General features: G+C 38.3%; 3 protein-coding genes across 3 annotated transcripts; all 3 read right to left on the minus strand.

Moving 5' to 3' along the window:
- Window positions 1-4,029: 4,029 nt before the first annotated feature.
- LOC127581041 (peptidase inhibitor 16-like) lies at window positions 4,030-14,556 on the minus strand. Its single transcript, XM_052035099.1, has 5 exons — window positions 14,199-14,556; window positions 9,681-9,899; window positions 8,557-8,666; window positions 7,734-7,822; window positions 4,030-4,916 (listed from the first exon to the last, which is right to left on the minus strand). Exons 1-5 carry the CDS (start codon window positions 14,349-14,351, stop codon window positions 4,030-4,032), a joined length of 1,458 nt encoding a protein of 485 aa, XP_051891059.1. The 5' UTR covers window positions 14,352-14,556.
- A 5,039-nt stretch (window positions 14,557-19,595) lies between these two features.
- On the minus strand, window positions 19,596-46,142 carry c20h6orf89 (chromosome 20 C6orf89 homolog). The gene is made up of 7 exons (XM_052035035.1): window positions 45,896-46,142; window positions 38,594-38,762; window positions 30,621-30,766; window positions 27,983-28,143; window positions 25,487-25,622; window positions 22,192-22,324; window positions 19,596-20,543 (listed from the first exon to the last, which is right to left on the minus strand). Exons 1-7 carry the CDS (start codon window positions 46,082-46,084, stop codon window positions 20,461-20,463), a joined length of 1,017 nt encoding a protein of 338 aa, XP_051890995.1. The 5' UTR covers window positions 46,085-46,142; the 3' UTR covers window positions 19,596-20,460.
- Window positions 46,143-53,835: 7,693 nt separating this feature from the next.
- LOC127580726 (green-sensitive opsin-like) lies at window positions 53,836-60,936 on the minus strand. Its single transcript, XM_052034508.1, has 5 exons — window positions 60,573-60,936; window positions 60,155-60,323; window positions 57,197-57,362; window positions 56,838-57,077; window positions 53,836-53,964 (listed from the first exon to the last, which is right to left on the minus strand). Exons 1-5 carry the CDS (start codon window positions 60,931-60,933, stop codon window positions 53,836-53,838), a joined length of 1,065 nt encoding a protein of 354 aa, XP_051890468.1. The 5' UTR covers window positions 60,934-60,936.
- Window positions 60,937-72,089: the final 11,153 nt, after the last annotated feature.

Genomic DNA, 72,089 nt, shown 5'->3' on the forward strand with positions numbered 1-72,089 from the left:
AGAAATATTCATTGACCTTGCCCATCTCCTGCAGCTCCATACATAGACGTACACTTTGGTCTTTGAGGGACCCTATTCTCTCTCTAGCTACTCTTTTTCCCTTAATATATAATCTCTTTGGATTCTCGTTAATCTTCTCTGCCAAAACTATCTCATGACCCCTTTTTGGCCTCCTTATTTCCTCCTTGAGTACACTCCTGCATGCCCTATACTCCTTCAGGGATTCACCTGATCCCAGCTGCCTGTACCTGACCCATGCCTCCTTTTTTCCTGGCCAGCGCCTCAATATCTCATTACTTTGGTCTTCTATATCTGGGAAGAACCACCCTAGCCAATGCAACAATGTAAGATGTCAGTGATCTCATACTAGATTGTTCATTCTCTCCTTATACCCCACCCATTGAAGAGGACATCTAGTTCACCAGGTATCAGGCTAGGTCAGGGTGCTGTAATGTTTCATACTTCAACTGCGGTTTGCTCTTACCTTGCTCCACACTACAAATGCCATTTATCTCCCTTTCCCACTAAGCTTTTTGAAAAGAGGCAAATACTTAACATGAAATATTAATTCTTGTCTCTTTCTCCACAGATGCTGATTACTTTCAGAATTTTTGTTGTATTTCAAGTATTTTAAAAATTTTGCAGAAGCTGCAGATAGTTTGTCCTTGTGATAAAGTGTTTACCTTTAATTGAACACTCATTTAAATGTTCACAGCAACCTTCGAGCACTATTGGTACAATTAGTTACATCTCCTGCCCTCCACCACCACCCTCCTCAGCAGTACGTCTGGGTCATTGTCGATTCAAGTCATTTAATCTATATGACCGCTAATCTTATAGAGGTCTGGTCAGTGTGCTAGTAGTGCATGAGGGTCAGTGGTCCTATTGCTGTACTGAATGAACTGTAGAATTATCCCCCTGAATAAAATATCTTTCCAGCTTTTATTCCTTAACCTTCAAAATTAGAAACAAAATGTCGACACCAGTTCAGTATTGAAATTTGCACACATTGTCTGGTTTCATGATTTGAATTGACAATATTAAACCTTAGGTTAGAAATCTGACCTTTGTACTTATAATGATTTATCTAAACAATCAGAATCTGAAATATACAGCAAAACAACCCGAGGAAAGATTTAACCATGTGCTGCTCATCTATTTAAAAGTGTCCTTGAAGTGAAACTAATAACTTCCTTGAACTTCCAGCCTCACTAGAATAATAAAGTACACTCCAATGGCATTGGGATTGACACTTATATTTTAGGGGGTTCCCATTGACGGCAGCATTGAACCCATGTAAAAAATTATAGTAAATTTCATACTGAGCAGTTAGAAGACTAAGAAAGAAAAAATATGCTGCAGATTCTATGTACGTCGACAGAGAAATGCATTCGTTGTTTGACTTCAGTCATCCTGTTGTTGAATTAGCTCCTCTCAGTGATCAGTGAATGCAAATTATATCACCAATATGAACATTAATAAAAGCTTACTGAACAACAGATAATTTCTTTGAAAGTTTCCATACTTTTAAGGCTGAAAAACAGGGAATCATACAAAAATGGTGGTTTCAAATTACCTCTTGGTTTTCATCAGATTTAATCCTTAGCCACTAAAATGCAGAAAACATCTTGCTTGGACTCATATACCCCTCACATGTTTGCTATTTGGACAACCACCAATAAAGTAAGATTCAAGTTAAAGCAATTTCTAAAGCTCCAAACAATTTTTTGCTAATCTATCAATAAAACTGAACAAGTTTGGGGAACTGATGTTCTATTCTTTCAATTCACTTTAGTTTTTATAACCAGGTACATTTCCAGCCAATGAATTTACCCATTCAAACATCTCCAAGGAAAATGTTTGATTAGGCAGTCATATTTAGAGTATAATCTCTAAATTTATACAGAATACAACAAAACCAATATTGTGGTGAATATCACAAAAATACTTGAGCAGAGAGCTGAGATCCTGTTTGAGGCAACGGAATCATGCTGCAGACAATCTGTTAAAGAATAAAGTAGAAGTAGTAAATTCCTTATATTTTAACTTTTGAAATAATGACAAAACTTCCTGCAGTTAAAAATACTGAGAATTGGTATAGTTTTACATTCAATGTTGTGTTGGTCACCGCTATCACACCCAGTTCATTGTCAATACAAGGAAACTCCCTGCCTGATAGTCACAAACAAAGTGCTCCACCTGTCTGTACTTCAGCTGAGTTGGTTTATTTTAGTCATCCTTAATTACATTACTAATTTAGTTCAGATCTAAAGTCATATTTCACATGCTGCTTATCTGCTTAAAATAAACACTGTATTAAAGTTTTTGTATCTGGGCAAGAGATTGCATTTGTTATTTGAGTTCAGTTTCCCCATCATTGAATTAACTCTGCAGAGAACTAAACATGAGTTGCAGGAGTTTGGGTTAATGAATTTTAAGGGACAGCCTAAGATGGTTTCAGACTCTGCTCTCAGTTTTGATCTTCACTGCTGCCCCGACAGAGTTTTTCAAAGTGTGAGTGCATACCAGGAATATAAGGCTAAGCATTAATTGACAGTGTGCATTCACCACATGCAAAGTTCTGCACTGGTTGTTATGAAGTTGATATTTTATCTTCTCAAGGGTATTTTGGTGGATCTTTCAATGTTGGCAGAATGTATGATGTTTGTTATACTCCAGCCCAATATTCCTCTCTACTAAAATCCATGGAGAGAGAAATTGGGTTGGGCATGCTAATCGGTAGCCAATTTGCCTTTGGCGATGATTCCTCATCCCTGAATAATTGTTGGAAATGTAATGAGAATGATATAATGAAAACATTACGTTCATTATTTTATGAAGACCAAAATAAAACAATTAAAGTCAATTGTTTACTTTTCCAGATTTAATACTTAATGGGAGTAACTGTAAAGCCTCAAAGTCAGAAGGGGGAGAAATGGGAGAGAAATTATGCATGTACGTGCAAGAGGATAAAAGAAGAGAAAGAGAAATAAGCACTTTGATAGCAGGGCAATCATAAAGGAAAATAAAACTATATGATTTTCTTTTTAAAAACACGGTCTGGGTATTGAACCATACAAAGCAAGGAAGTAAATATGTGCGGGGAACAGGTTTCTTGTCATATTAAGTTTTCAACACATTACTGCCAATTGGAGAACATGAGTCTTTGTTTGGATTAAAAAATAATTCATGTTGTTTTATTTGTAAATTAAATATGCCTTTGCTTTTTACTCTGAAATCAAAATTTCTTAAGATTGCTGGGGAAAAGAAGTTTGAAAAAAGGATTCATATTTGCTTTTTAGTCTATTTGGTATGGGGGCCAGGTAAGAGGCAAATTCAACATGGATGCATATGAATAAAAGCAGGCAGTTTACCTGTGGCAGATGCAATGCCGAACAAATCCTTTTTGATTTATTTATTTCTGAATGGTTGTGCAATTGTAATTATAAGGCAGGATGGAAAGGTGATAAGTCAAGGGTTAAAGAATTGTGCAGCTAATATTCAAGCAGTATTCAAACCACACACATAATGGTGTTTTTGTTAACTGTTTTAAGGTCCTTTGGTCTTGTAATTACCTGAGCAGATGCTGCAGAACAGGGACAATGTGTACATATGTCTCTGTTAAAGTGTCCTTTCTGAACAGTAACCATTAATGCAACTACTGTCTATAAAGATTGCAGTCAGTGAATAGCCAGACCATAGGTTCAAGTTCTAAATTGGGCCAAGGTGAATTTTGTCGGTTTTGGACATGAGTTTGCAAACGTTGATGGGAGAAGTTTATTTGTGGAAAAGGGACTGCCAGCAAATTGGAAGTTTTTAAACATGAGATATCAATAGCTCAAGGTCTACATGTTCCTGTTAGAGTGAAGGACAAGCTATCCATCGGTCTAAACCAACAGAACCCCCATTCTTACATAGAGAAGAGTCTTCAGATTAGAGAGATGAGAGGGTAGAGAATGGAACTCCCCTGAATTTGGGAAAATGAAAATGGGTGAGGAGCAGCTTGAAATGAAAGGAGGAGTTACAATGTTAGCCGAGAACAGATAATTTCTTACCGCTTTTCTCTGAATCTGACATGAGCCCTGGTTCTGGCATCAGTTTTCTCCTTCTCTCAACCTCTAACTTAATCCCAGGCTCCAGTATGGGTTCCAATGTAGATACTGTTTCTTGGCTCAGGTCCAGGTCTGCCTCTGGCTCCGGGGCTAGGTCCAGGTCTGCCTCTGGCTCCGGGGCTAGGTCCAGGTCTGCCTCTGGCTCCGGGGCTAGGTCCAGGTCTGCCTCTGGCTCCGGGGCTAGGTCCAGGTCTGCCTCTGGCTCCGGGGCTAGGTCCAGGTCTGCCTCTGGCTCCGGGGCTAGGCCCAGGTCTGCCTCTGGCTCCGGGGATAAATCCAGGTCAGCCTCTGGCTCCTGAGCTAGGTCCAGGTCTGCCTCTGGCTCTGGGGCTAGGCACAGGTCTGCCTCTGGCTCCAGGGCTAGGCCCAGGTCTGCCTCTGGCTCTGGGAATAAGTCCAGGTCTGCCTCTGGCTCCGGGGATAGGTCCAGGTCAGCCTCTGGCTCCGGGGATAGGTCCAGGTCAGCCTCTGGCTCCGGGGCTAGGTCCAGGTCAGCCTCTGGCTCTGGGGCTAGGTCCAGGTCAGCCTCTGGCTCCGGGGCTAGGTCCAGGTCTGCCTCTGGCTCCGGGGCTAGGTCCAGGTCTGCCTCTGGCTCCGGGGCTAGGCCCAGGTCTGCCTCTGGCTCCGGGGCTAGGCCTAGGTCAGCCTCTGGCTCCGGGGCTACGCCCAGGTCTGCCTCTGGCTCCAGGTCTGCCTCTGGGCTTGACTCAGGTTTGGCTTCTAGCTCCAGTTCTGCTTCTGGCTCTGGCTTCAGTGGTGACTGTGGATCTGTCTCCGACCCTGGACCTAGATCAAGCTCAGATGCTGTAAAACAAATTACAAAGCAAATTCTGAGTTGATTTTAAAAACATTTCCTCTCATTATGGGAGATTCTTCACTTGCCAGGTAGCTAGATTTGAATGATGTTTGTATGAAGTAACCCTAGTTATACTGAAGTCAATCAAGGTTAACAAGACCATTTTCCAGTGAGGTAAAGCAATATTTTGCAAAACAGAAAATAATTGTTTCCAGAGGCAAAATATTAATTGCCTTAAGATGTCAACAAAGTCTCCTCAGATGCAAGTACAATCCAGAGTGGGACTGCACCCTTATAGTTTCACTATGTTCAGCTCCACTTGTAATTCTTTCATTCAAACCAATCCAGTTCAGCCCACTGAAGGACTTGGGTAATATTTAGGGGTTGAAAATCAAGTGGTAGGTAACATTTTCACAACAGGTAATAGGAATTTAAACTAAAGAAAGCTCAGTCATTGTTCCCTGATCCTGCACAATATCAATAACATCTTGGAGCCACTATTAAACTGGTAAATTAATTAAAAGCTGCACCTGCCCTATTAAACATTGTGGCAACAACAATACCAGGGTGGACTTCGAGTCCTCAGTAATGAATAGGTCACCTTCCAGCCTATCAAAGCTATCTAAAAGTTTCCTGGCATTTAGCTACCATTCATGTGGACATGCACAGCTGCAAAGCTCAAGAATCTCAGCACAATCAAGGTATTTAGCAGCTCATAAAATTGAGATCCATCCCACTCCACTCAATCCCCATGCCCACTCTCTATGGTACCAAAGCAAGGTAGCTGCCACAATATGCAGGTTATGTTACAAAAGTATCAAAGTTACTTCAAAGCACCTCCTTGCCCAGCAGTCTCCACCAACAAGAAATTTAAGGGCAGCAACATCATGGGGTCAGTATCACCTCTAAGTTCACCTTTAAAATACACGCCATCAACACAAACATTGCAGCAGTTCACGGAAAAGACGCAACATCACCTTCCTCCGGTAACCAGAGAGGGACAAGAATACAACCTTGCCAACGTTATTAAACCCATGAACAAGTAAAGTTACATTCTGCAGCTAGCAGAAAGTCTCTGGTTTACGTTGTGTGTTTTGTTGACTGTTTTGAAAAAAATGTATAATGTAATGTAAGAAATACATTTTTCTGTCAACTTCCTTGTATCTTTAAATCTGTGTCCCTGTCATTGAACCATCAACTAATTGGAACAGCTTCCCTGTTTATACTAAATCAGCCATGATCTTGTATCAAATCACCTCTCACCTTTGGCACCAAAAAGAACACGACAGCCTTTTTTGCCTTTATTTGTTTTTCAGGATCAGGGCATTGCTGGCAAGGCCAGCATTTATTACTCATCCTTAATTGGCCTTGGGAAAGTGGTGAATCACTAAAGTAGCCTTGTTGTTTTGAAGGGCTTGCTAGGCCATTTCAAAGGCATCTTATCACACCAATCCCAGTTGATTCTCTCCACACTCCCATCAACTCACTTCCCAGGTTCTACTACTCACCTACTCACTACTGGCAATTTACAGTGGCCGATTAATTTATCAACCCGCCATCTATGGTATGTGGGAGGAAGCTTGAGCACCCAAAGGAAACCCACCCGGTCACAGGGATAACATGCAAACTCCACACAGATAGCGCCTGAGGTTGGAATTGAAGCTGGATTACTGGAGGTGTGAGGCAGCAGCTCTACTGGATGCACCACTGTGCTCCTGTTCCTTCCCATTGTTTGGCACACTTTCAAACAGTGTCACTCATAAGTTTAGAAGTTTTACCCAACACACCCATGCAATTAATATCTATCAGAAAATCAGTGATCTCAACACCGACCCCTGGAGAACATGACTGTCTTTATCCTTCATTCTGAAATACATCTGCCCTGCTGTCTGCCTTTTTAAGCCAATTTCCTATCCATGCTGCCATTGGCATTTTAGTTAAATGGGCTGCAGCTTTGGTAAACAGCCCTTTGAATGAGTCATTATCAAACCCTTCCTTATAATCCATATAAACAATATCGAAAATTTACAACACAGGAGGCCACTTGGCCCATTGTGACTGTACCTTGATCAACTGCATTCCCTTTCCCCAACCACGTCAGTTCATTAAAAAAATCAAGCAGATTAGTCCTTTATTAATTCAGTTTATTAAATTAACTTCTTAATTTATTAATTCAGAATCCGGTCCGACAAATAAAAGCAAGGCCAAAGCTGAAGAGGATCAAGTACTCCTTGTGCGAGCCCAAGGAAGCACTCCAACCACATGTGGAAGTAAACATTGAGACTTGGCTCCCGATAATTCCACAGAGTTGTGCCTTGATACAGCTGTTATAAGCTGGCTTCTTGCAGCTCTCATGGATACCAAAATTAAAATGCTGTTGATTTTCAGATGTTTAGTTAGGTCTCCGCCTATATGTAATGGAAGCTTTTTAAAATTAGTAAGGATAAAATGTGCAGGAATCCTCACTGACCAAAAATTGCATGACTGATACTAGGATGTAGATTACAATGTTCTTTGGTAATCAATACATAATCACATTCAGTTAAATATGAATGGCTTGCAACCAAAATGGTTGGATTTGCTTTCCCAGAAACATGGTAAGGCTACAGGAAACAACTTCTGGCTTTTGCTCAAGCTCAGAATATAGAGAGGTAGTTTTTGATTCTGGTGCTTCCTCAATGCCATACTAAGTCAGGTCCAATAATGTTCAAATGAATAGAAATTCCTGGGGTGTGGATGCCTGAATTCCTGAAAGATAATCTTTCTGGACAAGGTTCCCTGTTGGGAGAATGCTCTTCATGTACAAAATGTAAAAAAATACTCACTACAAAGATTATCAATGCACTTAAATCCATCGGGACATTCACTGCAGGGAGTCCCTTTTTTATATGGATGGTCTCCAGCTACATTGCCCCTGAAAAGGAAATATCATGAATGTGTTGGCAAATCCTCTGACATCACATTAAATACATCAGAAAGAAACAGTGCTTTCACACCTTCAGAGCTATAGCATCTTTAAATGTGGCATTGTAAATCACCAGTTTGCAGTATGTATGTTTTTCATTTTATGGAAGTACCCAAAAGGAGAAAAATATTTCAAGCTATTGTGTGAATAAAGCAGGTAAAAATGTTTTATGGTGTCATTGTGCTAATATACTTTGCAAAATTAAGCAGTATTTCATCAGTATTTCTTATTGTTTACAACATGTTCAAGCCACCAGGTCCAGGGTGTCTCACAACTGAATAATTCCATCAGTCCTGTTCCCCCTCTTATTTCCCTGTTCACTCGCAAGTTATTCTCTCTCTCACCTGCCCTTTGATACCTTTTCCTCTCACCTACACAAGATGGTAATTAACAGTAGCCAATTAACCTGCCAGCAGCTCTTTGGGATGTGGAAGGAAACCAGAGCACCTGGTGGAAATCCATGTGGTCACAGAAAGCAAAGTACAAATTCCACACATGCAATATCCGAGATCAGTATCAAACCTGAGTCTCTGGAGCTGTGAGGCAGCAGCACTAAACACTGTGTCACCATCCCATTTTTAATGTGAAAGTACCATATTTTCTACCATTTCTACTAAATACCATCTACCACATTTTAACATAGACTGGATTTTTTAAAAGAATTTATTAATATTTATACTTACGGAGGTAAATAGTTGCACACCAGAATAGACAGGTTTTTCTCATCCAAACCTTTCAATTCATCACAAAAGTGGCTGGCACAACCCATTTTATCACTATCTGCCCAGACAACCTGCAAACATGATATAATAACTAAGAACAACATTTTTATTCAATTAAAGTATTTCCCCACACCAATTCAAATATGCTTAACCTTCTGACACTGCTAAAATCAGAGTGAGAACATCATCATGAATCAATTCTCACCCATGCCAAGAAAGCAACTTGTTAAAGCCCAAACAAGCAAGTTTCTGCACAACTGGGTCATGCACCAGGTAGGTGTTGAATCTAGAGCAACGCACAAGACACTGGAGGAACTCAGCAGGTCAGGCAGCACCTATGGAGGAGAATGGAGAGTCAGCATTTCAGGTCGAGACCCTTCATCTGGACTGAAAGTTAGAGGAGAGTTAGCTAGATGGACGGAAGAGGTGGAGCGAGAGCTGGCAGGCAATAAATAGTTTCAGGGGAGGGTGTGGGAATGGTGTCAGAAACTGGGAGGTGATGTGGAAGTGACAAAGGATTGAAGATGATGGAATCTGATAGGAGGGGAAGGTGGAGTGTGAAATAAAGGGAGGGAGGTGAGGAGGAAAACCAGTGGGAGGAGTGTGTGGGTGATGGGCAGAAGAAGAGGGTGGGGGAGGGGAAAGAGATGTGGTGATAGGGGCCAGGTGGATCAGGAGGAAAGAGAAAAGGGGCAGAGAGGGAGCAGTTGGGGGTGTTGATTCTAATCCATTACACTGAAGATGGATCCAAGGAAAACCTAATCACTTGTATTGACCACTCAGCAGCATATGACAGTGTCAGTCATTAACTATTGTTTTGGAAGATCTGTTATGACAAGAAACCATTAACTGATGGTTTCTGATAAATCACTCCTTTTGGAAACATTTCAGACTGAACAACCTTGGTCTGACGAAACACCTTGGACTTGAAATGTTGGATCTGGTTCTCTTTCTGCAGCTGCTGCCTGACCTGCTGAGTGTTCCTGCCATTCTCTGTTTTTATTTAAGATTTGCAGCAGCTGCCATTTTCTAATTTTCAATAATGGAAATATTTTGATCCTGAGACCAAAATTAAAATGTCATACCTGGGTGTAGTGTCCACACATCTTCATTGGCGTGCACTCCATTGTATCATATGTATAATCCGCAACTTCTAAATACCATTTCTCGACAGCCAATTTCAGGTTGACTGTGCCAGTAATTGCATATAAATTTTCACCAGTTCTTCCTCGCTTTTCATTGTGTCCCCAAGTACATTCCTTTGCATACTTAAAAGCAAATTCCTCCAAATCATTGTCCCATTTCTAAAAATAAATGAATGCATAGATAAGATTTAAGATTTAAGATATCTTTATTAGTCACATGCACATCGAAACACAGTGAAATACATCTTTTGTTCTGGAGGCAGCCCACTAGTGTCGCCACGCTTCCAGCAATAAGCAAACATATGTGAACTAGTTAGCTCAAAATAAAAATCATGTCTAACCTGTGAAAAGAGAAACAGAATTAACATTTCAGGTCAGAGATTGTTCATCAGAACTGAAGACGAGAGATAACAAAAAGGTAATCTTAAGTTGCAGAGAAGATGGCAGAAGGGATGGAATGGGTAAGGCAAGGAGAATATCTGTGATTGGGTAAGATCAGGCCAAATGGGTAAATTTGACAATTAGATGATGATTATGCTTCTTTGCCTTTGTTAAGTATTTCAAATAGCAGGGCTGTGGGACATGCCCAGCAGGTCAGGATTACTAATGGAGAGGGAAAAGCTGATCCAAAATAGCGGGTGGATGACTAACAGCAGAAGTGGCCAGTTTTGATACAAAAAGACAGAAAGATTGGGTTATCTAAAGATGGAGAATATGTTGTTGAGTCTTGAAAGCCACAATGTGCCCAGATGGAAGATGAGGTGTAGTTGCTCAGGCTTGCGTGCCGCCTCGTTGTAACAATGCACGAGGCTACAGAGAGACAGGTCAAAGTAAGAGTGGGATGGAGAATTACAGTACCAGGCAACTAGAGGCTCAGGATCCCTCCCTTGAACTGAATGCACTTGCTCCACAAAGCAATAATTCAGTCTGTGTTTGGTTTCTCCAACATAGGAGAGATTGCATTGTGAACACCGATTGCAGTGCACTAAATTAGAAGAAGTGCAGGTGAATCGCTGCTTCACCAAGAAAGTTGGTGGTTGGTGGGAAGGGGAAGAGGTGAAAGGATCTCCTGTGGTTGAGTGGGAGTGTGCCGCAAGGCAGGGAGTGATAGGTGGGGATGAAAGAGCAGACAAAGAGTCAGGAAGAAGCAATCTCTTGAATTTGTAAATGCTCCATTTAACTATGGGAGTTAAAGCGACGTCAGATTTGTCACATCCAAAACAAATAATATCATGATAGCTCAGGCATAAAAAAAGATAGTTGTCTTGACTTGACAAGTTCAGACAACAAATGCCCTAAATCAGAGCAAGGAATGGTTATCCAAGACTGGCACAGAAAAATGTTTGACTTGATTGTAGGTGACTAAAAAATAAAAAATGCTGGAACTGCACAACAGGCAAAACAACATGACTTGCCGAATATATCCACATATTCTGATTTTTATTTCTGATTTCCATTATCTGACTTGCTTCCAGAACTAGCTGCACCACTGGTCAAACTGTTCTAGTACAGATACAATGCTGCATCTATCTAACAACTTGGAAAATTGCCTAAATCCTGCTCAAAGAAGGCAGGGCAAATTTCATCTGGCCAGTTGCTGCCCTATCTGTCTTATTATAATCATCAGCAAAGTGATGGAAGGTGTCATTGTTTTATCAAATGGAACTCACACACCAACAGTTTGCTCACTGACGCTCAGTTTGAGTTTTACCAGAGACAATCAGCTTTAGGTCTCATTACAGACTTGGTTCAAGCACAGTCCATTACTGCATGCAAGACTTGGACAACATTCAAGCATTGAATGATAATTGGCAAGTAACATTTGGGTCACACAGGTGTAGGCAAAAAAAAAAACATCTCCAACAAAACAGAGTCTTGTTATCTACTTTTTGACATTTGAGGAATTATCCTAACAATGTCCCCTTCCATCGACTTCCTGAAGGTTACCATTGACCAGAAACTCAACTGCACCAGCTCCATAAACATTGTGATTATGTATAACCACAGGCTGGATATCTTGCAAAATGATACACCACTTAACTGCCCAAAGACTTTCAACCAATTACAAGCCATGTCAGAAGTTCAGTAACTGGAAAAGGGAAACTCCAATAACGAAACAACACAAATCATTCTGATTGATTAGCAACCCATTCACCACCCCAAACATACACTCCCTGCATCACTGGCTTACTGTAGCTGCAGTGTTTACCACCTGCAGTTACTGCAGTTACTTGCCAAGGCTATTCCTACAACACCACTCTCCAATAACCTCTACCATGAAGAAAGACATGAACAACAAGTACGTGGGGATGCCACAGTCCTCTGTGTCGAACATCATTCTGATTTTAAAACATATTGCTGATGCTTCATCACCATTTGCCTTAAGTCTTGGAACTTCCACTCAACAACACTACGGGTGTACCTTCATCAGAAGGATTGTATTGAATCACCACCATCTAATCAAAGGCAATTAGGATGGGCAATAAGTGTAAAATATTTACTTTTCATTAATTGTTGCACATATTGGGCCAGAGGACAAAACAAGAAATCTTGAATCTTCAGGAATTAGATTATCAATAAACACTATAAGAATATAATTATCCATAATGACAGGTTTTGGTGGAACAGAAGACCATCTTATTTTGGAGAATTTGGATGTAGTAGCATTTTGAGCTCTTGGAACCACAAAGGTGCAGATTCAAAGAGTTCTAGGGTAAGTATCTGGAGTGAGTGAGAGAGAGAGGAAATGTAACTGGGGTAGCTGGAGTCATGGTCTAGAGCATTTGGAAGTTTCTGTCATCAGGAGAGAGAGAGAATATTCACTAAGTGTAGAGAGGGGGTTATAGGCTTCTAGGGAGGGGTTTCTGCGGTCCAACAGATTGCTGGAAGCTGAGTCTTGCAGGAGTCATTGCTGGCATCTGTCAGTGTCCTAGAAACAATGTTAAGCTACCTTTCAGGAAAGGGAAGTAATGTAGAATGATGGACAAATTACAGTGACTGCCTTTTGACCTTTCAGGCCACCAGCCCCCTGCACTTGCTCAAAGTGCTCAGATCAAGAAAACCAGTCAAACTGCAAAGCTGACATCTGATTGAATTCTCTCCAAAATAAAATGATGCACTTGTGTTGTAAATTTGTGAAAGAAGTTGTTGAAACACATTTTAAATCAGGATGTCAAAGCACAAAATAGTAATTTAATGGATATAATCAATGCTGTGAGAGATGTAATACTATTTTCCTTTAAACATGATTTTGGAAAGGAATTTTAATGACTGAAAAAATTCTACATTTTTTTGAAAAACCATTGGATGGTTCAGCAATAATTCATGATGTCAACACAGGAAAACTGGCTATGAATTCCTGCAACACATTTCACAATCTGAGATATCAGAAGATAAATGTAATAAAAATAATTGAGGACTGCTATTATTAAGGAGATTTTTCAAACCGGTGAATAAATGACTATGTTTATAACTGTTGCTCAGCATTTTATAATCTGATTCGATCTGTCCTTTACCCCATCATTTAACTGGGAACAGTTTTAAACAAATCTGCAGGACGAACTTAGCATATTGAGCAGCATCTGTGGGGGTAAAGGAATTGTCTCCAGCAGATTGTTTGTTGCTCCAAATTCCAGCATCTGCAGTCTCTTGTGTCTCCTGGGAACAGTTCTACTTTGATATGATTTTAACGAACCAAGCTGTATAGGTGTAAAATGGCTTAATAGAATCATTAATTCATTTCCATCATTGATTTTAGGATGGGTGCTGTTGTGACAGAAATTTGTAGCAGTCACACGATATGGGTGATGGACCCCACCCCTTTTGAGGAACACATGCTACATCGAAAATTCCCTGAACTGAAGCAGGAACATTGGCTCTCCCTCCACTGACATTGTATTGCCTAACCTGCTGAATATCACCAGCATTTTTTGTTTATAGCCCTCTCCCCAACCATTTCCTGCATCCACCCAAAACAAAACGGACTTCCCCATCCCCCAAAATATGGCATGTGATTTACATCTACGCCTTATGAGTCAGTTGGTTCAACTCAAATGAAAGAGAGATAGATGGGCAGCCTGGCACATTCACGGTTCCGAAAGCAACATGTTGCCTTTCCCAGAACCCCTACAGAAAGAACTTAAACGTTGAAGAATTTGTAAGATGCCGCTATTAAATAAACAGTTGGAAAGTTATATGTTTGTTTCAAGACGTGATGTGCTACATTAGTTGATTACAGCCGTTGGTTTAGAGAATCCAGCTATATTAGAATGACCGCTGTGTAATTGAATGAGCTTAGGTGACCTGTAGGTTTTATTGCAAAACAGAATTCAATTTCATTCTTCCAACAAACGTTTACAAAAGTATCCGTATATTCAATTTAATGTCAATATTGCTAACCGAGGGATAATAAAAAATTCAGACAGACTGGTTTCCACAAGTCTAAATCAATTCCATTACCATTCTCAGCATGTTGGAAGCATCCATCACCAGAGCGCGATACTTATTGTGAGCATCAACCAGGTCCTTCTTCTCTTCTTCGGAAAGAGCGAGGGTCCGCTCGGGAAATATTAAGGAGAGAAGCAGCAACGCTTTCAGTGACCCAGCTGCCATCCCTTCTCCCAGGTTGGAGGCAACTCAGAGCAGATAAGCTCGGCTTTACGGGTGAAGGTTCTCAGTCAAAGTACAGAGAAAACGAAGCTCAATACTCATACTTGTAACTGTGGAAACAATGACGCGACCACTTTGAATTGCTCTCCCGTTTGGCGCTAAAGCCGCAGCGATTCTTTGTTCCAAAAACAACTGACGTCTGGTAGGACATGTGTTATGAAATGGAGAGCACCCGAGGGAGGTCTTCTTGGACTGGGTGGACAAGGCAAGCTCAGCAATGCTCCAAGACATTCATTAAACCACAGATAATATATAATTCCCTGTGGTGTGCCCAATGGAACCACGTCCCAAAGGTTCACTATCTAATTGGTGCACCTTACCCACTTGTGGATGGGGTAGCAGGCTAACCCTTGGGCTTCATGCAATTAGTATAATTATGGGATGAGTACAACCCATTCACTCTTCTTCTCAGGTAGTTCTTCGCGGCAGAGGATGATTTGCTTCCACTCCAGTGTTATGGGTTATGAGGCCAACAATCAGGTGGAGGTGCTCGATGGGAAGGCCAGTGAGCAGTTTTGTTGATTCCGAGCTTCTTTCATATTTATTTTGTGTAGTCCCAAAGCACCTCGAGGTGCTCACTGCATTCGTTGCTTCACTTTGGTCGGCCACAAGCCAGGAATTATCATGAATTAATGAGGATATTCTATTTTTTTTTCAGGAGGCTTTCAGATCATCGATGAAGTGTTTCCTCTTTCCTCCTGGTATTCTCTTGAGGTGATTGAACTCAGAATACAGTGTCCGTTTACAGAAGTCTGGTATCAAACACACAGCAGGAGCTGGCTGAGTATGATTAGAGTCCCAATGCTGCACGTGTTGGCCTGGAAGAGGGTGTTGACATCAGTTTACTCTTCTTACAAGTGGATCCAGAGATTATGTGGACACAGCATTGGTAGTCGCTCTCCAGTGCTTTGGTTTGCCTGAAGTAGGCAGCACACATCCCATATGGGAGAATGGGGATCACTGTCATACATGAGGCCAAAAGCTGTGTTAATTTCACCATCAATGTTTGCCTTTGCTGAGAGGTGGCTCCTGAGAAATGGAAAGTGAATCACATTGTCCAGGCTCTTATAATGGCCCTTTATTGTTAGAAGATGGTGTTCTGCCGACGATGACGACAATCTAAACTAATCCTATCTACATGTACCAGTCCATTCCCCGCCTGTCCATTAGTTTTATTTTCATCCATCAAGAGGTACGATAGACATGTGACAATCCTAAGAAAACACAGGGAGCAGTATCACCTATTTATTAGTGGCCATTCTCAGGTTGGTAGAGGGGCTTTGTCTTATTTGCTCAAGCATACAAGAGAATAAACATGAGTCCAAGAGTCAGAGCTCAGCCTCTAAATTTGCATACACGCAGATGTTGTCTGTATCCTACAGCTCAACGACTGAGATTGGAGAGAGCTTGGCTGGAGATGACAGGGATTTGAAGATTTCTCATTTGTCTTGTAAATTAGCTCCTCTTCAAAGGGGAGCTTGGTAGAGGTGATGTTCCATATTGAATTGAGAAAGCTTGAGGGAAGTTTTGTTTGACCCAGTCTGTACTGGGATTGGGTTGGCAAAGGACCCATTAGTAAACAGTTGATGTAAAATGAAGGTAAATTGCTGAGGGCAGTTAAATTTAAAAAGAATGCTTCATGATTCCTCTTGGTTGATGGCTGGCATCGGACTGAGAATGGCCACTAATAAATAGGTGATACTGCTCCCTGTGTTTTCTTAGGGTTGCCACATGTCTATCGTACCTCTTGATGGATGACAATAAGACTAATGAACAGGAAGGGAATGGACTGGTACATGTAGATAGAATTAGATTGTCATCATAGTTGGCACAGACATCGTGGGCCAAAGGGCCTTTTCCTCTGCCATACTGTTCTATAAAGTGTTTGGGATGGAAACTGCCAACATTTAAAGACAGATTCTAGATAAAGGGAAATGAATTAAAGAGATCAGAGGAGTAAATTTGATTGGAAAAGCCTTGCAAAGGGCTGACATGAACTGAGTGACCTAGCTCCTTCCTGTAACTTCTATATATTTCTACATATCTGATGGAAATACAAAAAGTCAGTTATGGTGCTTTTGTATTGTGCAGTTTTAGTTTTTATGTTTATACTCAAAAAGCAGTAATAAAGGTAGCACTTAAGCACAAATATTAACTGGAATATGGTAAATTATAAATGTGTGTGGCTGTCATGAGTAGTCCATTAGGTTGCATATGTTCATGGCATGAAATTACTTTCCCCATTGGTGACACTCAGTGGTTTGGATAAGATGATGTTCCAAAAATCTGAAAACATTTGAATAGTTGAATTTTGGCATAACAAATATTGTCATTCACCAAGATTCAATCCAAATTGAGATTCAGTGGCAATGGGAATTGTAAGCAAAACAACCATCTGTTTCCATCTCCACCCTTGTGAACATTAATCCAAGGCACAGCTGCTAGTAAATGGAAACAGACCTCAACTGGAAAAAAACTCACTTTCATTGCATTTTATTATTTCTTTAGGCTTAAAAAAAGTGATAGATTTCAATGATTCTACACCAATAGGAAGTCATTCAGACCATTCATGAGAAAAGACCTATTTTGTTTATTCTCACCTCCCAATTTGTGCCTCAGAGGTTACTATTCAAGTGTTCAAAGTGTTCCATTCAAATATAACTGGAGTAATAGGTGGGTGGAGAGGATTGTACCTCCACCACTCTGTTAGGCACCCAATGATTTTTTGTTTTCTGTACTACCAATTAATCAATGCTTCTCATTACTAAATTGAATCATTCCTCAGTCCCCATTGTTCCAAGGTAAACAACAGATCTCCACTAAGTCAGTTCCTGTTCTTAGCTAATACTCCAAGTCTGGCAGCATATCCATAAATCTCATCTGCACCATATCTGGTGTTGTCCCATGCTGCAGTATGATCACCACAACAACATACAGTGCTCCACTTTTGATCTCAATAATACATTTTTTTTAAATATCAGCATAATCTCCCTATCTTTGTATTTAATGCCTCAGACATTAAAAACAAAAAAAAATCAATTTTTTTGTACATGAACTTTGGGGGATGCCATACATTTCACACTGGTGGATAATCATACTGTGTGCATAATTATGAAGTCAGTATGGAATGATTTTTCAGCGTTAGCCTTAAGTACTCCTCAGTCAGTCTAGCAAACTTAAATGCATTGTTCATGTCATGCTGGCCAGTAATATACCCTAATCCATCTGCCTGATTATCACTTGAATGCTCTATCAGTGTAGCAAAGACTTGCTAAGATAGAGTTATAACTGAAAGTCTAAACTTCTGTAGGCTTTCTGGATAACCATGTGGTACAACTGTGGGTTCTTGTCAAACACAAATTGTGATTACAAGGAAATTCACAACCTCTGAAATGATTTAAACTGTGATCTTGGCATTTAAAAATACATGCTAGGAGCAGGCTACAATTAGACCATAAAACTACAGCAATATTTCAAATGCAACTAAAAAAAGGCAAAAGAAAAATCAAAGAATGAGAAATGGAAGAAAACCATTCAAATTCTCTTTATGAAATTAGCTGGAATCTCAAAAAGGACAGGGAAGAAAATCAGTGAACAATTAGACAAGGGATTCCACCTGTTATGGTTACTATGTGCTGTCCATCAGGGATTCCCTTGGGAATAAGGAGCAGTGTGAATCAATGGCCATTCAACAAATAGTTGCTCATTCTCAGTGATATTCAAAAGGTATGCAGTATATATTCTAACAAAAGTAATTTACTTAGTTAAATTCCAATCACTCCCGATTTTGTTCTAGGTCACACAGCATGTGTAGAGAACATAGATAAGCTAACAGTTCAGGCATGGGTGTTCATCACATGAAATGATACTTCTAATGCTTAAATGATTTCTTCATGAATAGAACTGATCATTTCTTTTAAATAAACAGTAACATCTGTGTAAATGTTAGCAGGCAGCTGACAGGATTTCACACCTCTTAAGTTTTTGCAGGGTGTGGGAAAATATCCATGGAGGCAAAAATGTCATGATTTATTGAACATTTAAACCAATCATAAATCTGTTTGAGTCACAATGTATTAATCAATCAAAAACATTTCTAAAAAATCCAGCACTTATGAAAAAAAACGATGAACATTAGTCTCCACAAATCAAGCACATTTTAATTGTTTTGAGCATCCACTTAATCTTCCCATTCATCTACCCCTACTGCAATACGATGCACAACTACATTACAAAGGTGGTGCCTTCCTAGAAAAGTCAGTATTGTGATTTTCCATAACACAAATCCTTAACAAAAATTGACAAATTTTGTTGTTAGTTTTGTATTTATTTAGTTATTTTTCATAACAAATTCTGTAAGGGCAAATTTCCATTACCTGAACTGCAATAATGTGAAGTACACTGTACTTGTTTTCATTTCACATTAACGTTATGAATTAATCACCATAATACACAAAACTTAAAACACCAGATAACTGCATGAGTTTTATGCAGGCTTGTGCTTCATTACTAGAACTAATGCCTCTTGCCTGGCTTCTCATGATCCTTACAATGTTATTAGATGACCTGCTTCCTAATTCATGCACACCGAGGAAATAAAGGGTTAAGAAATTGTGACCGTACATATATATAATGAAAAAATACCACGCACGCAAGCCCCTGACTCAAGTCCAGGTGGACCAGGTGGTGATTACTGTGTCTGGAACTTGATTGTAAGCCAATTATATTAAACAATAAGTGTGAGGGTTGTCTTTTATCTTAGGCTCCCCAATTGAAATTGGGGTAGTCGCATTGCTTAAGTGTGTGACAAGGACTGTATAAATTGATGTCTGCCCCTCTGTATTGTGGAGACCTCCGATAAAGACTCTCATGCAGAGTCAGAGGAGAATTCTCCCTGGCAGTTAACTGCTAATAAACGCGTTTTAACAGAATTAATCTGTGGCACTGTGTGATTTTGCAGCAGGCAGGAGTGGGAACTTAAAATTGGGATAACAATTGCATGAAGAAATTCTCTAGTGTTTAATGTTATAATATACCAAAAATCGAAATATGTGGATAAACTGCATGTATAAAAATAATGTATTACAAGAGTTCATCACATTCAAATTACTCATTCAGATTGCGAAGAGATTGTATCAAAAAGTTTTCTCCCCATTTATGACTTACAAGAAAAGTGAAAGCCTGCAATAACACTTGAAACATACTTTATTTTGAACAAACCATTAAATTGTTTAAACATTAAAATTTTGATTCAAATATTAGCTTTATCAAAAAACAAGGCAAAATATTTCAAGGATTCTTTTAACTTTACACATATACAAATATAAAAATTATGTACATGGAGAGGTGCTATTAATATTATTACCAATTTTCCAAGTCAACATATTTGATACAAGTACTATTTTGTAAAAGTCAAATAATTTTACACACAAATGTTTTGCCTGAGGCAAAGCAGTTAGTATTGTACTATTATTTTCCTTTCTTGGAGAATATTTTGTCACCTATTCCCCAAAATTTAATATTGTCTTCAGCTCATTCTATTTAATGACCAGTAACTTCTGTTTGTATTCTAAAGAAACAGGTTACTATCAGTCACTTCTCCCTGAAAATATTAATAATTTATTCTGCATCATTAGTTAACTAAGACAACAATCAAAAAGTCAAATGTACATAGATTTTATTTCCATGAGCCTTAATATATTTAACATTTTCTTGAATAATTGTTTACACATAGCCAAAGAGGATTACTAGAAAGTGAAAGACATCTGGAACTCAAACTACATTGGACTTTTCAAAAGTCAATGACATAGAGACAACACTTAGGAATTTTGTGCAATGCAGTCAATGGATTTCAAAGTGATAGTCCAGGTGTAAAAATTGAATTCTAACTTTGGAACGCGAATCTAAACTCACAAGTGCAGATTAGTCATGATCTTTAATTTGTGGTGCAGGTTCAAAGGGCTGAGTAGCTCACTCCTGCTTCCAATTTAAATCTTGTTAAAAATGGCATTTTTGCACAGAACCAATGTAACATAATCAATAGCATCCTTAATTAGATGGATCCAACACAAATAATGACAGTTTGCTCTCCAGTTGGTGAAATGGTCATCTGCCAATAATTTGAATTGGCAAAAACTGCAAAACAGTATTTTAAAATAATCAAATAAATGAAGTTAATACAGTGTAACAAATAAACATCACATCTCTTTTCTCCACCACATGAAGTAGTTTAGTTGAATAGTATCAATGAACTTAAGTATATAAGGGAAGAAAAATCTAAGTGTTGAATAAGGTGAAATTAACAAATGGGAAGAAGCACAAATGGACAGTAAATACTGTCAACAGTCTGTTGGACAGCATGGCACTTTTCTTTAAATACATTGTAATAGAATCATTTTTGTGGTTTGTACAGAACGAGCATAGACTGTGGGAAAGACTTAGGAGATGGATGGCAGTTTGGCCATATTGCAGAATTCTAACAACAGTAAGAAACTTATTGTTTGACCATGAGCAATGCACTTTATTTAGCATGGTCTTTTGTTTATCTTAATAATAAAAGCAGTCTGTAGAATAAGGACTGGCATTGTGCCAACACAACAAATAATTTTACAAACCACCTCAGGCTGCTTGCAATTGTGTGTGCAGGAATTTTTGATCCCAAGAACAATGCAAACAAAAATGTTCTTTCTGTTATTTAAATTAAATCTTCCATCAAACAAAATAGATATTTTGTATCTCAATACTTTCAAATTATGGTATTAAAATTACTGGTAAAAGATTAAATTATTCCAATTCCTACATTCAGCTCAAGCCAATAGTGAATAAGTTTGTTGAAAAGCAGCATATTAAGTTTATCAATATATATCTTTTTGATATTCATGTTTTTTTCATCTATAACCCCATTAGTTTACTGGGAAAAAGGAACCAGGAGTTAGTTATCATCCAAAATCTTTTAATAGTCTGGTCATTTCAATTGTGTACATGAGTTACACATTGTAGAAATCTATAGCCTAGACTTTCCATTGATATTAGTGTATGAAACAGGCAGTGTGTCTGATTTAATCAGAGACAACAGCATCTATTGCTAAATTCGGACACAAATTTAATCCATTTCAAATGAGGGATCTTCTGACATTTGTGCGATTTGGATGTTCATACAATTGGCCAATTGTGAACCAGGTGCACAGCATCAGTGATTGGTAGAGCACTTTAAAGAAAAGATGAAGAGGAATCTGTCCCAGAGCATTCAGGTACAGCTGTTCACAATCCATTAGTGAAAATATAATATTTAGGTAGAGAAAAAACATTGATAGTCAGCTGTCAACCACCTGTTTCTTTTGTTGTGTTACACTCACATAGCTGTCATCATCACACTAGTGCAAAACCTGGTGATGGCTGTTTCATTGTTGGTACTGGTGAGGAAGCAGAATTCTCTGCACATGTACCCCATATCCCCACCCCCCCCCTCTCTCTCTCTCTCTCTCACACACACACACACACACACACACACACACACACACTCCCCAGTTGAGTTGTGGAGTAGAAAGAATGAAAGCTTAAACCAAGACATCTTCTAGAATTATTTAAAATAGAATCAAAGCAAACTGCAATTGAATATAACAAGTTTGTAAAAAAAAAAAAAATTCACGTTTAATTAAAATGGACTGCAGCCTTTAAATGGTGCCCATCTCCTTTGCTGGTGACTTGGGAAAAAGGACAACACATCCATTCACATGGAATATGAAAACAAGGAGAACACAAAAAAGTCAATTTTACTACCTACCAATATCACCTTCACCCAGCCGGACTAAAAAGGAACCACACTGTTGTGCACATTTTTCAGAGGCTTTGATCTGAAGTTTCAGATTACCTCTCCCTACAATCAGCCAGCTGTTCTCTATCTGGAGCTGGTGGGACTACAAAAAAAAACAAAAAAAAGAGACAAAAATCAAGTAGCATTTAAAAGTCAAGTAAAAAATGCATTTTACAGTCTATTTTCCTTCAAAAAAAATCACGAGTTACATTACTCCCCTAAAGCAGATGATTCATTTAAATAAAACAATAATATTTAACTCTGCTACTTTTACTTACACTGTCAGATAAAAATTAGAGCATTAGAGATAAAAATTATATCTTTCTTGAATTATTATAATTTGCTAACTACAGAGAGCTCAGTTTTGCCTGGATAACTCTATACATAAATCTACACTTTAAATATTTTTATTTTTAGATACTGCAACTGCTCCAGAATTTCCTCAAAATGGGGCAACTGTTAAACGATGCCTTTTTAAAAGCTGATCTTACAATTACAGTGGCAAATTCTGCCAGGACTATCTAAGCATCACATACTATGAACTAAAAAAATTGTGTTAAATAGACAGAAATTAACATGAACAACCAGGACCCAAAGACAGCCCAAAACTGAATTTTCATATGTGAAAAGAAACTGATTCAAAGTTTGAAGCCATCTAACCACTCTTACGTTAACCACACAATGCAATCATGGAAGTTCCAATATTGAAATTTTAAAGATAACTCATTCTTTAGAAATACATACCGAGATACAGAAAGTACAGTGTAACTTTTAATGAAGAAAAATCAACCAAAACCTGGCATTAAACACCATGGGTTGAACATACTTACCTTGTGTCTGATCCTGCTCTACAAGCATAATCCAAGTTCAGATCTCCAGTTTTGTTTTTGCATGAAATGGAGCTACATGACTTATGGACTCAGCAACAGTTTCATTTTAGTGGTACAAAAAGTAATTTCAGTTCCATTAAACCAAAACTTCATCATGCTACAGAAAATGCAGGATATAATCAGAAGGTCGGGGGAGAAGGGGGGGGTGGGGGAGATATCTCAAGTCAAAGACCTTTTTAGCGGAAGTGAAAACTTAGTTAAAAAACAAGTTTTTGAGATGCAGAGGAAATGGTGATTCAGGGTGATGGGGGAAAAGAGGCAAGATCAGAGGCAAGTTTCTGATAGGCTGAAAGGGAAAGGAGATTAAATGATGAGAAGAAATGCCATTTAATCTTTCCTGTTTTCCTTTCTAGACCTCTTTTTGTCATCTCCCCCCTTCTCTTCCTCTTAAAACTGGCTTTATCTCTAACTATTCCCACTTTTGATGAAAGGCTATTAACCCGAAATACTAACTGCATTCCTGTCTCAGATGCTACATGCATTTTCTGGTTTTATTTAAGATTTCCAGCATGCACAGTATTTTGCAAATTTCAGTAAATTTCACTTGTATTTAGAAAATAAACAAAAGGAAAACAAAACTGCCTGTATTGACAGTTTTAAATCCATCTTATTCAAATTGTCTTATCTGTGAAAATAAAACCAAATGCAAGGTATACAAATGTACCTCTCGAAAGAAAAATAGTCACCCCCATTTGACCTTGTCCACATGACAGCACTAATTTATAAAGCTTACATGAAATGTCAGCTATAGGGCAATACTTTGTACCTTCACTTCAGTAGCTTTTACTAAGTAGTACAACTGAATTTAATGAACAGCTTCCGAGGAAAAAGAATGTTGTTGCAATGGATCACATGGTCACAAATTGCATGTTTAGCCACGCAATTTCAAGGCTGTAAACTTAAAGTAAATCATTCTACTTACCTGCTTTCTCTCCATATTCCTTAACACCTGAAAGCTCACTCGATCTGCCATGAACTTTTAAATTAATCCAGCATTCCCTCATGACCAGATGAAACTTTGATCTTATGCCTAACACCAACAAATGACTACCTATTTTCATCTTCATAACATTGCCCCAAGTCTGTCTCTTTGTATTTGCTGAAACTCTCAAATTCAATTTTGTTACATCATGAATTGACCATTCCAATGCACTTCTAGCTGGTCTTCCTCATTCTACTCTCTATAAACTTGAGGTCAACCAAAGCTCTGCTATTGATGTCCTAACTCATACCAGATAACATTCATCCAACTTATTTTGCTGGTGACTTTCTTTATTTATGGATAACCAATTAAAAAAAATCTCATCAACATTTGTTAATTCTAGAGCCTGAAGGTATCTGTGCTCCACTAGTTCTGGCCTCTTGCTTCAAATTCAATTGCAACACCATTTGCAACCATGAGTTTAAATGCCAAAGCCTCAAGCTCTGGAACACCCTCTCAAAGTTTTTATTCTTTTATTCCTCCTTTAAGATACTCTTCAATCCAAAAACAAGTTTTTGATCATCTCAGCAATAACCCATTAAGTGGCTTGACACCAATTTTATGTTTGATATGAAGACCCTGGGATATTTTGGTCATCCTACCCTAATTTACACAACTTACTACTTCTCATCACATGCCTTCAGTTAAACAGCCAGATATTACTTCAAAAACATTCACATGTGGAGAAAACCGAGGCCCTCAGGACAGAAATATCATACGTTTATCAGGAGTTTGAACACTTCCTTTGTTATTACCCCATGATTTGCTGCCAAATGACTCCAAAGAATATCATAATTTCTGCATCTCTTGTCACTTTCTTCCTATTCTTTACTTACTTTTTGCAGCTCTTCTCGTGTTCTGGAGTGCGACTTTCACTGTGTTAGTGAAAACTTTTTCTCATGCTCTCTCTCTCTTACATTAATTGCTGACCATAGTTGCTTAACTGTACAAGTACAGCTTTTGCCTTTTGAAGATTTATACTGATCTTGTAATGTACTAAATACTTTTCATCTGTATGTTTATACAGGGACAATTCAGCCAGTTTACTTTAATTTAATTTTCCCTTTTAAGTTTAAGTTTATCTTAATTAAATTTGAGACAAAGGTTTCAGATTCCTCCTCCTCTCAAGCTAAACATCAAATTATGGCATTATTCGTAAGACTGGTGAAAACATTAATTCAATGAAGAAATGTATTACAGAAATAATTGTAAAATTAGTCAGCCTTTTGTAAGTTGAGAAAACTGATGAGCAAAAATATGCTCTGCTATTCCAATTTTAAAAATCATGAATGCTTTCATGTAGTAGTTTTATAAGAGGAACAGATAATTAAAGTTTCATTTTCGTTCATTATTCAGCCACAGAGCACAATTCTCTTATTTCAATCTTCCTTACCAGGAGTTGGAATGGAGAACCACGGCTAGGTGTTATTAAACATTTCTTCAAGGACACTTTATTCTCAAAGGGCAACATGCTTGAATTTGGAAAAATTGCTCGTAGAATATGCATTCCATTTATACGCTGTTTTCTCCTGATTATTTTGAGGAAAAGATTAAAATTTGGTTATTGTTCAAAAATACAGGAATACATATCCATTGATGCTTTATTTCTTCAAAATAAGGATCAAATGCCTGAATTGAAAGAACAAAATAAATGAATGTTTTCAGCAATCCACTATTATACCTGTTATAATTTAAAATGGTTGATATGCAGATGGAAGTTAAAGCTAGTAGTACACTTGTAAATCATAATTTTAATTAATTCTTAATTTTTCCCCCACAATATACAAATCTGTTTTCCCCTCCCATCTAAGTGTTCCCTTTGACAAGGGCTCTGTTTGCTGTGTAATTCCGGATTCTAACAGAAAATAGGGTTTCCCAAGATTATGACTTTAGACCAGAGAGTTTTCTTGGATAACCATTTGTGCATAATCACTTGTAGGCAAAAATGGGAAAGCACAAAACATAATACTAACATTTTGGCATGACTTCTGATCAATTATCCTCACCAGGATCATGTGATAAAAAACAGGGACTTGCATGCAAACAAATTTCTGCACAGGATATTTCTGGATTGTTTAGAAATATTTTACCTACTTTCAACTCAAATTCTCACATTATCTTCAGGTATAAAATATAAATGTCCACTAGAAAATACCACAGAATTATGATGTGGTTATTTAGAGGCTAATGGGTGACTATAACCACGTGAAAACAACCATTTATAATCTGCTATTAATCATTACTGATTACCCCTGCAGCCCAACCATTATTATGTGCATTTCTTTGGTTCTAATCCTTTAGTCTTGCCAATAATGTAAGTAATAATTATGTTCGATGATTGGTTCTTAATAGTGTAGCTCTGTCTTATAAATTTATATTTTTTGACTATTACCTGTTCACAAATAATATTTTCAAATAATTATTTAAAAAGACAGATGAGGTAAGATACCAGTGTCTCTATTTCTCTCCATGCAATAAACTTCTGGAAATCATTAAAACATTTATAAAGTCAAACACTATTGTTTCAGTAGGTACATAATGAGTAGTGGGTTGTATATTTACTGACTCACAAAATCAATGTAACAGTTACAAAAATAAAACTCTTTAACATGTCCTCTATGTTTCATTCAAATTTTTTTTAAAGTAAAAAGCAGCAATTAAGAAATTACCCTAGCTTAAGTACTATTGATGGATGCTGACAATACTCAATGCTCATAGTGGAAAGTTGTGGTTGGTTGTTCTGTCCAAACACAAAGAGGTAAACAAGGTAAAAGCATTTAGATTTTTTGAGACGGGTGGAGGCTGCTTAAAATCTTAATACTGAATTTAGAAATTTAACCTATTAAGAATGGCAAATGCAAAAAAAATCAAAGAGCCATTTAATTAATTTGACTGCTTAACAATAAACAGGTCAGAGAATTGTAAATAGATTATATGGACAATTTCAAAGTTAAACACTCACATAAAAGAAAATCAAATGACACAATAAGTAATGACATTTGTAGATAGAAAGAGCTAAGTGATAAAAGGAAGACTTTTAACATAGAATTTTTTTACTTGACCATCACTTTTTGTTGCTAATGACATCTCTTTTGGCCAAAAGATTATAATGCTTTCCAACAATCTTTTTATTCTCTAAGTGTTGCAGGCAAGGCAAATGGCAATACTTCACTGCCCTCCAAAAGGACAGTAGTAAGTGACTGTCATGAATTGCTGCAGTCTGTATTATGAAGTTTTCCCCATATTTGTTTTCAGGTGAAAAGTCCTACTATTTTGATCTAATGGCAATGTAGGAACAGCAATACATTTACAAGTCAGAGTTTGTGCATCTTAAAGGGGAGTTTACAGGCTTACATTGTACCACATGTTTAGTGGAAAGCCTTTTTGCAGTCAGAAGTTGAATCAGTAGCTACATTAGTTATGTTGTTGCTCTGGTTAACTTTCTTGTCAATGGTGATTCTCCAGGATATTGACAACAAAGGGAAATCGTTAGACTCCCTCTTAACAGAAGTAGCTATTGCCCGTACTCACATGGTTTAAATTTTACTTGCCCAGTATTCAGCCCATGTCTGAAATTTCAGAAGGTCTGATAACCTAGTTTTTGATAGTAATCGCTATATTGCCAACCAGGCAATTCTGTAATTGCCAGTCAAGCACTTCCCACTTTTAAATTGATTAACTTCAGTCAAGAAATTGAATTGGACTCAATTTTAGGCATTGGTTACAGGATATCATATGCTGCAGCAGTAATAAAAGAAGGAATATGCTGAGCAGAATTGTTACAAAAGGTAAACAAGAATGGTTTCAAATGGCAGTAAGAAAGTTAAAAAAAAATCCTTGGATTTTGAATTAAGAAGAAAATAACTAGATTCACTATACTTAGTCTCACCAGTGAATAACTAGGTTGGATTCTTCTTCTGGAAATAGGCTGTTTTTATTGACTGTATCTTCAAGATCCCCTCCATCTTCCAGATATACGTCCATGGCTTCCCTATATTCTGTATATAAGTGCTTCAAATCCCCATATGACAATGATGTAGCTGATCCAGTCTAGAGGAAACAGTGGAACAAAAGAATGCAAATTTGATACATGCATCATATTTACAAAAAATATTCAGTTACTTGTAAAAATGCATACAGTAAACCTCAATAATCTGTGCACTCAGCTGTAAGAGAGAAGGATGTAAATGAATCCAAAATTTGCAATCCCATTTATAACCCCACAACTATATGTGTTTATAATCCTGAGCGAACCATTGTACCAATTTGATTGCTATACTGTTTTCTATTAAGTGCATTACTCTGCCCATAGAAGACGGAAGGGGTGGAAGGCTGCTATTCTGGCTGGGGGTCCATGACCAGTGGTATACTGCCATCTTTTATTTGTTTTAAATATATACACACACATACACATTCATACATACATACACACAACTTTGATGAAAATGTAGATGGGGGAATTAGCAAGTTTGCAGATCACACCAAGATTGGAGGAGCTGTGGACAGTGTAAAGGGCTATCAAAGAATACAGCAGGATATAGATCAGTTACAGATATTGGCAGAGAAGTGGCAGATGGAGTTTAATCCGGGCAAATGTGAGGCATTGCACTATGGGAGGTCAAATGAAAGGAGGAAGTATACAGTTAATGGTAGGCCCCTTAATAGCATTGAGGTACAGAAGGATCTTGGGGTCCATGTCTATAGTTCACTGAAAGTGGCTACAGAGTGGATAAGGTGGTAAAGGCAGCATATGGCATGCTTGCCTTCATTAGTAGGGGTGTTGAGTATAAGAATAAGGAAGTCATGCTGCAGCTATATAAAACTTTAGTCAGACCACACTTGGAGTATTGCATGCAGTTCTGGTCACCCCACTTTAGGAAGGATGTGGAATAGGCGCAGAAGAGGTTTACCAGGATGTTGCCTGGATTTGAGGGTATGAACTACAAGGAAAGGTTGGACAAATTTGGGTTGTTCTCCCTAGAGTGTCAGAGGCTGAGGGGAGACCTGATAGAGGTTTTTAAGATTATGAGAGACATAGATAGGGTAGGCGGGTAGACAGTCAGAACCTTTTCCCCAGGGTAGAAATGTGAAATACCAGAGGACATGCTTTTAAGGTTTTGGGGGGGGGGGGGGGGGGGGGGGGGGCAAACTTAAAGGTCATGTGAGGAGTATTTTTTTTCCCCCAAACATAGAGCGTGGTAGGTAACTGCAATGGGTTACTAGGTATAGTAGTGGAAGCAGGCAGTTTGGTGGAGTTTAAGAGGCTTTTAGATGGACATATGAATATGAAGGGAATGGAGGGATATGGATGATACACAGGAAGAGGACATTTAGTATAAATTGGTATCAAGATCAGCAAAATATCATGGGCCAAATGGCCTGTTCAGTGCTGTACTGTTCTATGTTCATTCCTGCTAATCGTGAAACATGAACATGAATCTCGAATAAAACAAAACGATGTCTAACTTTGTTTTCTACCTGAACACAACTGTTCACATTGGATATCTGAATCATTTGATGTAAAGAATCAGTGATTCAAAGGAATACCCCTCTAAAACAGATTTTACTCCCATTTTACTTCCCATCTTAAAATGCATCAGCCCTGTCCTTTTGTTGACGAATACTTAAGGTTCCATCACTGTCCTTTACCTTTCAATACCTTACAATGTGGATACTATTCAGATTAACCTCCACAACCATTTGCAGGCTATTTGATCACAAAGAATCACAGCTGTATCTTGCCTAGTCTGTATCAGCCATCCACAAGGAGCATTCCAAGGAGGCACGATGCAGTCAACAGTATGAATCCCGATTCATGTCCCGACCTCTTACTGCAGTTCAAGTTAATTGTACTGCTAAAATCAATTCCCAATCATAATGGCTCTGCTGCTTGTTGGATAAAATTGCTGTGGTATTTGCTAAAGCCACCAACTTAACTTTACTTAGAACATCCGTACAGTCTAACAAGATCTTTTAGACCATTAAAATATATAATCTCACAACGAGAACCATGCAATATGATTGAATGTGATGTAATTATAGTAACAATAGGCCTTGGTATTATAATTTTGCATTATTTTGAAGATATTAATTAGCTTTAACATTATTTAGCACTAATATCGCACCATAGATGAGCTAGTAATTCCCCCATCACTCTTGATCACTACCATCATTCCTCTCATAAGTAACTGACATTCTCCATAAGTAGACCAAATTTCTTACAAACCAAAGCTTGCCTTTGTTCACTACATCATTTTACATCTTTTAGATAAATTATTTTACAGATACCAAAAATAATCTCCATTGCTAAGAAACTTTTATGCACCACAATGTTTTACAGAAATTTGAGCAGTGATGATTTTTCCTTAAAAAGCTTATTCACTCATTGCAAACACTGTTCAGACATTGGATTCACAACCAAAATTCCAACAATATTGCCTCTTTAAAATCTAGTGGACAATAAAGATTATATATTATTAAAACTTCTCAGAATGAAAACACCAGTATTTAAATCTAAATTATCTCACCTTGATTACAATTGGTTGTATTATTCGATGATTATACTTGGAAATATGTTTCACATCACTCACAGTTCCAACAGTACTTAGGGAAGCACATTCAGTACAGTTGGGTATCAGCTGCTCACATCCTAAATGACCCCATTCATGAAAAGCTGTAAAACACAAAAGAAATTGTCATTACACAATGGAAGTCATGCTTACTTGTTCAGGTATACAGGATCAGGATTTTTTTTTCACAAAATAATTGTACTTTAAAATACAACTAACAAAGCATCTTGCTTTTTCTTCAAGTTCAGCAGTCAAATCCATAGGCTATTTCTCCAGTCAAGAACACTAATATTTTAATTATTAATCTTAATATTTACATTGTACTTCTTTTCACCATTCCTCTGTTATTCTGTTAAAGTGTTTGCCTGTAACTTAGGATTTTTGTTACTGTTGTCTATGCCCTTTTATTTAGTATCTTTCTTCAAGATACAAATCATTCAGAAATAGGCTTGGCAGATATTTATTAGTAAACTTTGACAAATGTTCCCCCCCCCCCCCCCCCCCCCCACATTCACAGATCAGCGAAATAAAACTTCCATTGTTAATAATTGAAATTTATTAATACGTGCACTCCAGTAACCCAGTACTCCAATTTGTATTTTTCTTTTTTGCCAAAATTAACATTACTGCCATATGCACATGGCATCTAAGCATGTATTACTTTTGATGAAATGCGTATTTACTCTTTATATTTGGCAGGTGAGTATACAAATGTTTTGATGGAATAGTTTCAAAATTATTAATAAAAAATGATTTCTGTCAAGCCTATTTAATTGAAGAAACAAAGCCACCAGCACAGTTTAGTGAGACAGTCAATGAACTCGTATTCAGCTAGTTTGGAAACCAGTCATTTGTCCTATTCTGCTTTCAGTCCTCTAACCACTCCTCCATCCTTGTGGCAACATCCTTATTAATTCCATGTCCCATCTTTGAGCAATCTTTCACGTAGCAACTTATCAAAATACTTTGTAGAAGTACACATACGTAACTGTAGTTTCCTATTTCATTGGTGAGATTAAATCCATCCACAGAAATGCATGATAATATACAAATACAGATGTGTTGTTTGTTCCGGATGTCTAGGCTGTTCCAACTGTCCCAAGGGAATTTCATCCTTTATTATGGGTTACAGACAATGGTCCACACAGAGGTAGAATTCACCATATTGTTACCATCATTTTCCCATTTCTTGAACAGAAGATGTGACAATTCATATCCTCCAGAATTTTAGCACAATTCCTGTATCCCATTTGGACTAAATAACTTTTCTCCTTTTAATCTCAATCCTCACGATGCATCATAACAATTGCATTTGACAGCCTATTTTAAAAAAAGATGCAAAATACAAAGCAATGCCATCCTTTCCCAGTACAAGATGGTCTTATGCTTAACTGTAATCAAATCCTTACCCTTTTATTACATTTATAAAAGCTCTTTACACTTTCCTTTCTGCTGACCATCAGTTTTCATCAGTACAATCACTACTTTTCTGTATCTTCTGGACTAGTTTTCCATGATGTGATTTCCCAATAATGATTTATTTTAGAATTGGCATTTTTAGAATCTATTTATCCATAAAGCTCCAAACTTTGATGTACTCCCTTTAGTTACATTTACTCTCTGCAAATATTCCTCACCATTGTGTTACTGTTTAATCCCCAGAGTTACAGAATTTAGAATTGTGCACAGGAAAGAGATGAGACACACACATATGGAAGTGTATATGTGCATACTGAAAGCGGTAAACACTTTTAAGTGAAAGGCAAGCAAAGAGAATTTTTCTTGATTATTTTTGTCCATGTTCAAGTCAATTCATATTCAACGAAGGGGCTTTATTCCAACACAAATGTTTTATATTAGCAATGAAAAGTTAACACCCTTTCACTTAACTGCATATGTGGAAAAGATGATGTCCTATGAGGAATCTGTCCAGCTCTGCACAACAAGAATTGGCTCTAATTTAAATTCTGCTGCATTGACACAGTTCTTGACCTATTGTTCAGTCTGATGTATCTGGCATTACATGTTTTGTTAAAAAGGCAAATGCCACTTTAAAAAAAATTTCAAAGTTTAAAAAAAGCCAACTAAAAGGAAGATAATTCATGGAGAAATTGTAATTTATATATTTAAAAAAAGGGATGAAAACAAAGATGAATTATTGGGAGAAAACTGATGGCCAGGTAATCTTGGGCATTTAAAAAATTCTGTGAAAAAAGCAACAAGACATTTTTTCTTCTATTCTTTTTACAAAGGCTGCTTTTTATTTCAGGCAAGGACTGAACAAGGCTGCATTGTCCAGTCAGTGTCGTAGCATAAGAACGTGCCTCAGAAGATGGTGAATCTCTATAATTCTCTACTCAAGACGGTTGTGGAGGCTAGATCACTGGGGGGTATTTAGAGAGGAGTTTAGATACTTAGTTGCAAAGATCAGAGAAATGGGGAAATGGCACAGGAGATGAGACCCAGGGACAGATCAGCCAAGATTACATCAAATGGCAGGGTGGGCTTGAGAGGACGTGTGGCTTATTTCTGCTCCCATTTTCTTATGTTCTTGCAACTAAATTACAGCTCAAGAGCACTTAGCAAATTGGGTGTAGAAATTTAACTTTTCATCCAAATTGTCAGCATTCTGCAGCAACTTTGTTCCGGTTACCCTCACTGACAAATGTTAATAAATTATACCTCCATTACATTAATAACATTGTTCAATTTTGGACATGTCAAATTATCCGAACCTTTATGCTCAAGCTTTTCTCATTTCATTTCAAAGCTCTTTAGTATACAAATGGAGACATAGAGTACTACAGCACAGAAACAGGCCCTTGGGCCCAGTCTAGTCCATGCCACCTGATCTTCTGCCTAATCCCATCTACCTGCACCCAAACCATATCCTTCCAAACCCCTCCCATCCATGTACCCATCCAAACTTCTCTTAAATGTTACAATTGAACCCACATCTACCACTTCCACTGGCAGCTCGTTCCACACTAGCACCACCCTCTGAGTGAAGACGTTTCCCCTCAGATATTTCACCTTTCATCCTAAACCTATATCCTCTAATTCTTGTCTCACCCAACCTTAGGGTGAATACATGCAGGCTTTTCCCCCTACTATAACCCCTCTATTTTCTATGCCTCTATAAGATCTTCCCTCATTCTTCTGTGCTTCAGGGAATAAAGTCCTGATCTATTCAACCTTTCCCTATAACTCAGGTTCTCAAGTCCTGGCAACATCCTTGTAAATTTTCTCTGCACTCTTTTAAGCTTAATAAGCTAAATATACAAACTAAAAGAAATAAGCCATTCACCCCATCGAGCCTGCTCTGCTATACAGGATCATAATGAATCTTATTGAAACATGCTTGTCAAAATCTATTTATCTCCGTCTTAAAATATTCAAAGTTGCTGCTTTCACTCCCCTTTGAAAAACAGTTCTAAAGAGTCATGATCCTCAGAAAAAACACCTGCATCTCACATCTGCATTAAATGAGTGACTGCTTAATTTAAAACAGTGACCCCTAGTCTTATATTCTCCCACAGTAAGGAAGTCATTCCAACATCCACCCTGTCAAGAACCCTTAGGATCTTGTACATTTCAAGCAAGTTCCACTCTTCTAGTCCTGATCTTCTCTACATGACATGATATCTTCCTGACTTAAAGCACCTAAAACTAAGCACGATGTTACAAGTGCAACACAATTAATTACTTGGATAGATTTAGTATTACCTCTTATGTACTTTGAGTCCAATCATAAAATCTAGACCCAGAATTCTGAGGCAATACAAGCAATACTAAAAAAGGGCAAAAGTCCACGAGATTACTACTTTTCCAGCTCAAAACAAATTAAGATAATTGTGCTCTCTTCAAATACTGGCAATAACTTCAAAGAATTCATATAAACAAGTTGCAAGTCTAAGAAAAATATTTGAAAACTTTATTTACAGAAGCCTGCACATTTTATCTATATTACCCTTCAGAAATGAATGTCAGATCAAAGTCACAACCTGCTACAGGATTTTTATTATTGAGTACCGTTGTTGCTTCAGACTACATAGCATCCTGCAATTTTATTTGGTGAGACTGAAAAATTACTTCCCTTATCAAGCACAGATGATAAATCGTGGAGAACATATAGACAGCAGTCAGCTAGAATAGTTGAAGTTTTACTACTACTAAAAATTGCTGATATCAAACTAAAATAAACTCTTGTAATCATTACAATTATGGCCCAATGGTCTACTTGTTTTTTTTTCTATATATAAAAAGTTAACAAAGAAGTCCAGCTTTCCACTTCAATATGATCGCAAACAGTTTGTTATAGCAACATTGAATGTTTTGCACTTAACTCAAGGACTTGTCTTTCCTTAACATTAGTTCTAAATTCCAATGATAGACACCATCTATAGCTGCACCAAAAGTTAAAGCAAAATGATAGTCATGCAGTTGTGTTCCTCATGCATGATTTACTGTTTCAAATGTGTTACATTACACTTTTAATTTCCAGATGTATTATGTCCAAACCCTAGGAGACTTTTAAACTTCCATGGCTAGAAATGATAACTGTGTTGGAGAACAGCGATGAATCCAAAACAAACATTTAACAATGTTTTCCCACGTTATTACAATTTCAGACCCACAATTAAAATGATGTTTTTTGTTAATCTAAACCTGAACTAAATTCCATTAATAAATTTCCTTCAACCATAAATAATTTGTTACACAACTAGTTACTCTATGCAGTAAGTCCAAATATTGAATAAATAAGAAAATCAATATTTCTTTTGATAGCACCGATAACAGGAGATCAGGAGAGATCCTCAGCTCCTCCAACAGAGCCTAGGATCATTTACACACACAAAAGGCAGCAAATTATTTTGAATGACTGAATTAATGGAACTACTCATAAACTTCTCTGCACTTAAATATCAGCTATGACAATGTGCTCGGACTTTGAAGTGAGCAAATTCCAACTTATAACACAGTGTGCAGTAAATCAGGGGTTAAGCTGTTTAAGAAATTACACAACTAAAGGTAAGGGTCATGCAAACAATATTGGAGAGGGGAAAACAGGACAAAACATGAATAATCATAGGATATGTTGGTATAATATGCAAAATCAAAATACACATGGGCATCTGACCTAAAAATTGCACCCCAGCAAAATACCAGAGAGCTACAGAAATCCAGGAGAAAACCAATGCAAATATTTGAAAAGGTGCCAACATTACTTTGAGTGTTTACCCAACAGATTTAAATACAAGTGTTTATATGGTTTTTTGATTGACAGTTAATTAGAAAAATACAGAAAGTGATGAAACAAATTGCATTAGAAGTATTTTGAAAAAGATATTTAGACTAATCATGATTTTAAAATTTAAATATTCCTACATTCAGACCCGGCTTTACTTATTTCTAAACTTCCTTTAATTTTCTTACCACATTGAGAAAATGGGAAGTCAGGGCTAGCATGAGTCCAGTCAACAGGAAGTATGACCTTATGAAAGTATGAATCAAAAGAACTGCACATGCTGGAAATCTGAACTAAAAACAGAAACTGCTGCAAACACTCAGCAAGCCTCCTATCACAATGAGGCCCAATTCAAGCTTAACAAACAACTCATCTTCTCTATGGACATACTGCAACCTTCCAGACTCAATATTGAATTGTCTGACTTTAGGCAAACTTGTTCTTTTTTCCTGTTTGTATCAGAACTAGATATTTCTGCCAGTCACCCATCAGCCATTTTGGCTCCGTTGTTCTCTCATCATTAGTACAGAATGACCTGCTGGGCACGTCCCATAGCCCTATTGTAAGCAACACGTAACACAAAGAAACATAACCTTCCTCTAACTGCTACATTAACCCATTTGGTCTTAGCCTATTAGAGGTATTCCCTTTGTCCTATCAGTTCTACCCCCCCACCTTCTCTGTAACTTAAAATTATTCTCTTCCAGTTCTGATAAAGGGTTTTGAATCTGAAACATTAACTCTGCTTCTCTTTGGAACAAATACTCTGACCTGCTTAGTATTTCCAGTACTTTTTGTCCATATGAAAGTGTGCTTGATTAAGTTTGCGAGGTTATAACTATATTGACTAGATAAATATGTCTGAAGTTTATATTAAAAAAATCCAATAAGAAATGTAGACTGCCGCAAACTTTGTACAAGTTCATTTTGTAAATGTTTATTTGTGTGTCTTGGATATTAGGCATTGTATCCAGAAGTTGAAAAAGTAGTAAGTCTAAATCATCCAGAAAAATATACAGAATGAAATCCAAATTCCTCTACTGTAAATATTCTTGCAGCTGTTCACAAAGCCCACAAGTGAAGGCAGGGGAACAGGAGTACTGTGCATTTGCTCATCAACAAGGGTGCCAAACTTAGAAATAGAGAGGAAAATGGAGTATTTCTACTTCCTACAACAGTGGTTCCTATGAAATGCTGCCAAATCTAGGGTCTGTTTCTGTCTTGATACCATAAATACTCACATTATAGCTGCCCCTTTATACTAGTAAACTTAAAACACTGCACAAGGACAAAAATCTTCTTTTTTGTAAGTCCTCACTCTTTTTCCCCGGCTACTTCAATTTTTCTTCCCCATCTCTCCCTCACCTTCATTTTAATCATAAAAATCATTCACTTGGTTTCTATCTGCCTAGTTTCATATCTAATACTCTAATATTCAGTCTCCCATTCTGATCAAGAACAAATATTTTAAGATGCAAAAATGCAAAATCTTCAGTCCTTTAAGCAGGAATATTGATTCCAAGGATAATATTATTTACTGACCATGCCTTATATTAAAATAATTTATGTTTCAGATAATCTCTCCTCCGTAACATGTACCTAACGACATAATAGAAAACAGATTCAAACAGATGTTTACAATGCAATTCACGACTCAGTGACAATCTGATGGATGTCTCAGAGCAGTGTGGATGCTCAGTCCTTAAGGACATTTAAGACTTGGATCAATAGATCTTTTAGATATAATGGAGGTGCCCAAGAATTTACTAACAGAGTTCAGGAAAGTTTGTCTCTGCTTCATTTCTGTGCATCCATCCAATGTGGAATCTGCAGATTCTGCCACAGGTAGGACATACACAGTGAATGGCAGGGTCCTGGTGAGTGTTGTACACAGAGAAACCTAGGGGTACAAGTACATAGTTTCCTGGTGACACAAGTAGGCAAGGTGGTGAAGAAGGCACATGGCATGCTTGCCTTCAATGGATGGGACACCAAGTTCAAGAGTTGGGATGTCACGTTACAGTGGTACAAGATGTTGATGAGACCACACGTGGAATAATGTGTGCAGTTCTGGTCGCCATACCATAGGAAGGATGTGATTAAGCTGGAGAAGGTGCAGAAAAGATTCACAAGGATGTTGCTGAGACTGGGAGGCCCGAGTTATGAGGAGAGACTGGATAGGCTGGGACTGTTTTCGCTGGAGCGGTGAAAGCTGAAGGGTGACCTTATACAGGTTTATAAAATCACGAGGGGCAGAGATAAGATAGATTGTCAGTCTTTTTCCAAATGCAGGAAAGTCTAAAACTGGAGGGCATAGGTTTAAAGTGAGAGGGGAAATATTTAATGGGGACCTGAATGGCAGATTTTTCCATATAGAGGGTGGTGGGTATTTGGAAGGAGCTGCCAGAGGCAGAAACAATTACAATATTTAAAAGACATTTGGTCAGGTACAAGGATAGGAATGGTTTAGAGGGATATCGGCCAAATGCAGGCAAATGAGACCAGCTCAGGAAGACACCTTGGTTGGCACAGACGAGTTGAGCTGAAGGGCCTGTTTCCATGCTGTATATCTCTATGACTCTAAGCTTTCTCGTTAAACATTTGAAAATCTAAATATATTCCACATGGTTGCACAAATTTCATATGCACACTGTGACCTTCAGCAAGGTTTCAAATATATTACCTTCCAGATTGTACTTCTTCGCAATAGGTAGGTGTAAAAGACGGACATGACCAATTATTGGATTCTTCCAATTCTGATCTTCTGTAGCTTTACTTTGGTAATGCGATCTGCCATACAGACTGATAAAGGAACAGGCTGCTATTATAAGGAGCCCCAGGGCAACCACAATCTGTCAGAAGGTAAAGCAGATAATTTCATTCCATCAAAATTTGAAATTACAATATTTGTTAACTTAAGCAAATTAACAAGGATCATATTTCTACTTTTGACAGACAATTTATCCAATTTGCAACCTCAAAATCTATGATGCTTGGTATTCCACTTCAGTAATAGATTTTCTACTGCAAAAGTGAGTTATGGATTTTTAAAAGCATAAAACATGCACAGATGCCTGAAACTGCAACTTTTCACAACTATTCAAAATACCTATTCATTACTTCCTTCACATGAAAATAGTTCAGCCTTTAGAACTAGAAAACAGATTACTTAAAAGGTCTGCTTACATTCAGTCCACAGATAAGGACTGTTGTACTAATATTCTCTGCCATAAAATAGTTAGACCATGCCCAATGGGCCCCCAGTTTATCTTGCATTACTCACAATGTCCTCTCACTATCTTGATATTACCTCAGTCCTAAATTCTATTTGCCCCTCCATGTTTCTCTTATTCCCCACATTAGATTTTCTTTTTCCTATTTATTCCCTCCATTCCACCTCAGATTTCCTTATTTATTGGCTCTCCCATTCTTTCTCTTGTACAATTAGCAGATGAATCCCTCTCTTATGCATTTAACAGGTGAAATTATTGCATATATTCAAATGATACTTTCACTCTAGGTAAAATCATTTTGCTATGTTTGATGTGCAATGCAATCCAATCTGTGCTTGTGAAAGTAGCAGTGGTCATTGTTCACTTTTATCTTTATTCTTTACCAGCAATCAGTTCACAATGATTTATTACATTCCTCCAAGATATTTCTACCTGTTTCATTAACAGTAAATATTTAGAAATTCCATTCCACATTAATAAAAACAAACGGTAAACATCCAGGAACATTACATAGTTTTAATCCTAATGAGATTTAAAGCATACCAAGTAGCACAATTAAATCTGTTTTGTTTATAACGGTTATTTCAATGTTAACAAAGTTTCTCTCTCTAATCAAGTGTTTTATAAAACTGAAGTATCCTTCCCTTCCAACTTGATGCTGGATGATACCAGAAAAGAATAACTGACACATTTACCATCAAGCAATCACATGATATTCACTACACAGGAAAAAAAGAGGACATTACCATATTTACAATCAATTCCATTTTTAAAGTATTGCAGGGAGCACGTTCTCACTGTCTGCTTGACTCATTATCAGGCTGATAGGCAAAGCTCCTATACAGCACTCACATGCATTCAGGAAACATTTCACACCCACTTCCCATCATAAATAATTTAAAATTCTGTAAACCCATTTAAAAATATCTCTAAAATTTGGATCAAGAATAATGATTCAGCTGTCTTCAGGAAATCAGTTTTTTTCCCAAATGTTAAACATTTCTGATGAAACTATGCACCTGAAAAACAGCTAATGTATATGCTTTGAGAAGAATCCTTGAAATCACAAGAGGTTTACTATACAGATGTAGGCTATTTGGCCTATTGTTGTTTTTAAAATTCACTCATGGGATGCAGTCATCCCTAATTACGCTTGAGAATGTAGCAGTGAGCAGCCTTCTTAAACCACTACAAGCCTTATGATTAACACACTTCCAAGCTGCTTTTCAGTAGCAAGTTCTAGAATTTTGATACAGCAAATAAGGTAATCTTGATTTTAATTTATTCAGTTCTTTCATGATTTGGACAGTACTGGCAAGTCATTATTTATCAGCATCCCTAAATGCCTTTGACAAGGTATTAGTCAGCCAACTTCTGAAACAGTTGCTGTCCTTCTGGTGAAGATACTCCCACGATTCCTGTGGGCAGGGAGTTCCAAAATGATGAAAGGACAACAATATATTTCTAAATTAGAATGGTGTATAACTTGGAGGGAAACATGCTGTTGACAGTGTTCTTGTGCAACCTGCTGCCCTTATCCTTTTAGCTGGTAAACACTACAGGTTTAGGAGGTGTTAATATACTTTCAAAGTAGGACAGTGGTATAGCTGTGAGAAGGAGTAAGTGTTCAAGATGACGAATGGGGATTCAATCAAAGGGGTTGCTTTGTCCCAGATCATGTCGAGTTTTGAGTACAGTTGGAAGTACACTCAGATAAACAAGTGGAAGATATTTCAGAATCCTAACTTGAAGATAGTGTCTATGTCTCTCTTCCAGAGGAATACAAAACATCCCCCATTCTTCTCATCAGTGTTTGGTAAGTTGGTTTATTATCATCACATGTACCGAACTACTGTGAAAAACTTGTCTTGCATACCATCCATACAGGTCAATTCATTACAACAGTGTATTGAGGTAGCACAAGTTAAAACAATAACAGAGTGCAGAATAAAGTGTTACAGTACAAAGTGCAGTGCAGGTAGACAGTAAGGTGCAAGGTCACAATGAGGTAGATCGTGAGGTCAAGAGTCCATCTTACTGAACTAGGGAACCATTCAATAGTCTTAAAACAGCGGGATAGAAGCTGTATCTTCCTCTACTTCAAACATACCCAAGCTGACAAGAAAAAAATATCCAATCCAATTCCAGTTCCCACTACTACTACTACTATAACCTGGTATCTAATTGTTCAGAAATCCCAATGGTATGGCATCTGGCTCACTCATTAGTACAAAAGTTCCTGTTATCCACAGACCTGTGAGGTTAGCCGTGTATTACTAGGAGCGTGGGCCAGGTGTGCTGCCAGAGCTGGGATTGGGGCTTGGAACACTGGGATCAGAAGTTCTCCAGCCAGAGCTGAGGTCCTGAGTGTGGGCCAAATGTGAGGCCAGAGTTGGGGTCTGGAGGACTTGTATGCTTCAACTTGTTTGACAGGATGAAACATACAAGCTGAAACTTACCAGTAAAACTCAGAATTCTGTTTCCTACACTCCCTTTAAACTCACTGGGGCTCAGTTTCTCACTCTCTTTAAATTCATCAGGTTAACTAGAAAATTTACTATACTAATCATCTGACACCACCAAACTCCCGAGGATGCCAGATTATCAGCACATCAATTGTTCATATAAATCATTTTATAAAGAGCCCTGGTGAGTCCTCATCTGAAATTCTACATACAGGTATGACCTCCCCACATAAGGAAGGGTATAATTGCAAAGAAGGAACTGCAATTAAAGTTCACTAGAACAACTTTTGGAATGACAGATTCATTATACAAGGGAAGTCATAAAGTCATTGAGCATTACAGCACAGAAACAGGCCCTTCAGCCCATCTAGTCCATGCTAGCCTGGTTTTCAGCCTAGTCCCATCTACCTGCACCCAGACCAGAGCCCTCCAAACCTCTCAATCATGTACCTATCCAAACTTCTCTTAAATGTTACAATTGAACCGGTATCCATCACTTCCACTGGCAGCTCATTCCACACTTGCACCACCCTGAGTGAAGTAGTTCCCCCTCAGACTCCCCTTAAATATTTCACCGCTCACCCTAAACCTATGACCTCTAGTTCTAGTTTCACTCAACCTGAGGGGGAAAAAGTCTGCATGCATTCACCCTATCTATACCCCTCATAATTTTGTATACTTCTACAAGATCTCCCCTCATTCTCCTGCGCTCCAGGGAATAAAGTCCTAACCTAGTCAACCAATCCCTACAACACTGGTCCAAGTCCCGGCAACATCCATGTAAATTTTCTCTGCACTCTTTCAAGCTTATTGATATCTTTCCTGTAGGTAGGTGACCAGAACTGCACACAATACTCTAAATTTGGTCTCACCAACATCTTGTACAACTTCAACATAACATCCCAACTCCTGTACTCAATGCCCTGATTCATGAAGGCAAATGTGCCAAAAGCTCTTTTTATGACCCTATCTACCTGTGATGCCACTTTCAAGGAATTATGGATCTGTATTCCCAGGTCCCTTTGTTCTACTTCAGTGCCCTACCATTCACTGTGTAAGCCTTACCCTGGTTTATCCTCCCAAAGTGCAACACCCTACACTTGTCTGCATTAAATTCCATCTGCCATTTTTCAGCCCATTTTCCCAGCTGGTCCAGATCATTTTGCAAGCTTTGATCGTCTTCCTTACTGTCCACTACGCCCCCAATCTTGGTGTCATCTGCAAATTTGCTGATCCAATTTACCACAATATCGTCTAGATAATTAATATAGATGATAAACAACAACAGACCCAGCACTGATCCCTGCGGCATACCGCTAGTCCCAGGCCTCCAATCAGAGAGACAAATATCTACTACCACTCTCTGGCTTCTCCCGCTAAGCCAACATTGAATTCAATTGACTACTTCATCCTGAATGCCAAGCGACTTAACCTTCTGGAGCAGCCTCCCATGCAGAACTTTGTCAAAGGCCTTGTTAAAGTCCATGTGGACAATGTCCACCGCCTTCTCTTCATCAACCTTACTGGTAACCTCCTCGAGAAAACTCTAAGATTGGTTGGACATGACCTGCCACGCAAAAAGCCATGTTGACTACCCCTAATCAGGCCCTATCTATCCAAATACTTGTATATCCTCTCCCTCAGAATACCTTCCAATAATTTAAGCATGACTGACATCAGGCCCACTGGCCTATAATTTCCCAGCTTATTCTTAGACCCTTTCTTAAACAACAGGACAACATCAGCTGTCCTCCAGAACTTCACCCGTGGCCAAGGATGTTTTAAATATCTCTGCCAAGGCCCCTGCAATTTCTGCACTAGCCTCCCACAAGGTCCGAGGGGACACCTCGTCAGGCCATGGGGATTTATCCACCCTATTTCACCTCAAGACAGCAAGTACCTCCTCTTCCATAATCCGGATACGGTGCATGACCTCACTACTCTCTTTTCCTCAGTTCTAGACTCTGTGTCTGCCTCCTGAGTAAATACAGATGCAAAAAATCCATTTAAAATCTCCCCCATCTCTATTGGCTCCACGCATAGATGACCACTCCGATCTTCAAGAGGACTAATTTTGTCCTTTTGCTCTTAGTATAGCTATAAAAACCCTCCGGATTCTCTTTCACCTTGTCTGCCAGAGCAACCTCATGTCCTCTTTTAGCCCTCCTGATTTCTCTCTTAAGTGTTCTCTTGCATTTCTTGTATGAAACTAAGCAGACAAGGCCTGAACGCTGAGTCTAGAAAAGGTGATGTTGAAAATTCTTAATTGAGAATATTAAATTCTTAAGGGGCTTGACAGGATAGATGTGGAGTTAATGGCTGGAATGTTGAGAGCAAAGGGTCATTGTCTCAAAATAAGGGGTCAGCCATTCCAGATGTGGTGAGGAGAGGCTACCGAATCTTAGGAATTCTCTACCTACAAGGCCTATAGAGGCTCAGTTACTGAATATAAACTACAGAACAATCTACAGATGTTTAGACATTAAGAGAATCTAGGGATATGGGGTTAGTGCAGGGAAGTGGTTGCTAAGATAAAAGGTTAGCCATAATCTAAATGAATGAGTAATTGGGCATGAGTCCCCAAATGACTCCTGCTTCTACTTCCTGTCTTCCTACACTCAGTGAGTACTTCCATCTCTTTGCGTAAACTCCAAATGTCTACCACTCTCTGAACAAAAATAAATTTTTAGCTCTCTCTCCCTTAAACTTTCCACAAATTGCCCTGATCCTGACCCAGGAATATTGACTTCTCTCCTAAGAGAAAAATGTCCTCCCTTGGATGACACTGCAGGTAGTGCTGCTGCCTTACACCGCCAATGACCCAGGTTTGATTCGAACTTGTGGTGTTGTCAGTATGCAGTCTTCCCATGACGACAAGGGTTTCCCAAAGATGCTTTGGTTTCCTCCCACATTCCAAAGATGTGTTGATTGTCAGGCTAATTGTTCCTAGTGTAGGTGGGTAGTAGGAGAATCAAGGGGTGTTATTGGGCATGTGAGAAAGAATAGGAAGCAGGGAAAAAAGTGTGGAGGGGGCTGGAATGGAAATGCTCTGACAACTGGCATTGAATCAATGAGCAACACTCCTATGTTGTAAGGAAATGTGAGAAATGGAGTACATAGACCCCCATAATTGTGCACCTTTCAATTCTCTTACTGGTTTGTTTTCTAGAAAATGTTTAGAAAACATATTGATTTGATTTTTAGTATTTGATTTACATAGCTATTTCAAGCCATTAAATGGTACACAAGGGCATTTCAAAATATTTACTGGAGACACAAGAGAGCAAAGATGATGGAATCTGGAGATTGTTCCTCCAGCAGATTGTTTGTATTGCTTAAAATATTTACTAATTGTCTTTACATGTTTTACAGCAGCCATCTACCATTCCCCAACACAAATTATAAAGTTAATAAAGGGCATGGTTAGATCCTCCGCCATTCTATCTTCTTAATCACCCACTCAACAGGTTTTTAGCCAAACGTACTTCCCTTTGTTAGGAATCAGGAAATGAAAGTCGACCGTACATAACTAATAATTCTTCACAAACTTTCTACGTTTGACTATAAAGCTCCAGCCAAAGTCCAGTGGCTTCGCAAGGGAGGGGTAGCGGAAAGGTGTTTAAAACTAGTGATTAACAACAAACCCAGTTAGAGTGAACCCATGGAAAACTGTGACCAGTTGTGGGCGGGCAGGACCTCTGGTCGCCGTCTGCCTCCCTGGGATGTCCAAACGTAACCGGCCACCACCACCACCACCCGCCCCCCCCCCCCCCCCCCGTGTTACCTAGCACCCGTATCCCTCGGTACCTCTAAGCCGCCCCGCGTCCTCTCCCCTCCCGGGCGCCCCACGTCCCCGGACGGCCGGAGCCCCGCGTCCTCTCCCCTCTCAGCCGCCCCACGTCCCCGGACGGCCGGAGGCCCGCGTCCTCTCTCCTCCCATCCCGGGCGCCCCACGTCCCCGGACGGCAGGAGCCCCGCGTCCTCTCCCTTCCCATCCCGGACGGCCGGAGCCCTGCGTCCTCTCACCCCCCCCCCCTCCCTCCCTCCCTCCCTCCCAGGCGCCTCACGTCCCCGGACGGCCGGAGCCCCGCGTCCTCTCCCCTCCCATCCCGGGCGCCCCACGTCCCCGGACGGCCGGAGCCCCGCGTCCTCTCCCCTCCCATCCCGGGCGCCCCACGTCCCCGGACGGCCGGAGCCCCGCGTCCTCTCCCCTCCCATCCCGGGCGCCCCACGTCCCCGGACGGCCGGAGCCCTGCGTCCTCTCCCCTCCCGGGGCCGCTCTCTCACCTTCGCCGCCGCCACCAACCGAGGGTATCTGCGGGCTTCCCTCTGCGGCTCATTGGTCTCCAGGATCTGGGCCACGAACCTCTCGATGTCGCGCTCGGACATGCCATAGCGCTCGCCGGACTGCCGCAGCACCTCCACGCTGTCCGCCAGCTTCTCGTAGATACATGGCTCACTCGGGCCGGCGCCCATCTTCCGCCATCACTACCGGCGCTCAGCCTCAGCCACACCCCCCCGGCAGCACTTTCGACACGGGACCAGCCCTGCAGGCAGCCGAAGGAAACAGGACACGGAGGAAAACAAACAGGTCACTCAAACCGACACTGGGGTAAAATGACAGGCCACCAGACACCCGCTGTGGGATAAAGTAACACACCACCAAACTCCTGCACTGAGATAAAATGACAGGCTATGGTATAATAACCAGAAGCAGGATGAGGTGTCAAACAACTAAATATTAGTAAAAGTAGGAACCGAGGGAAAAAAACCACCTCGAAGTAATATTAACGTTGAGTCTGCAAGGAAATCGGAGCTTCACATCTTTAGCAACAAACCTGTATCTGAAAGATTGGTTTCTCTGCAAGGGTTGGCACTGAGGTAATAATATTGCCAGTTATTGCAGTGCACTCAGGTTGGTTGGACTTTCAAAAGATATATATAACAATTATAATTTGAGTTGATCAGGTGACTATTTTGTGTGCACTTAAAACAATGCACTCTATCTCTACATCTGACAATATTAATCAAATCTATGACCGACACAGAATCTTGTTACAACACTGGTGGCATTGCAGCAATGTCATTGCATTCCTGCTGTTGGCATTAAAAGTTGTCAGCGAAGGGAATTCCCATTGAAGTATTGCACCAGCCTTCAAAACCAGTTCAGAGCATCAGTTTAGTGTGAAATACCTGAAAGCATTTTAAAACATAAGTATAAAATTATTCGTTTGCTTTGCAAATACTCCTCTAAATTAAGCTAAATGCATCTGATATTGCAGCAACGTTGTGTTTCAGCACATCTACGTTGTCGAATGCACAACTCCGAATTGTGAAGGAATTCACCTTCTTTGAGCCGATCTGCACATGCGCAAGCGGGATCCTTGGCACTGAGGTTGGGTTTTAATGTGAAGGGCAGTGGTTTCGCCCTCAGTTAGTGTTTTTACCCCAAGCTCCAAATCGGGGCGGCTTGGATCACTGACGTTGCCAGGTTTTGTTGGAAAGAAGTTGCTCAGACAAAAATCCCAATCCCACCTTCAAGGTGAAAGCAGAGACTGAAGTGATAAGATATCTAAGATTTCTTTATCAGTCAGATGTACATCGAAACACACAGAGAAATGCGTCTTTTGCATAGAGTGTTCTGGGGGCAGCCCCACAAGTGTCGCCACGCTTCTGGCGCCAACATGGCATGCCCACAACTTCCTACTGGTCTTTGGAATGTGGGAGAAAACCGGAGCACCCAGAGGAAACCCACGCAGACACGGGGACAATGTACAAACTCCTTACAGACAGTGGCCGGATTTGAACCTGGGTCGCTGGCGCTGTAAAGTGTTACGCTAACCGCTGCAGTACCGTGCCTGCCCAACAGGAAAGATCCCAGGAATACCAGGAGTGAGCATCAAGGTCCCTTAGACGCTCCCTCAGGATTGAGGATGACTTGCTTCTACTCCACCTCTGTAGGTTCTGAGACTGATGAGGCCAATGTGGGATCTACATGCTCTTCCACAGATAGGGCAGGAGGTGGCTGATACGCAGGGCTTCTCAACACATGGCCTTGAGGCTCTCGAAAAAGGCATCTTGAAAGTTTCTCACCCACTTTGAGCAGACATAGCCCAGAGATTTTCAGGAGTCTAAAGGATGTAGCACTTCAAGAAATTTTTGACCAGCCTTGAATTGGATTCTCTATTTACCTGGTAATCAAAACAAAGCTGAGAAGCAGTTGGTACACTTATGAGCATGAGTAACTTACAATATTTTAGTACAATTTTGGGATCACAAAATCTGAACTGACTCGTAAAGGTAAAATTAAAAGCCTTTTATGTGAGAGAGATTTCAGAAGATAATAAAAACCCTCACAAATAACAAAGGAATTGCTAAAAATATGAAACATACTTTCATTTTAAATAGTTTTCATTTCTCATACAAGGGATAGATAATCTATTTTGAAGTATCACATTTCATTTTATGTAATCAGCAAATTATGGAAATTAATTCGCAATATAGGAATGATAGTGGATTTATGACTCTTGAATGAAAGTCAGTGAGATTAAATTACTCCTGTAATCTATATATTTTATTGAGTTTTTATTATATGGTTTTGAACAAGTAATTATCTTAAATGATGTCATGAAACAAGGTTATTTGCTGAAAACATCTGATTTGATATTTTCCTAGTATTGGGGGTGGGAAAGATCAGTAGTGCAGGGCCAGGAGGGAAATTCAGCAACTTTTTTATGTGGTTTATAAATGGAGTACATGCCCCTGTCTGTATCAGTGGTGATGAGGTGGAATTGGTTCTGAGCTTCAAGTTCCTAGGTGAAATATCACCATCAATTTGTCCTGGTCCAGCCAGATGAATACTATGGCCTAGAAAGTACCTCAACGTCTTTACTTCCTCAGAACACTAAGAAAATTCGGCATGCCCCCGATGACTCTTACCAATTTTTATTGATGCACCATAGAAAGCATCCTATCTGAATGCATCACAGCTTGGTATGGCAACTGCTCTGCCCAAGGCCAGAAGAAATTGCAGAGAATTGTGAATGCAGCCCAGTCCATCACACAAACCAGCCTCCCCTCCACTGACTCCATCAACACTTCTCGCTGCTTTGGGAAAGCAACTAACATAATCAATGACCCTCTCGCCCTTGTCATTCTCTCTTGTCCCCTCTCCTGTCAGGGAGAAGATAAAAAAGTTTGAGAGCACATACCACATGTCTCAAGACAGCTTCTATCCCACAGTTATCAGACTCCTGTATGGACATCTCAGAGAATCATACAGCACAGACACAGGTCCTCCAGCCCAACTGGTCCATGCCAACTAAGATTCCCATCTAAATTAGTCGCATTTGCCCATGTTTGGCCCATATCCCCTAAACCTTTCTTATCCATGTACCAGTCCAGGTATCTTTCAAATGTTGTTAATGAACCTGCCTCAATCACTTCCTTTGGCAGCTCATTCCATTATTCTGACAAGTCTCTGGGTGAAAAAGTTGCCTCTCAGGTTCCCATTAATTCTCTCCCCTCTCACCTTAATCTAGTTCTTGATCCCCTAACCCTGGGAAAAAGATTGTGCGCACTCGCCTTATCTATGCCCCTCATCATTTTATACACTTCTGTAAGATCATCCCTCATTTTCCCACGCTCCAATGAGAAAAGTCCCAACCCTGCTCAACCCCTCTCCAGAACTCAGTCCCTCAAGTCCCAGCAACATCCTCATAAATCTCCTCTGCACTCTTTCCAGCTTAGTGGCATCTTTCCTATAGCAGGGTGTCCTAGACTGAATACAATATTCCAAATGCAGCGTCGCCAGCATCTTGTACAACCACACCATAACCTCCCAATTTCTATACTCAGTATCCTGACTGATGAAGGCCAGCATGCCAGAAACCTTCTTCATTACCCTGCCTACCTACAGTGCCACTTGAAGGGAACCATGTACTTGTACTCCTCGGTCTCTCTGTTCTACAACACTTCCCAGGGCCTACCACTGTGAAAGTCCTATCCTGATTTGTCTTCCCAAAATGCAACACCTGACACTTATCCAAATTAAACCCCATTTTCCATTCCTTGGTCCACTTACCCAGCTGATCAAGGTCACTCTGATATCCAGATAACCATCTTCACTGTTAATGACACCACCTGTTTTAGGGTCATCTGAAAATTTACTAACCTTGCCTTGTACATTCTCATCCAAATCATTGATATAGATGACAAACAGCAATGGGCCCAGCACCGAGCCCTAGGGAACACCACTAGTCACGGGCCTCCAGTCCCAGAAACCACCTTCCACCATCACCTTCTGCTTCCTATCATTAAGCCAATTCTGTATCCAATTAGCTAGCTCTCCCTGGATCCCATGCAATCTAACTTTCCATCGTAGAACCTTATCAAAGACCTTACTGAAGTCCATTTAGACCATGTTTACCACCTTGCCCTCATTGACCTTCTTGGTTACTTCTTCAAAAACTCAATCTAATTCATGGAACATTATCTCCCACGCACAAAGATGATCTTCAAAGATGAGATGTTCATCTCATACGCTAAAATGTGAACTCTTGATCTCCCAGTCTACCTCATTGTGGCCCTTGCACTTCATTTGTCTACCTGCATTGCACTTTCTCTGTAACTGCAACACTATATCCTGCATTCTGTTTTCTTTTCACTACCTCAATGTAATTATGTATGGAATGATCTGTCTCGATGGCACAAAAACAAAAGCTTTTTGCTGTATCTTGGTACAAGTGACAATAATAAACCAATATCAATACCAATTGATGGTAGTGTTTGTTGTATCAAATCCCCTAATCAATAGGCATACCCAAAGATTTTTATAAAGTGACATAAACTTCTCTTTAAAGTGAAGGTAACAACATAGCACTCAGATTGCATTTCTCAGTTATAGATTCAGTTTTGGAACAGCTGTAATGAAATAAGCAGCATATTCTCTGTATTCTCTTGCAAAAATCATTCCAAACCCTCAGTATGACTTCTCAAGTTTTGCCCCTTCATATAAACCTTTGCATCCAAATGCAAAAACATCATCTCTTTCCATCTCAGTCAATCCACTCATCATTTCCACTTATGCAGTTTCATTAAAATACTCTCATTAAATGCATTTGATCCATTATGTAAACTCACAGGCTGTTCTTTATTGGAGGTAGTGGAGATGTACAGCAATGGAGAATTTGTATCAGATCTATAAAATGTAGCATGAGTAGGTCAAACAGCCTTTTGAGCCCACTCCATCATTCAATAAGTTCATGACTAATCTTCCTGCCTGATCCCTAAACTTTTTTTTATTTGCTTGGATTCCAAACATTTATCAACCTCGATCTTGGATATTTTCAACAACTGAACATTGCAACCTCTCCAAATCTTGCTTTTGCTCGATGTTATACAGAGTAGAGTACAATAACACCATTTTGGAGACCAACAGGGTACCTCCAGATCTGTCCAAGTACTTGATGCATCTTCAGGATAACATTGCTTTTGGTCTTCATTGTTCTGGTTTCTGATGAAAACATTAGCGAAGATTGAAGCAGATATTTCTTATCATCTAGGAGATACCCCTTAAATCTGCTCACATGTCTGCAAGATGGTAGGGAGCTCAGATAATTGCAAATGAAAGCATGCAACAACTTAGAAATCTAAGGTGATCTTAATCTTGTCGACCTCTATCAGATCTCCTCTCAGTTTTCTTAGCTCTGATACTTTGTGGGCCGAAGGGCCTGTATTGTGCTGTAGGTTTTCTATGTCTCTATGTTTCTAGAATAACTCTAGCTTCTACAGTCTAACCTCATAGCTGAAATCTTTTGTCTCTGTAACCATTCTATTAAATCTTTTCCTCATTGTCTAGGACCTTCCTAAACTTTAATGACCAGAATTGATTGCAGCACTCTAGTTGCAGCCTAACCGGTATCTTTCATGCTAGACCTCCACTTAGTAATCACAGGAATTTGTATGCTTTACTAACTACTTTCTGAATATGCTTTGTGACTTTTCAACAATTTATGTCCATGCACCTGCACACCCTTTAAGACTGTGCCATTTAGTATGTATTGTCTTTCTTTATTCTTTCTACTAAAGTACAACACTTCACAGTTCTGTGTATTAAATTTCATCTGCTGCTTATCTGTCTATTCAGTCAGTATCTCTGGTATAGCCACTGGCTATAATGCAGGCATCAGCACTTGAGGAGTGGTATGTTTGGAGCAGAAGTCAGGGAAATAATAGAGTACAGGTATGTACGTATGTGACCACTTGCACTGTCATCAGACTCACCATCGACTCCAAGGAAGTTCCAATATTGTTGAATGTAGCAGACTGATATATTTTGTATCTGCCCCTCATGTATATCAGTCATTGCTGGTGCATCTGTCGTGAATGGAGTCACTGACTTTCATTTAAAAGGTAAGTTTAAGTAAATATTTTGAAAATCAAAAAACTGTAGATGCTAGAAATCTGAAATAAAAGCAGAAAATGCTACTAACATTCAGGAAGTCAGGCAGTATTTGTGGAAAGAAAAGCAATTTCAGGATGTGATGTTGTAGAATTTGACATTGAGTGCAGAAGACTGTAATGTGCTCAGACAGATGTGGTGCTGTTCCTCAAGCACATGTTAGGCCTCATATAACAGTGCAAGAGGAGACAAGCAAATAGGTCAGAATGGGGAATTAAAGTGGAAGGCAACAGGAAGCTCAGGGCTGCCTGCGGACTGAGCTGAAATTTTAACTCTGTTTCTCTTTCCACAGATGCTGCCTGACCTGACAAGTGTTCCCAGCATTTTAGGTAAATGTTTTATTTTTCTTTCTTTCAATCTATATTTAGGTAATTAATTAAAAGCAGTTTCATGCAGTTTTATTTAAACTTATCATTAATGTTTTGATTTTTTTTCAACTGTTCCTGTAAATCTATGATCAGAGACATGTTTTCTGATGCTACAAACTGCAGAGGATCCACTGCACCTCTAGGAAATGCTGTATCGAGGCACCTGCACTGCATTGGGAGCCACACAGATGCAAAGTTTTAATACAGTCTTGCGGCTCGCTCAGATGGCACACGAGGCCTGGACTGGGATCAGTATGATTATTATATTTTTTATTTATAGTTTTTGAAACCGATAAGCTTCAAAATTACAGGAAAGATGAACCGACACAATAACCTATGATGCTTGCATTTATTTCTAAAACAAGTAGACTTTACAAACATTTTTCACAATGTATATGCTGTTTTATATATAAAAATAGACAGTGATGGTGCCATGTTTTAGATCATTAATATTTTCTGCATACATGTTTAAAAATGCAAACAGGAATACTTTCAGTAAATCAGTAATAGTCTATCGCCATCTGGTAATAAGAAGGGCTATGTACAATGAAAATACTATCCACATTATGGACACTTTCCTGACTAGAAAGCTTGTTCTATTGTTTCAGGTTCTTTTCCAACAATATATGTACATTGTACATCTGTGTTCCAACATACATTGTATTCCTGTTGATATTGGAAAAATGGAATATTGTTCTCCTTCATTGTAAAAATAATAAGACAAAAAATCAACCACTTTGAACTGAATTTCATTTACATTAAATGGGCTATGATATTAAACTTTTGTGACTAATTTTCATGTAAGAATTTCATTATTATTGATAGAAGATATACCTTCTGTGTAATATATGAAGTAAAAGCACAAAATTAACCCAAGGTCATTTTTGTTTGTAATTATTCTTTGGACTAGTTAATACTATAAAGTCTGAAATTATTGATAGGTTTTGTTTTACATGGGTACCTTGCTGTATACCGTCACAGGGCATTAATGGTCAATCACATAATAGAGGATTGGACTCAGGTAAGCCAAAGTAGGTTGAGATAGCAGGTCCCCCTACCTAGAAAACATTAGATGTGCTTAAACCAACAATCAGTTAGCTTTCTTGGTCACTTTGCTACTGCGGCCATGGGTTACCAGATTTATTGAATTTACTTGCAAATCTTACCAACGTTAGATCTAAATGTGACCATTGGGTTACTACACCAATTGTAGAAGTGCTATGCTACCATTCCCATAATCACTCGTTACAGTCCTGGTTAACATATTGTGGATTAATGAAATTCACATACTGCTTCAGTTTGTTTGATTGGTTAAAGGGAATTAGAGGAAGATGCCAAATTGTTTTTGAATACAAGTATAGGCAGTTGTTTGAAAATTAATACAATCAATTCTGTCTCTATGCTGGGGAAACCTGATTTGATGACACCGAAGAAACCTCTGTCTTGCTTTGAGATGCTACTGAAGATTCATCATCTCCCAGTGGATTTTTTCCACAGCACAGGGTGGTGATCATACAACTCCGGAACTAGAAACAGTTTAAAAATATTTTAAATCATTTAAATCTAGAATAAATTTCAGAGCTGTTAATATAAGTAAAGAATTTGTGAAATATTCAGCACAGCATTTTATGATCATTAATCACATCCTTAATTAAAATTATTATAAATTTTTAAATCGTTGAAACACAAGCAAAAATATTCTAAAAACATAAAACATTTTAAAAGAATTAAAAAAACTATAACAATTAAAAATACTTCAAATACTAGTACTTATCTTTAGTTCTTCCATAAAGAGTCTGTCTAAAATACAATTGAAGAAATGCTGCAAGTTTCAGATTACCACATTTGTGTTTATGCATAGATATCCCAAACTTATTGGCACATGCACCTTGTGAAAAATTTCAGTTTGGCAAACTACATTTTTAATAAAAATTCCTCTTTAAATTCAGTCAATATACTTTAAAAGCCACATATTTCTGATTTTTACCTCTTGCTTATACATAGGAACAGGAATTATTAGCCCCAATGCCTGTTCCAACATTTAATGATATCAGAACTGGTCTATGATGCAATGCTACCTTCCCAACATTTTCCATATTCCTTAAAGTCTTTAATCTCCAAAAAGCAGCTCAGATTTTTAATTACATATGACAAGGCAAAAGTTGCCAATTGTAGAGGTGTTCCATACTTCTACTGCCCCCTTTTGCAGGGAAATGTTTCTAATTGATTTAATATATCCTTGTCCTAATCTGACTTCTGCCCTCATGTATTCCAGTTTTCTAAGTATAACGAATAGATTTCCATTCTATGACTTTTATTTTCCATGGCATAATAGTGATTTTTTTCCTTAAATTCTGAAATATATTAATATGTGCTAATATAAAGTATATTGTCCTCAGTACAAGTCTTTCCCCATTGAGCCTTTGCAGTGACTGCACTAAGCTTCAGTGCATCCTTGAACACATACTCCTGGACCATGAGATATATCAGTTTGGACCACTTCATCATGTACGGCTGGTTTTGGGCAGACCAAAAGTCTTCTTCTAATAGGTAATCTCCCAGCAGCGTTTGGTGTTTGTCTTAGTGTGTTTTTTTTAATAAGCAGCCCAAAAAATATCAATCTCTGTGTTACACAGCTGCCTGGGATGAACCTTTGCAAACATCATCACATCTCTTTCCAGATCTTCTTGGCAAATACGTATAAGTAGATGGATGAAGGTCTCATCCCCAGCACAGCATCTGCATTTCAGCATACAGTGGTAGTGATATTCCAACTGTGTTCTTCTCACCTTCAGCCATGCAAGGTCATGGTGCTTGTCTGAAAGTTATGATCCATGTATTTGGACTCCTAAATCTCCATTTGGATCACCACTCTTTCCAGGTTTTCATCATTTTAAGAGGACTCTGCTCTATCCTATCCTATCCTATTTAGATCAGAATAAATTATCTCTCTTTAGCCTACTTCAAAAAACGTTTGCCACAGTTTTGATCATTCATTTTACCAATCAATACTTCTTGATAACGTTGTGCATCATTTTAATTTGCTGCTTTTCTTTGTGTTATTGGCAAATCTTGATATGTGATTTTCTATCTCATTATGTAAGCCATTACCTTCAATAGTTGAGGCCTCGACAAAGATCTTTGTGGGGTACCACTAGTTACATACTGTCAATTAAAGTGCATACAAATCGTTGCTACTTTCAATATCATTCACGCCACTCAGTTAACTTTCTAGCTAGGTCAATAATTTGTCTCTGATTTCACGAGCTTCAGCTTCAGTTTATATTTTAATGTGAGGGGCTTTATCAAATGCCTTCTGGAAATCCATTTAAATAACTTCCATAAAGACTAAATTAAAAAAAGTTTTGTCAGCACAACAAATCTATGGTGCCTGCCTCTGATCAGCTGAATTTTTTCTGTGTTAAAACACTTTATTTTCAATGATAACACATGTTTACCTAACTCGTCTATAGTTCCCTAATTTTCTTCTGTCATATTGCCCATTCTTTTCCAGTCCAAAGGGAGAACTTTGGAAGATGACAGTTAAAGCATCTGCACTTCACTCACTTCCTTTCAATAGCCTGGGATGGAAATTAAATGGTCACAAGAAATTGTCAGCTATAAAGCCATTAGTTTTCCATTACTATTATTATTATTATTATGCTTGCATTACTTTTGTAGAGTTCCATACCCTGATTCACTTATGATGTTCAGATGCTGTGCCCTTTACTGTAAATACCATGCAAAATAATTTTAAAACATTTCTTTTTATCTCCTTACTTTCATTTACCACATTATCATCACAAATTTCCAAAAGGCCATTTTTCTCCTGAACATTCCTATTTTTCTTTGTATAATTAGTAAAATATTTTTGAATTTAGTTTGATATCTCTTGCAAGTTTTGTAGTTCTTATTATTTTATCACATTTTGTTCTCTGTATCTCTTCCAGTTGTCAAGACCTGTGTTAGTTTTTGTAACTTTGCTTTACCTTTTACTTTTATTGTGTTATTTACCTTGTTGGTTCTCTTTCAGCATTTTAAGCTCTTGCTCCAGCATTATGTCAATGGCTACCTAAATCCAGAATCTTAGTAGTTATTTACATTTTCTCCTTTCTCCTGCATTGAATTTATCATATTATGGTTGCTTTTCAATATATGTTTGTGCATCAATAGGCTGTTAACTAAGTCTAGCTCATACTCTATACAATATCTTATATGACCTGCTCCCTTATTGTTTCTAGGACATATTGTTGTAGAAAACCATCTTATTCTATATTAATCCAATAGTAAGACAATACCAAGCCATGAATGAAGACATTGTACTTGTGAGTATATTTTATATTACCATTAAACAATTTTGGTACTTCACTCCTACATGTAGGCAGATTAAGGATCATACCTGCTTGTTCATTAGCACATAGATAATTGGATTATATACTGCTGAACTTTTGGAGAAGAATGCCGGAACTGTCATAAATCCAGCAGAAAATTCTGCTCCTTGATTCATGAAGATCCAGGCTGCTACTGAGGCATATGGTACCCAAGCAGTAAGAAAACCAAGGACCATTAAGATCACCATGCGAGTGACTTCCTTTTCAGCCTTCTGTGTAGTGGCAGACTCCTGTTGCTGTGCTGCAGCCTGAACAAAGCAATGTTCCATATTTTTGCATTATTCTGTCAATAATGTTTTTTAAACAAGATTATGTCATAAATGTAGGATGAGTAAATAATTGTTACATGTAGAAATGTAGTGCTTACCTCCTTTACTTTACATATCAAACTTCCATAAGAAAAGAATATGAGGGTAACCGGAATAAAAAAATAAAGGACAAACAGATATATTACATAAGACTCATTGTTGTAATGTGGATTTCTGGTGTAGTAATCTGGACCACATGAGCACTGGTATCCTTCTGGAATGTACCTGAAACAGTAAAAAATAACAAACAATGTTCAAAAAGTCCAATTATACCATATCTCTTTGCAGAAGTAGAAGACCTTCCTTAAAATGTCAACCCCCCCCCCCCCCCCACTACATCTGTTGTAAACGAAAGGGTCCTTAATGTTTCCTTCTATTGAATAAAAATGGGATGAATAGTTTTCCAGTCCTTTCCTCTGGTTCCACAACTCCATAAACTTTTAATTCCATCTTCAATGTAATTAGTCATTCTTGGAGGCGGTGCATGTTGAAGCATGTGTGTGAGATCCCCCACAGAAATTTTCCTCCTTCCTTGATGAAAATGACAATTATGATGGAGACCTACCAGCATTATCTAAATTATCCTAACCCCATAAAGTTCTCTAGTGGCAAGGTAGATCATTGGGGCAGCTGGAAATCCCACCTAATGAAAATGAACTAAGATTTCAATAAAATGAGAAATTCTGGATCAAGATCAATAGGATCACAATCTGTCAACAACACATAGAGATTCCTCATAATGAGCCAAAAGAAGATAATTCATACAAATTTACAGATTTGGAGCAGGAATAGCCCGCCCAACCCCTTGAGCCTGTGCCTCCCTTTATTAAATCACTGCTGATTTGATTGCAAATTTAATTCTGCATTCCCAGCTACCTATTGTAACCTTTCACCACTTGCTTATCTACCTCTGCCTTAAAAATATTCAGTGACTGCTTCCACTGCCCGTTTGAGAAAGTTTTCCAAAGAAAATTTATTTCATCTGTCTTAAATCTCCGCCATCTGTCATTTTCCTATTCCAATGTGCCTCCAATAACATTTTCTTTTTAATACTGCTAACATGACTTGTAACTAATACCAATATGGAAAAAATCCAATATCTGTCTGGGTGCCTATACAGATGCTTGTTGGTAGGTTTCATTAGGACTAGTAACTTAAAGACACTAGATATAGACTTGGTTCAAACAGCTGAATTCTAAGAGGTGAAAGTGATTGTCTTTGATAGTATTTAGTAAAATTGAAGTCAGTGGGAATTATGGAGAAAACTCTCCATTGGCTGGAGTGCTGTATACAGTATAAAGTAAGATGGTTGTGATCTTTGAAGGCCTATCATTTGAGCCCTTGGACATCACTGCAGGACTTCTCCTGTCATTAGTAGAGATGTCTGCTGAAGATTGCACAGTTTTCAGTTCCAATCACAATTGCTCAGATATTGAAATATTCCATGTTCGGGTACACACAACGTTTAAGGTAAATGTCAAGGAAAATTCACATCGCGCAAATTACCATCTCCAACAAGAAAATGTCTAACCATTTCCATTGACATTTAACTTATATTACCATCAACAAGGGAAGCATACTGGTGCAGCTGGTAGAGTTGCTGCCTCATAGCTCCAGTGACTTGAGTTTAATCCTGACCTCCGGTGCTGTCTGTGTGGAATTTGCACATTCATTGCGTGAATTTCTTCAGGTTGATTCAATTTCCATCATAACACAAAAATGTGCAACTTTGAAAGTTAATTGGCCTCTATAAAATAGCCATAGTGTGTAGGTGAGTGGTAGAATTTAGGAGGGAGCTGATGGGAATGTAAAGAGGATAAAATGGTTTATAATAGATTATTGTAAAAATGGGTGCATGATCGTCAGCACAGACTTAATGGGCTAAAGAACCTGTTTCTGTGCTGTATCTCTCTACGATAATGAAAAGCCCCAATATCAATATTGTGGTGGCCATCACTTAATTGGACCAAACATATAAACACTGTTGCTGTAAGAGAGAATGTTAGAAGCTGGATATGTATGGCAAAGCCTTTTCAATATTTATAAGGCACACATTAGGGATGGGAAGGAATACTGTCTTACTCACTAGGAATATTATAGTTCAATAACACTCAAGAAGTTCAATACCATCCAGGGTGAAACTACCAATGAGCACTCTGTCTTTCAACTTAAATATTCACTTCCTCCACCTCTAGTACTGTGGTTTCTGTTTATAACGTGTTTATTTACATTACAGCAACTTCCTAAGACTTCTTTGACAGGATACCATGAAGCCATAATCTTGATACTCCTATCACCTCTAAGTTCACCTCCAAGTCACACACCATCATTAGTTGGACTTATATCACATAACTTCATCATTGGGTTAAAGTCCTTGAGCTCCATAAATAACAGTACGTTGGGAGTTCTTTCACCTCAGGAAGAGTAGGGGTTTAAATCGTTCACCTTCTGAAGGACATGTAGGGATTAAATGCTGGCATTGGCAACTACACTCTCGACTTGTGTATGAATAACACAAAGAACACCTATCATGATGATTATTAATAGCTTCATCAATATGTTGATAGGAAAATCTGGCCCATTAGTACATAGTTCCTTTAAGGTACATTTTAAAAGTGTGTATTGCACTGGTGCTCAATCATTTAAATTTTCTAACAATTTTACACTTACAGTGCCTATCCTGAATCAGATCCTTAACCTTCAATGATGCAGGGTGAGGCTTCCTCTAGGACTTAGGTTACATCTCTTGAATATGACGTTGTGTGAATGCGGTTTCCAACTGAGTTTACAAAGCACACTCAACTCTCTCTTAAACAAGATAATGACCTTTCCTTTTTCATCCACAATAACCAACCAGATAAGGACAAGCAGTGCCAAGCAAACATGTTCCTCAGAAGCAACATCAGTGTTTACTCACTTAGAATGTGAGATGGGGGCAAAGGGATCTTCATGTCTTATCCTCATAATATCTGCTAAATTGTAACATTAGCTTAATAGATTTTGCTTACTTTTCTTACCTGGACCAACCAACCAGAGGAGGGCCAGAAGCCGCAAAACCCAGGATCCAAGTGCATGCGATCCCCATAAGAGCATGGGTGTTCCCGAACCTGAAATTCCCCATGGGTTTGCACACCACTATGTACCGTTCTATAGCCAAAACTACCAAGGACCAAAGAGCGACTTGACCTGTAGGAAGAAAGGGAAAATGAAGTGGATAGGAGAGAGTCGGGAGGGAAGAAACTTTTGAACAGATGATCAAGTTAACTCCTGCATCAGAATGAAATTTATTCTATATAGCGTGGTACCACATAGCTCCAACAAATTGCAGATAGCAACCACTAGAAATTTGTGTTCAATCAGTGCTTGACTATACATTTTACAATTAATGTTGACAATACAATTCATTCCAACATGGTACAGTTGCAGTGTACTCACCGCCAAGAGTTGCAAAGAAGCCTTCTGTCGCACAGCCAATGGGTCCCATGATGAAGTAACCATGCAAGGATGTGTAAAAAGTCACCACAAACCCAAACAGAATCATGAGCAGATTGGCCACCGAAAGGTTCACCAAAATATAGTTAAGGGGATGCCTTAATTTCTTGTGTTTAAAAGTGACCACCAGTGTCAAACCATTTATTGGCAGTCCGATGCCCATCAGTAGAAACATATAGGCAGCAATGATGGAGAATTTCCAGGGTTCAGCCAGGTAATACTGAGGGTATTCATAAGGACTACGAACTACCCCAGTCTTGTTGGAAAGTGGGATGTAAAAATTCTCTCCTTCCGTACCATTCATCTCAAACAAAAAAAATACTAGCTGCACAAATGTAAAATATCCCTAGCTACTGTGAAAGTTGGCAAGGGAAAGCAGCACTCTTAGCTCCTTGCATTAATTCAACACTTTATAGTCTTTTTAAGTAGTGTCAAGGATTGGGGGCAAGGGCAAAAAGATTTAGTTGCATTGACGATTTAAGTATGATTGAAGGAGATACAGTAATTTGACAAAACCTGGTAAAGCTCTTTAAGACTTTTCGTCATCTGAGGATTTCGACTGACGTGCAAAGGAATCGATTTATTGCACTCTTTGGGATGGTTTTAATGATTAAAGTTACATATGTTCAGAGGCAAAATATTTTTTTTGTATTCCACCTTAGCAAAGCTTGAACATAACCAATGCCACGTCTAACAAGCCACATCAATCAAATATTTTACCATGTGAAAATACATTAAACATTAATATTTCGAGCATGCCAACATTTAATATGGGAATTGCTTAGTTCATTCAACTGAAACTCAGATCTGCTGCTGGCATTACTTGTATGCTGATAACGATAGCATCTGTAACCTAATGTGGTGGCATTATTATATTGATAGTCATATCGATGCCAAATGCGCGCATTGAACGAATAATAATAATTTAAATGGCAAAAATTTGGGACTTTTTAGCTTTAGCCGTTTGCAGGAAAGTCTAAATAAAAGGCTGTTTCCTGCAGTTTGAAATCCAGGTATTCGCCTCCAAGGAAAACAAGCCACTTTCTTTTTTAAAAAAAAACGTCCATCTGATCAGCATTCGAATTAAAAGGAATAACTACAATAACAAGAATACAAAACTTAAAAATATAGCAAATACGACATTGCGCTGCTATTATTCAAATTTTGGAAATGAAATGCGAAAAGTAAAATTGACGAAAAGTTTAAATTTATAACAAAAGACGAACATACATTATTACTTTGGTTTGTTAAAAAGTATTTTTAATACATTCAGTTAATTATTTTTATCCTGTACATTGCTGATATTAATGATTGGAGTTGAATTTTGAGTGCCGTAAGTTTACTTACCTTAAGCCTGAAATTCCTTTCGTCACGTTGATCTACTCAATGTCGCGAAAGGCATTTTAAATAATAGACATTTCGCTATAGGAAGTGGCAGCGTCATCTTCAAAAGATCAGTCAGGGAAAAAACACACAAAAAAACGCGCACATAATCTACTGATGACACAGATGTCTTAAATAAAGAAATTCGTGAAATACTCTTGGCAATTTACGTTGTAGTTGAAGTCAAAGATAAAAATCGGAGCCCTTTATTGCACAATTTACTTTGACTGGCCTTTTACAGGCTAAACAGGGCAGTAATTATACACTGAAATATTCGCTTCACTCAATAAATCGATATCATTCCACTATCTCAGCTGTTCAGGATGTATCTGTTATTTATGTTGTTTCTTTCACTACAGATTAGGTTCGTGTATTCACGAAGGTTGATGTATGTTAATTTTCCACTCAACATTTTGAACATGGAACCGGATGGCATCTTGTTTCCATAATCATTACATATTTACTCCCGTATATATTATGCGCCTCGGAGTAATTGATTGCAATCTGCATATAAATATGAAACACTTAATATGCATGATTCACTCCGCAACTATTTGGCAGCAGTAAAATATTATTTTAGTACCATACACACACAGATGGATCCCGGCAACATAGAACTAAAATGTGAGCAATTTCTTTTAACGCAATAAATGACTGTATAGTGCTTCATAGACTAGGTACAGGCAGTAAACTGCGTAAGAAATAAGCGATAACAATAGTTGTTATTTAAAATATGAATTTGTAAGGAACTTTTAGAAAGGCTCAGGGAAAAAGCATGGGTGTCTATCTACAATTCATGGATGAAAATTGTGCTTTGATGAAGTCACTGCTCCTGTCAGTTAATGGTGGAACCCACCACAATGGTCATTGGAATTAAAAACCAAAGGAGCAATCCAACAGCAGCTGGCTAAGAATGCTCCCGTGGCAATCTTAAAGAATACAAATTAGAGTAATACTGAAATAATCAGAAAACTCTGGGACAGGTCAGAAGCTTCTCTAATACCTCACTACTTTGAAAAGCGTGCTATAATATATTGTGGTTCACAACAGAGAACGTTACTTCAAACCTGTGACTGACATAGAAACTTCAAAGCATCCACTGTGATAGGTCCTAGCATGGACACAATTGTTCAGTCATGGCTGATGGATAGTGTAGGAATATTGCATGTAATCCTGAGGAACTAATGGGATAAATTCAGTAAAAAATATGCCCCGAATTCCCATAAAATAGCCAGCTCATGATATGGAAGCCAGAATATTCTCAAATAAAGGTATTAATTCTCAATTATGGCATTGGAAAGCCCAGATCTCAGATATATGCAATGCATGTTCAGAGGCATTAATACATCCATTGCAGACAGAGACACTGAAAATTACTGCAGTTGAAACCTCCACTAAATACACATCCAAAAAATGATTTTTTTAGTTGGATTTGATCCTTTCTGCATTAACAATGCTAACGAGCAGAGGTTTATTAAGGCAAAAGAGCAAGTATGACAATAAATATGCATTTATACAATTGAAGTGAAAAAATGCTGGAAATCTGAAACATAGCACATAGAAACAGAAAATAGGAGTAAGAGTCAGCCATTTATCTCTTCCAACTTGCTCTACCATTCCATACAACCATGACTAGTCATCAATTCCAGTATCATATTCCTGCTGTCTTCCTATATCCTTTGGACTTCTACAGCCTTCAGAGGTGGCTAATTTCATACTCTGAGTGAAGAAATTTCTCCTAATCTTGTCTAGCAAAATTGTAACTATGCTTTGCAAATCGTATTCCTTGTTGCTGTTTGACATTTAGAAGTAGCCTATTTCACTGTAAAATAGTGAAGTATGCATTTATCTGTGATAAATTATGCTATTTAGCTGCAGCTTAAAAATGAGTAATTGATGTGTTGAAACTATTATAAAACAATCATTTTAACACTTAAGTTCAGGTAATGACCTAAACTCTGAGAAAATGTATTTCCACACCACCCCTACCTCAGTTCAATACAAATCTCAGCTACCTAGAAACTTTCGGCCATCCTTTCTTTCACTTGTAGGACCACGTGTATCATGTATTCCAACTGTTTCCTTATTTTCTAATGCATCAAGTTCAAAAACACAGCTTCATTTTTACATTTTTCTATGACCTTAGTCCACACTACCTATGAAGTATTCATCCACACAATGGACTTGCATACATCTTTCACTTTTCTGACCCTGTTGCACACCAGTCTTTTCATTCTATCAAAAAATATAGGATTTTCAGACGGTACATGCTTGCTTTCTGAAATTCTTTATTCTATTTTCTTTGCTTTATTTGTTAGTTTTTGAGGATGGGGGGATTGATGGCAAGGCCAGCATTTATTGCCCATCCTTAATTACCCTTGAATATGATGTGAGCCACCATCTTGAACCATTTTTGCCCATCGAGTAAAGGCACTGTTGGAAATGGAGTTCAAAGGATAAGACAAAAGTAACTAAAATAAGCGCAATTTGTTTCAACACAATAAACAAGCTAACAAAATGCTTAGTTAAAGACACTTTAAGATGCTTTGAATGAAGCTAAAGGATTGACTAGCCAGCAAAATTTAGGCAGAGTGTTCCAAATTATAGGGATATATGTCTGAAGGGTTGACCTTCAAGAGTACAGCAATGGGTGAAGGAGACAACTAATAATTTGTCATTATAGATGCAGATGGTGATTGGTTGGGAGGGGGATGTGGGCAGCATATCAGGAGATTATGGAAGAATTTGAAAGCAACAATGAGGAAGTGCTGAGATGCTTGAGGACAGGGAACAAGACAGGGACCACTGATGAGAGACATGCTGCATTGTTCCAGCAACAATATAGGAACAGCATTGTATTTCCAAATCAGGATGATCTTTGACATAGGCCAGATCGTGCATTTGGTGGTGTTTCCATGTGTCTGCTGATTTTGCCCTTCTTTGTGTAGAGGCTGCAGATTTAGTAGCTACTGCCAGAGTAGCCTAAGTGAGTAACTGCAGTGCATTTTGTACATAGTACACAATGCAGCCATGGCACACATTTGGAGGAGGAAATGAATGTTTTGGATGGGGTACAAGGTGCCAATTGAGCAAATTGATTTTTTTTCCTCGATGTTGTTAAGCTTCTTGAGTGCTGATGGAGATGCACTCATCTAGGGATGTGGAGAATATCTCATCACACTCCTAACTTGAGCCTTGAAGATGGTAGAAAAGCTTTGAGGTATCAGGAGCCAAGTCACTCACCTTAAACAAGTTCTACTCCTACTTTAATATTGTTGTTGTCTAAACCATTAACTATTGTCCTGACTGCACTATTCCTTTGCTTTTTCAAGACTTGATATCTGGAACACACTGGCAGAGGAGATGGTGAAATCAGATACAATTACTCTGTTTAAGAGGCATTTAGAGAGATACTTAAATAGGCGAGACATAGAAGGACACGGTCCTTATGCAAGCAAATGGGATTAGTATTAGATGGGCAAAAAGGTCAGCATGGACATGGTGGGCGAACGGCACATTTTTGTGCCGTGAGACTCTGTGAATAAAGAAAGTCATAGAATCATACTCAATAAAAAACAAAACGTCAAATATAGTTGTTTATATTCTGTGAGGATGAATGGCTAGTCAATGTCATTATTGTTTTCTCAAATAACATATAGCCCCATAGAATCCCAATGAATTGGATTCACTTACAATCTGGTCAGCTCACAAACAGTTGAAAGTATATACAGTAGTTAACTGAGCTAGCCTAAACCAAACTCACTTGCAGAAGTAATGGCAGGCCACATTTATGGGTAATGACCTTTGAATGACCATATGGTTTAGTGTTGTCTTTATCTTCCAAAGAGATTCACATTATTCCCTCTAAACAGGATTGGATTTAAAGCTGCGATGAGATCTAATCAACAGTAAATGGTATCAGTCTCTGTCAATAATACCAAGGATAAAACTGTTAATTTAAAGCAAGTAAATTTCAAGATCAACAACAGCAAGAATTTGATATTGATGTTAGAATTTATTATTTGTGATATCTAACACAAGGAAGGATGTCTCAGAAAGATTTACAAAAGATTTATTGGATTCCAAGCATGAGGCAGGAAAGATTGAGGTGGCTAAGGAAATGCTTAGTTAAAGAGATTTTAAGAGGCTTTGAATGAAGCTAAAGAATTAACTAACCAGCATAATTTAGGCAGAGTGTTCCAAGTTATATGGGGATATGACTGAAGAGTTGGCCTTCAAGAGTACAGCAATGAGTGAAGAAGACTGCTAATAATTTGTCACTATAGGTGCAACTGGTAATGGTGGGGGCAGTATATCCAGAGATTATGGAGGAATTTGAAAGCAAGAATGAGGAAATACTGAGATGCTTAAGGTCAGGGAACAAGACAGGGAGCACTGACAAGAATCTTAGGGAATGGTAATTTGAACACATTGTTCCACAAATGTACATGGCTGGGATTGGGAAAATAGGAGAAATATTGATAGCTGCTTTGAAATATTATTCAGTTCTTCACCAGCATGAAAATACATAGAAACGACTTTTGGAATGTCTTTCAATAAATATGCCAAGAAAAGGCCATAAGTACGATTAACATGGTTATTTTTTTCCCTTGATTATACACAGGGAAGTACTTGATGTCATAATTTGTGATGATAGTGTCCCTGTGAAATGCCTTTGAATATGTTACAATGTAAAAATAAACTTCTGTTATCTTGCTTCATTCTCTCTCAGAAATCTTCTTTAACTTCACACAACAGTTCCTAACTCTAATTTCCCAATAGTGAATCATTACTTTATCTGCTTACTCTACCCCATGACCCTTCACCTATTCAGTACTCAGATACCTTAAACTTTTGATAACTTGTTGCAAAAAATGAGATTACTCTATTAAGAATTATCGTCATGAAAGTCATGACAGTCTATGCAACCTGACCAAACACTTTCTCTGCACTATTTTTCCCACACCCATCCCTTCCCACCCAACTGATGCCCATTAGCCCACAGCCTCCTGCGAAAGGCAAAGAAGAAATTAAAACAATAAAAGGATTAAAATACTGGAAATTCCACTCAACCCTGTCAACTGATCAAAAATCAGTCCAGGTTATCAGAATGAGCACGTTTATTATGTGAATCCATTTCTTTATGAAATAAAAACAAAAGTGCTAGAAAAATTCAGTAGGTCAGGCAGCATCTGTGCAGAGAAAAACAGAATTAATGTCCTTTCATCACAACAAAGAAAATTTAGAATATGACCATGTTTAAAGTTACAGAGAAAGGGGAGTGATGGAGAAAACAAAGGAACATCTGCGATAATTGAAGAACAAGAGCAACTGAATGACACATGGTGTTGGTGCCAGTTTAGAGATGAAGGTGAACACACTTCTGTTTCCTTTCCTGCACATCTGTTCTCACCTCCTCTTCTTCCATTCAGAGAAAGCATGAGGTTCCCTTGCCCTCACCTTCCAATCCATCATCTGTCACATTTAATGGATCACCAGATCACCGTCACCAGAAACAGCCTCCTCTCATGCAACTTAGGACAGTACAGAACAGGAACAGGCCCCATGGCCCACCATTTTTGTGTGAATCTAAACTAAATCCCATCTGCCTGCCCATGGTCCATATCCCTCCATTCCTTGCCTGTTCATGGCTCTTAAATGTTGCTACTGTATCTGCTTCTACCATCTCCCTTGGCAGCATGTTCCAGGAACTTACCACTCTCTGTGTAAAAAAACTTGCCTCGCAAATCTCCTTTAAACCTCCCCCCTCTCACCTTAAACCTATGCTTTCTAGTATTTGACATTTCCACCATGAGAAAAAGACTATAACTATCCACCCTATCTATTGCCTCTCATAATTTTATAAACTCCTATCAGGTCACCTGCTCAGCCTCTGATGTTCCAGAGAAAACAATCCAGTATTGCCCAACCTCTCCTTCTAGCTAAGACACACCAATCCAGGCAACGTGCTGGTGAACCTCTTCTGCACCTTGCTATCCACAACTGCAGTAATTTTTGTATCATTTGCAAACTTACTAATCAGACCACCTACATTTTTATCCATATCATTAATATATAATACAAACAACGGTGGGCCCAGCACTGATCCTTGAGAACACCACTGGCCATAAAAAAATACCCATCTACCACAACACTGTATATTCTATGACCAAGCCAATTTACCAACTCATTGTGGATCCTGTTACTTAATCCGCTAAGCAGTCTACCAGGAGGGACCTTGTCAAATGCTTTACCAAAGTCAAATTGGACAACATCCACTGCCTTAATCTCATCAATCATCTTCCTCACTTCCTCAAAAAAAACTCGATCAAATTTGTAAGATAGGACCTCCCCCATTATCCTAACTCCTTTCAGCAGTTCAAGTGGACAGTTCCCTCCACAATTTTCTGTTTCACTCTTTTACATTAAACAACTGCTACTCCCCTTCTCAAGGCACTTTCCTATGCAATAGCAAGTGATAGAACAACTGTTCTTTTTGCCATCACCTAGGCACCCAGATGAAACAGTAATTCACTTGCATTTCTTCAAGTTTATTTTGCTGAATTCGGTGTTCACAATGAGGTCTCCTCTACATTGGAGAATCCCAAAGCTGACCGCGTGATTGCTTTGCAGTGCACTTAATTCAGTTTGTAAGGATGACCTGAAGCCTCCTGTTGCTTGTCACTTTAGTTCTTCATCTGTCCCTCACTCTGACGTCTCTATCTTTGGCCTCTACACTGCTCTAATGAAGTTCAAAGCATCTCATCTCCTATTAAGGCACGTTACAGCATTCAAGATTCAGCACAGAAGTGAACAATTTCAAATAACCAGCCTTTCCAGTTTGTATCAGAATTGGCTAGTTCTGATGTAAGGTAATCAACTTGTAAAGCTAATTCAGTTTTTTTTTCTCTCCACAGATGCTGCCTGCCGTGTTTCTGTCATTTTCAGTATTTCAGTTTTCCAATGTTCTGAATACACTTGCCATTGTCTATTATTCTTGCTCCTCCGTTTTCATTGATCCCCTTCTATTTACATCTCTTCTGGACAATACAGCTGCAACCAACAAACCTCTACCATCCTCACCCGACTGGAACATATGCATGCCATCGATGTCATTCTATCTCATTCAGTCTTCTTCACAGGCATTCCCTGTTTCTTCATTTTTATTAATTCTTGTCACTGATACATTGGTTCCTTTCCTTGAGTAGGAGATTTGTCCCCACATTCAGATTCCTCCACAGACTAAAGCCATTGTCTTTGAAATGACTCTGTGGCCAGATTCTGCTCTAACTCCACTTACAAGTTTGCAGATGATACCACCGTAGTGGGCCAGAACTCAAACAACAATGAGACAGAGTACAGGAAGGAGATAGAGAGTCTAGTGGCATTGTGCCAAGACAACAATCGTTCCCTGTGGATGGTTGAGAGCTTCAATTTCCTAGGTGTAAATATCACCAACAATCTGTCCTGGTCTAGTCACATTTGTTCTCTCCACCCTTCACTTTTTCTGCAACTTTAAACATGTCAGTTTCCTCATTTTTCTAAATTCTAGTCACTAATCTGAAATATTAATTCTGTTTCTCTCTCTAGAGAAGCTGCTATACTTTTTTTAGTTAATGGAATTTATTCAAACATTGAACATTACAAACAGTGCTCAACACCAAGTTAGACGCCTTTGAACGGGAAGGCTACTTTTTGAAACAGTGGATTCCAGCTAAAGACAGTTAAGTCCTATAATTCTTACATCTGATTTAATGTAATGTGCCATTTCTCAACCTCATCAATTTGGTCTCTACTTGATGTGACAGTTGGTTTCAATTAATCTTTTACCTTACAATTAGCTAGTTTTATTGCACTTGAAATACTTAGTGAATCATATTGTAACTTAAAATAAAGTATGTTTTAAATTGTTTTGTGTCTTTGTTTCCAGAGGAGTGTTACATTGGCTGTTCTCACTATGCTGGAACCTTACCAGAAGACTGGGAATTTTGGAAAATCATGACCAATTCATTCACTATCTCTGCAGTCATTTTTTTAGGACCCATCAGTTCCCAGGGATCCCATTGGTTTCCAAAGTACTTTTTCTCTGGTGATACTGATATTGTTAAATTTCTCCCTTCATCACTCCCTCTAATTTTCTACTATCACTGGGATATTTTTCATGTTTTGACACTTTTTTTTCAATCTTTTTATTAGTTTTCAAATTAATACAGATTAATATATAGCATCAATATTTATACATGTAATACAAAGAGATCAGGATAACAATCATAGCATATATAATCATAAAGAACAATAAAATATAAAAAAAAACTGTAGATCCAACGATCCCTTAGTAAATGGATGTAATATAGATGCTGCTATACTTGCTGTGTATTTACAGCATTTTCAGTTTTAATTTCAGATTTCCAGCATCTCCAATTTTTTGTTTTTTGATTACCTTCTATGTTGCGTGATCATTGCCTCAGTCAGGAAACAGTATGGATTTTCAAAATGTGAAATGAATTGAAGTGTATGGCATCATTCATTCAAAAGCCTCCAAAAACCTATTTTTTTCAATTATTTTATCTCTTTTATCTGTAAATTCCTTCATATCATCCTCAGAGTCTACCTCTTAACAGCAGTAGTGCTGTAATCTTATGAAATCTGTTACTATCTGGTCCACGATATTCTTCATTCTGCCATTACCATTAAGCTGGGTGACCCATGCTATTGTGTAGAGGAGCAAGCTAGGTGCAGCATCATGTATAAGTAAAGATGAGGTGCCAAGCCAATGAAGGTTCAAAAAGATAGCCCATCCATAACCTTCCCATTGGGCTGGGCAATATACGTTGGCCTTGCAGGTGGCACCCACATCTGTGGGTGAATAAATAAAACGAAAAAGGAGAATTGCTAAATGTAAGTTGTGTTCTAATTAAAAAGTATGTGAAATTCCATCTTTTTAATTTAAAAAGGAACATGTTGTTGATTTTTCTTACTTAACAATCGCAAGGAAAGCCAGTTTTGTCTGATGTACTTAAAATTACACATTTCTGTAATACTATTAATAAATCAATAATTACAAAACATTCTATTGTTTTTCATTAAGTAAAATGTTGAACAGCAGCACAAAATTAGCTTAAAATACAGGCTTTACTTTTTTATATTGTTCCACTGGGACCATGATAAGATTCTGGTCAGAGTTCAATTTGATCCATAGTACAAGACTATCAGCCTGTGAATTAAGTGGCCAGATTTGGATCAATATTTTGAAAAGTTTTGGGAGTTAGGCTTTATACGATATGGGGGGAGGGGGGGAGGGGGTAACAAAGGACAATTCACATAACACCATGTTTCAAGGTGTTCTGAGATCTGTAGGTAAAAGAAAAATATAAAAGTGGTTTTGAGAACATGCAATGGTTTCTGCTGCAGTTCACAGGTCTAGTCACAAATAATCTAATAGATATTATTCTGACAATGGCCATTATGTTATGGATATAAAGTGAAAATTGTGAACAAATATCTGACATTCATAAATTAACAAATTGGCAGATACCAAAAGAAATCATGCTAAAATTCACAATGTGACTGAACTTCGATTAGCTCTTGAAATAAGCAACTCCATTCACTCATATAAGTGAATATACATCATGAAGCAGTCCAGAATTACTTCTTTAAATGCTTACTGGTGATATAATTTTAGTCTGCTTAGATTAAGCAGTATCCAATAAGATATTATAATATTATAATCATTTTAATTGATTTTTTTTCTCTAACTAACTTAAGAAATTGGTTCCTGAAATAAATATATTTCAACAGAGGGTCTATTCTTAAGTACTTGAAAAGACTTGCTTGAATCTTTTCTAATCCCTTTGATGCCTTACATTTATCTGGATTTATACACATCATGAAATAAAAGTGTTTAAACACCACCATGACCTTCTTTTCCCAGCCTAAATTAAAATAACATTTATACATGTTTTTGCTTCCCTTGTCTTCTTGTAGTTTTATCAGGCATACTTTCTATTAGATAGATGGCTGTCTATTTTATTTTTTGAATAACTTTTGAATACTGCCTACTTTGTCCACATATATATC

This window comes from Pristis pectinata, chromosome 20, assembly GCF_009764475.1.
Source record: "Pristis pectinata isolate sPriPec2 chromosome 20, sPriPec2.1.pri, whole genome shotgun sequence".
NCBI lineage: Eukaryota > Metazoa > Chordata > Chondrichthyes > Rhinopristiformes > Pristidae > Pristis > Pristis pectinata.

Coding starts and splice junctions, on each gene's coding strand:
- LOC127581041 (XM_052035099.1), bottom strand. CDS start 14,351: ATGGCAGCTGGGTCACTGAAAGCGTTGCTGCTTCTCTCCTTAATATTT. Junction 9,900..14,198: donor CTTCCAACATGCTGAGAATG/GTAATGGAATTG, acceptor ATTTATTTTTAG/AAATGGGACAATGATTTGGA. Junction 8,667..9,680: donor TGTGTGGACACTACACCCAG/GTATGACATTTT, acceptor TCATGTTTGCAG/GTTGTCTGGGCAGATAGTGA.
- c20h6orf89 (XM_052035035.1), bottom strand. CDS start 46,084: ATGGGCGCCGGCCCGAGTGAGCCATGTATCTACGAGAAGCTGGCGGAC. Junction 38,763..45,895: donor GGTTGGTGGCGGCGGCGAAG/GTGAGAGAGCGG, acceptor ACCTTCTGACAG/ATTGTGGTTGCCCTGGGGCT. Junction 22,325..25,486: donor GTTCTCCATTCCAACTCCTG/GTAAGGAAGATT, acceptor TTTTTTTTGTAG/TCCCACCAGCTCCAGATAGA.
- LOC127580726 (XM_052034508.1), bottom strand. CDS start 60,933: ATGAATGGTACGGAAGGAGAGAATTTTTACATCCCACTTTCCAACAAG. Junction 60,324..60,572: donor CTTCTTTGCAACTCTTGGCG/GTGAGTACACTG, acceptor TTCTTCCTACAG/GTCAAGTCGCTCTTTGGTCC. Junction 57,078..57,196: donor TGATATGTAAAGTAAAGGAG/GTAAGCACTACA, acceptor TGCTTTGTTCAG/GCTGCAGCACAGCAACAGGA.